Source organism: Microtus oregoni, unplaced genomic scaffold (genome assembly GCF_018167655.1).
Source record: "Microtus oregoni isolate MIOR12 unplaced genomic scaffold, Mior012 000020F_ref0000438, whole genome shotgun sequence".
In the NCBI taxonomy this organism is placed as follows: domain Eukaryota; kingdom Metazoa; phylum Chordata; class Mammalia; order Rodentia; family Cricetidae; genus Microtus; species Microtus oregoni.
This window is the reverse complement of record NW_024543079.1, coordinates 38,041,900-38,113,375: the sequence shown is the minus strand read 5'-3', so window position 1 is coordinate 38,113,375 and position 71,476 is coordinate 38,041,900. Positions and strand designations below refer to the sequence as shown.

Below are 71,476 nucleotides of genomic sequence, written 5' to 3'. Positions count from 1 at the left end.
TCTTGGTTTAATTTTTAATCAGCTCTATTTTTTTTCAGTTGAAGTACTTACAATGTTCATGTGGGGTTTGGATGTGGTAGAGTATACAGTTCAGAAAATCATTCCGTAGTCCAAGAACTTGGGCTTCTTGGTGCAAGCTCTGTATTCCTACTTGAACAGGACATTAACTGGGAGGGTCACCACAGCTGCTTTCTACTATGCAAATGTCATACCGGCCAGTTCACAACAGTGGCTCCTCTAACTGTTGACAGGTAAATAACCAAGCATAGTATGGTATAGACTCAGATTTTAGCTAATGAGGTTAGGACTGGGAAGAAAATAAGGTGAGTGAGGATAAAGATAAATAAGTAAAAATATTGAGGCTAGTAAAGTAGCTGGGAAGGGAAAGTTGACTAAGATACTACTGTTCAGGTCCACAGATTTTAGTGATTGTTAAAGCTATGGAAAGTTATTAAGAAAAGAGGAGGACAGGAGAGATGGCTCAGTGGTCATGAGCACAGGTTGCTCTTCCAGAGGACTGGGTTCAATTCCCAGCACCCACATGGCAGCTCACACGGTCTACAACTCCAGTTCCAGGGGATCCAGCACACTCACATAGACATACATTCAGGCAAAACACTAATGCACAGGAAATAAAAACAAGTCATTTAACAAATTTTTAAAAAGTAAAAGAAGGCTGAACATGGTATTATGCACCTTTAATCCCAGTACGCAGGAGGCAGAGGCAGGTGGATCTCTGTTGAGTTCTAGGCCAGCCTGGTCTACGCATTGAGTTCCAGGCCATTCAAGGATACAACGTGAGATCCTTTCTAAAACAAACAAACCAAAATGTAAAGAGGAGTGGAAAGGATGAGAGAAAGAAGACAAGATAATGAAACCAGGTGGGCCGTCTGCGCCGTGATTGAAGAGTACGCTAAAGAACGCCTGAATCAACTGGCTGGGGAAAAGAGGAAGGGGTTCTGCCTTTGCTTTCTCTCCTCTAGCACACCAGGGTTGTTGATGAGTGATGGTGGAAGCTGGAAGGGACCAGAAAGTTCCAGCTCCTGCTGAGCATCTCCCTCCAGACACCTCTACAACAGTTCCATCATCACGGGGGCGGGGGGGGGGGGGGTGCTTTTCTGCCGTGTATTCTTCTTGAATTGTGACCCCAATTAAGCACGCTCAGATGTATGTATCTTAAATTAAACATGCATTGGTTTGGACCCTTTCCAAAGTGCCCCCCATATGAGTATGTATAGGCCTCTCTAAAGTTCCTCACCCTTTGTTTGTTTGAGAGGAGCACTATGCTCTCCTACCTGTAGGTGATAAAAAGCCTTCACGGTTGTGTCTCGGCTGTGACTTCAAGTCTTGCCCTTGGAGTTGCTCACACAGCCACAGCTGGAATGCTGCTACTCAGCCTGCCTTCTTCATTGTTCTCCATTTTATTCAGCCTGGGACCCCAGACCATGGGATGGTGCAAGTCTTCCCCACCCAGTTCAACTTTTCTGGAGACATCCTCAGAGACACACCCAGGGGTGTGTGATTCCATGGTAAGTCTACATTTACGCAATCTGACAAAGAAGATTAACGACCGCGCTCGCTACTGATTAGGAAAGTTCATGCCTTGGGATTTCTATTGCTGTGATGAACACCATGACCAAAATCAACTCGGGGAGAAACAGTTAATTTTCTCTTACAGCTCTCAGGTCACACTCTATCACTGAGGGACATCAGGGCGGGTGCCTGGAGACAGGAACTGAAGCAGAGGCCACGGAGGATGGCTGCTTGTTGGCTTGCTTCTCATGCCTGTTCATCCTACCTTCTGATACAGCTCAAGACCTTCCACCCAGGGGTAGCACCGTCCCCCAGGGGCCAGGCCCATTAACATCAACCTGGATGGAGGCATTTTTCTCAACTGGGTTTCCCTATTGCCAAACAACTAAAGCAATGGTCAAGTTGACAAGCTAACCAGCGTAGGAAGTGAGAAGAAAAACAGGCCTAATTAAAAAAAAAACAAACAAACAAAAAAAAAACCATCAACTGTTGACTAACGATATGACACCTGAGGCGGACTTGGGGGAGACTCTGACTCAGCATCCTGTCATGCAGCCTGTGGCCCTGGATCTGAGGCCCCACCATGGATACCAACCACAAGGAGAGGTCCAACTCTTCCTTGGGAGGTGGCAGGAAAGCAGACGGGCTCCATCTGCGCCTCATTTTACAACTCCCCAGCAGAGGGCAGTCTGAGCTCAGGCACCATCTTCCCTGGCCACTGGTTTAGGCAACAGGGCAGATGGGCACCTAGCCCCCTCACTGCCCACTGAAGCTTGGGCATGGTGCCCACTTGCTGGCAGCAGCTCCAGAGAAACAGGATGCACAAAGAGGTTGTTTTGAGTTCTCCCGAAGCCTGGCAGATGCCCGGCCCTGGCACCCTGCCACAGTCCCCCATCTAGGATCCTGGACTGAAGGCTCATGGGTCTCTCATCCCAATGCAGGGTACTCACTGTTTCCATTCACAGTTCAGAATCCGCTTCTCTAAGGCATAGACTCCCAGAGCCTCAGAGGTGGGAGGGGCTTTGTTGCTCTAAGTCTACAAACTGGCATTTCAAGTAACTTCAAAGGGCAGGTGGGGGCCTACATTGTGAAGCTGTCTTAGAGTAAAATAGAGATAGAGGCAGCTATGTTGCATGAGGGGGGTGAGGCTTGTGAAGAAACATCTCAATCCTACTGTTGCCTGAATGACAAGAAAAACGGCTGGTGGTGGTGGTGGTGGTGGTGGTGGTGGTGGTAGTGGTAGTGGTGGTAGCTAGAGAGATGGATCAGTGAGTGATTAAGAGCACTGGCTGCTCTTCCAGGGGACCCAGGTATGACTCCCAGCACCCACATGGCAGCTCACAACCCACAACCATCTGCAACTCCAGTCCCAGGGGATCTGATGGACTCTTTTGGCCTTCTGGGACACTAGGCACACACGAGACATAGATACACACATATACAGGCAAAACAAACAAACCTATAAAATTACTTTTAAAAATTGAGGAAGATTTTGGAGGAGTTGGAGAGGAAAAGTATATAAACAAAATATCTTGTATCAACAATTTTTAATTAAAGAAAGAAAGAAGAAAAAGGAAGGAAGGAAGGAAAGAAAGGAAGGAAGGAAGGAAGGAAGAAAGGAAGGAAGGAAGGAAGGAAGGTGTCCATGACTGAGTTGCATCACTGGTTACCAATTATCTCCTTATTTAATAGAAGAGAAAAGTTAAAGCCCAGAGTAAGGAGCCATTTACCCAAGAAAGGCTCCATTCTCTCTCACTAGAGCCCGGCATGTTCAAGTCCTGGTTCCTTGGGGTAAAGGGTGAATGAATATTCAGCAGAAGTAGCCGGGCATGGCTTGGACTCCTAGATCTGTCTGACTAGTGGCCACTGATTAATCTTAGATTGCCTCATTTCCTTCCTTGGCCAAAGAACTCTTGTTTAGAGAAAGCAGCCTCTCCTAGGACATAGGATACTTCTTTTCCTTGGTGAGTCATAGGCTCCGAACCCACTGTGGACAGCTTGACTTCAAGGCAAGAATCTTCCCCGCTCCTGCTTTTTCCAACCAACACCTCCATCAGTGGCACTCCACTCCTTTGGCTAACTCCTTGTAACTTAAATTAGCGTCCCTAGACATGTTATACACTCCTTGAAATGGGACTGTAAGGATCCAGAGGATTGCCCATCTTCAATCCTCAAAGCTCATAAGGAAACCAGGTAGAGGTTTTTCCACTCTTAATTAGGGTGTCTACTACTGTGATGAAACACTATGACCAAAAGCAACTTGGGGAGGACAAGGCTTATTTCACTCACAGTTCTATAGAACAGTTCATCATCAAAAGCAGTGAAGGCAGGAACTCATGCAGGGCAGGAACCTGGGGGCAGAGCTGATGCAGAGGTCATGGAGGGGTGCTGCTTACTGGCTTGCTCCTCATGGCTTATTCAGACTGCTTTCTTTTTTTTCAAGACAGGGTTTCTCTGTGTAACAGGCCTAGCTGTCCTGGAACTAGCTCTTGTAGACTAAGTTGGCATCAAACTCACAGAGATCCAGCTACCTCTGCCTCCAGAGTGCTGGGATTAAAAGCATACTCCACCACTGCCTGGCGCAGACTGCTTTCTTATAGAACCCAGGACCACCAGCCCAGGGATGGCACCACTACAACAGGTTGGACCCTCCTGTGCCAATCACCAATAAAGAAAATGCCCTGACAGACTTGCCTATAGCCTGAATTTATGGAAGCATTTTCTTAATTGAGGTTTCCTCTTCTCAGATGACTTCAGCCTGTGTCAAGTTGACATAAAACTAGCCAGCACAGGCACAGAGCATGGTTTTCCTGCCACGTGTGCAGGTCTCATGGATGCTGCATGTGCTGGCAGAGATCTTATAAGTGGCTTTTCAGAAGTCAGCATGTTTTGGCATTGTGTCCACCTCCAGGAGAATGAGCAGGCCAGAGCTTGGCTGTGGATGTTTCCTTAGCCTCAGCCCCCTTCGGAGTAGCTGGGATTGTGCTACAGCTACACGACAGCTCACAAGGCTACACCTTTAGGTCTCAGGCCTGTATCTGGAATAGAGCCCTGGGAAGAATGTCATGTCCTTGTTGCTATGACTAACTCCAGCGAGGATTAACACATAACAAATCCCTTTGTCATGGGCTCTTGCTTGTCCAGCTCCTCCCAGCCAGCAGACACAGAAGGTGGCCGAGGTAGTAGTGGAGGTAGAGGTGGAGGTGGCGAGGCAGTCCTGGAAAAACTAATCTTGAAGAAATTACCTCAAGAATACCTCCTAGGGGAAGAAGTAAGCGGCGTGTACCTATTTGTTCAAGGAAAAAGGAACAGAAATAGAAAGAAGACAAAGTAAGTGGAGACTAATGAGATTAGCTACCTGCAGGGCATGGCAGAGAAAGGATGGAAAGGATAAGTGGATGAAGCGGGAACAGGACTCTCTACACAGAGCCTTTGTTCTGACCTATGTTAGGAGCCACTGCGAAATTAATGAAATAAAATTTGGAAGGAGATGGGGGACCCTAAAATCAAATTTAAAAAAAAAAACAGAAATAAAAATACTTTAAAAAATGTTCTTTGACCGCTATCTTATCACTTTATAATAAAACTTTTATTATGCATGAAACAATTAATTAAAAATTAATTTAATCTCTGTCATTTCCTTGAGTGATTGGTGCTGTGACTACTTTGACAAGGGCAGAGATGCATCATGGTTGTTTCAAGCCTTCTAAAGGTCCCCACAACTGAAGCCAGATTCTCTGTCAGACTGAGGCGAGAGCTCAGTCCTGAGGCCCCATTACATACTCCTCTCTGGGGCAGGCACAGAGGAAGAGTTCAGTGCCCCCCCCCCCCCCCCCCCCCCCAGGTTCCAGGAATCAGTGAGCTCAGGAACAAACATTTAACATCAGGAGGTCACACAGCAGGGGACCAACGATTCCTTTTACTACCCATAAATACTTCAGTGCCAATAGGATTCTATGAATTCCGAGAGCTCTTTTCCTGAAAGATAAGGAATTTGAGATAATCCTTATTGGTATGATTCAGACAGGTACAGAAAAAAAAAAAAAAAGAGGAGGGAAATCCAAACAGCGGAACTCACTGAGAGCAAGGCGGGAGCTTGGGCAGGGAGTGAAGAGTAGGTATTATATGTAATACAATTGTATATGTATCCCTTATGTATACAATCAAATATGACTTTCCGGTGACCTCTCAGAGTTCCCAGGCTCATAGGAGGAAGAAGCCCACATGAGGCTGGAGTATAGTTATATACTTATTAAGTTCCTGTCTCCACATCTTAGTCCTGTGTGATGGGTATTTGCCTTGCCCCTTTCCAATGACTGGCTCATGACGACCTAGGGAAAGATAGATACACAGCACTCTATGTTGAAAATGTGTTTTTGCATAAAGGAGAGAGAAAGTGCTCGCTCCTTTAGTTGGTCTCACTCTTTTCTTCCTCTCTGGTGTCAGTGCTGAGAAGCAGAAGTAGGAAGACAGGCCACTCCCTGTTTGCAAAGCAGGAAATCAAAGTTCTCCATCCTGCTGTGTTTCTCTGCAGTCAACCTGGCTGTAACCCCAGGTGTGTCAGGGGAAGCGCTGACAGGAAACCCTTCCTTCTCCTATCCCCCCCCCCTCCCCTCCCCTAGCTGTGCTGGGGCTCAGAGCAGGGCAAACAAAAAGTGAGAAGAGAAAACAGGAACGCTTCATAGGGCAAAGGATTAAGCTGAGCCTGAAAGCCAGACAGAGGTCAGCCTGGGTCTAGGCAGACAGCAAGACATAAGAAGAAAATCTAAATGTAGGGAATTCCCATCAGACCATGGGCTCACTGTGTCCTGCATCTTAATCACAATCATTATTGAGGTAAGTTTGAAAAAGCCTTGGGGAGGGAACAAAGGCAACATCTGGCCTCCAAGTTGCCGTCCTCTATTGCTCCACACCCTTCTCTTTCAAACAAACACACGGTACCCACGTCTCCAAGAAGATAAAGCCAGTATCTGCTCCCTTTTGTTCTTTTCATTCCTGTCCGCTCCCAGTGCTCTTGTATCCCTCCTCAGTACCAATGCCAAGGTCCTGGTAACAGCTCCAGCCCCGGGGCTTGGGCTGTGGCTTTGTATCCATGCTTCATCAGGAACATACTTTTTCCTTCCTCCCACAGCCAGTGTCAGGACCAGCCACCGGGGCCCAAAGGTGGTGGTTTCTCCTGTGACACCCCTCAGACACTGTGGTTTTGACATCCTGTCCTGGTGGTGTATTTGTTCCCCCCACCCCCACGCCACCTCCAACCAGAGCTTTCCAGGTGCAGGAGCCAAATTTTGTTTTTCTCTTTCTGCTAGCTCAAGACACAGCTCTGATAATATTTGGATAACATTGGATAATATTTGAGACATGGATATTTTCCTTTAAACCAATATTTTAAAAACTTTTTCAGCCTCCACCCACACTAAGAAATACATTTTATTTCATCAACAGTTTGCACCTGCAGACAGACAGACAGACACACATACACCCATAACACAATTTTCAGGAAAGAATACTTACAATATTGAATGCACTCTGGTATTTTCTTTATTTCATTTCTTACCAGGCTGCCTGTGTGGGTTTGGGGATGTAGCTCAGCGGTACAGCACTTGTCCAGCAAACATGAGATCCTAGCATCAAAACCACAAAGTGCTTGTTGGGACTTGGAGGTAGAACTCTCCATCTTAAAGCACAGGGATACTCTGCCATTGCTAAACTGAGAAGAGCTTCGCACCCCAACCTGATCAGATTAGAGTTAAGCTATATACAAGTGGGGGCTCTGGCCAGTTCTGCTTTGCAGACTGTGAACTTGGCCTCATTACAAGGAAGGAGCCCTCTTTGGGGGTTTACTGACAGTGGCGATGGTTTCCATGGTCTGGATAAGAACTAGGCCCTAGTCCTGCTTTTTGTATTTTTTCCTCTTTGGTACTTTATTATTTTTTCCTTTATACCTTTAACGACTCATCCCATTTCAGAGTTTACCTGCTGCTGCAGGCTCACCTTAAGATGGCTCATCTCATGTGGTACTGTCACTCCTTATGTAGGTGACCATTTGCTCCCCTGACAACCTGGATGCCACCTGGGAAATCTGTGAGTGAGCGAGAGGAGGTGAACTGTGGTGCCCATGGGGTTTACAGATTCCTATTTTTCAAGTGTTGCCTTCCTAGAGGGACCCAGTAGGCAAGAGCAGGGCAAGGCAAGGCACTCTGTCTCAGGGTGGCAGGAGCTGCCCTGGGCTGAGGAGCAGAGACCGGAGTTAACAGTGAGTTTACAGAACACAGTTATCCCTGCAATGCTATGTTTATACTTAATAGTTTAGAAATTAAGCTGGGGGTGCTCAGAGGCAGAGGCAGGAGGATCTCTGTGAGTTCAAGGCCAGACTGGTCTCCAAAGTGAGTTCCAGGACAGTCAGAGCTGTTACGCAGAGAAACCCTGTCTCAACAAACTAAACCAGGGCTGGAGAGATGGCTCAGCGGTTAAGAGCATTGCCTGCTCTTCCAAAGGTCTGGAGTTCAATTCCCAGCAACCACATGGTGGCTTACAACCATCTGTAATGAGGTCTGGTGCCCTCTTCTGGCCTGCAGGCATACGTGTAGGCAGAATATTGTATACATAATAAATAAATATTAAAAAAGAAGTATATTTAAAAAAAACAAACCAAACCAAAAAGTTTAGAAATTAAGAAAATAAATCTAGACTTCAAAGACGGGGCACAAACAATGGGGCTCTGGAATGCAGGAGGTGATTGGACATTCAAAGGGAATAATGGCAGGTAATAGGCAGCCCCTTTGGGTTAACACCACCCCTGTCTAGCACAGCCTCACCATGAATAAGATGAGAGAGAAATGCAAGGGTGGGGGAGATGTTCCCACCTCCCATCCCAATAGAGCGACATTTCAGCTATAAAGTCTTTTAGTAACTGTCAAAATAGCATCATAAAACATAATATATAAATCATGAAATTACATTACAAAATGTTGTCATGATTCTGTCTGTTGATAACAGTAATCACACATCCTTCACGAGAAAAAAGTAGCAGATAAAAGCAGGCTACATTGCAGCCTTTCGATAGCAGGCCGGCCACCTCCAGGAGGAAAGCTGATGAGAAGGCTCCAGCTAGGAACTGCAGAGTCTCACAGACCCTGCTCTCCGTCTTCCAACCTTATCAAATACTTTCTAGGACAGCATTGTGCTGTTGTCAAAGGGACAACATTGGGCTGGAAAGATAACTCAGCAGTTAAGAGCACGATGATTGCTCATCCAGAGGCCTTGTATTCCATTCCCAGCACCCACCGGGTGGCTAACAGTTCTCGGAACTCCAGTTCCAGAGCTGACACCCTTTTCTGACCTCCTCAGACATAGCACACTGGGTACACAGACATACATACAGGCTAAAACACTTGTACGTAGTTTTTTAAAAATCTCAGATTAAGGGGGAGGAAAGTAATTTTATTTTTCTGAGACAGGGTCTTATGTAACCCTGGCTGGTCTTGAACTACGCAGTGGAGGATGACCTCCTGCCTCCACCTCCAGAATGCTAGGATTACAGGCCCATCCCACTCAGCCCAGTTTATTTGGTATGGAGACTGAGATTGAATCTGAGGCTTTGCACAAGCTCAGCCAGCACTCTACCAACTGAACTGCATCCTCAACCCTGGTCATCTCATCTCTATGCTGAATCTGAGGGGTAGGTGAGGCTGTTGTTGTTCAGGGTGCTTGCCTATCCCACTGGTGTGAAGACACGGGTTCAATAACAGGCAACACACATACACATGTGCACATACACACACACACACACACACACACACACACACACAAAATCCTGTAAATTAAAACTAAAACAGGGGAGCCGGGCGGTGGTGGCGCATGCCTTTAATCCCAGCACTCGGGAGGCAGAGGCAGGCGGATCTCTGTGAGTTCGAGACCAGCCTGGTCTACAAGAGCTAGTTCCAGGACAGGCTCCAAAACCACAGAGAAACCCTGTCTCAAAAAACCAAAAAAAAAAAAAAAAAACAAAAAACAAAAAACTAAAACGGGCTGGAGAGATGGCTCGGAAGTTAAGATCACTGACTGCTCTTCCAAAGGTCCTGAGTTTAATTCCCAGCAACCACATGGTTGCTCACAACAATCTGTAATGAGATCTGGTGCCCTCTTCTGGGCTGCAGGTGTACATGCAGGCAGAACACTGTACACATAATAAATAATAAAGAAAACATTAAAAAAAAAAAAACAAAACGAGGGGCTAGAGAGATGGCTCAGTGGTTAAGAGCACTGGCTGCTCTTCCAGAGGCCCTGAGTTCAATTCCCAGCAACCACATGGTGGCTCACAACCATCTATAATGAGATCTGGTACCTCTTCTGGTGTATATATGTTAACAGAACATTGTATGCATAATAAATAAATAAATATAAAAAAACAAAAACAGAAACTTAACTACTTACCTAGTGCTACTTTTCTTCTTTCTTTTTTTTTTTTTTTGAGAGAGTAGTCATAACCCATCTGCAATAGACTATGATCCTCAGAAGTCATGTGTTGAGCCTGAGTCCAAACGTGGTGTCATCAAGAAGCAGGACTTTAGGGTGGTGATTAGACCACAGGGTGGAACCTTCGTGCATAGGATCAGTGCTCTTAGAAGAGACTCCCAAAGAGCTCCCTCGGGCTCTGTCATGTGAACAAAGTAGACCAGAGGATGGCCCTTCGCTAGACACCAATCTGTGGGCATCCTGCTCTTGAACTTCCCAGCTTCCTGTGAGCAATACATTTCTGTTGCTTACAGACCACAGGTCTGTGGAATCCTGTTTCAGTGGCTTGCATAGACGAAGACATTAATGTGCTCGCTGTTTGCCAAACACAGAAAGTGAGGATGGCCCATGCTCTCAAGCACATATGGTTTTCACTTTAGTCAGGTAAAGTGGGATGACCTTGACCCGTGGACTGAAAAGGTCCTGAGCTGAGCCTGCAACTCTCTGGCCCAGGATTCTTCCAGCTTGGGAGCAGCCGGTCTCTTCTGAGCCTTGGGTTCGCACCTGCAGAATTCAGGTAGCTTCACCGTTGTTAGAGATTACTAGAGGGAAGGAACCAGGGGGAAGGCTGAGAAGCAGTAAGATTTCTGAGAAAGTTAACCTTTTTCCAGTTTTATGAATGGCAGTACTCAGTGAATGATTAGGGGAGAAACCACCAAGATGAAACAATGCTAAGGTTGCCTTTTGCTAAGTAACCATGCACGGCTGCTTCAGTGCACAGGAGGGAGTGGTGGCAATGACAAGCCAGGCTGGGCACAGTCGACATTTTCCCCTGCGAAGCAATGGAAAATAAAGCCAACGGATAGGAGGCCCAGTCATGGAAAGCCCTGGCTAGACAGAGCCACTGGCTTGTGTCCCCTAGGCAATGATAGAAAACAGTGGCTTGGAAGACTGTGCAGGCTGATTCCAGTGGGGTGCAGAGGCTGGGAAACAGCTAAGGTGTCAACAGATGAGCGGCTGGCCACACAGGACAGTGCAGGAAGGGCAGGAGATACCAGAGTCTAGTCTAGGAGCCTGGTTCCATGTGTTCTTTTCTTCTCGCGCCTCTCTCCATCTGCTTCCTCCTCCTGTTCGTCTTCTCCTCCACCCCCACAGCCCACATCAGCCCGGCATCCTTTACCACTTAAGTCAGCGTGTTGATGGCACTTAGCAAAGGCTTAGGATGATCAAAATGTCGCCAGCAGGAGCTCCCTAGCAAACTCCGGCTGGCTGCCTTTGAGCGGGTCATGAGCAGAGGAGGGGCAGGCCCACCCTTTCTCTAGTGAGAATGTCAGCTCTGCTTCTCCCTCCCAGGAAGTCGGAGCCCTGGGCAGCACCTGACTCGAGGTGCAGCGCAGCCGGCTGGACGAGAAGAGAAGCTGACACTTCCGGGCTGGCTGAGGGCTGCTGCTTCTTCCACTCTGTGAGGAGGAAAGCAGGTGACTGCACCCGGCCAGACACTGAGGGGCTGACCGATGCCTTAGGGGACTCAACCATAGAGAAGGATTTCTGGAATGGCTGCAGGCACGGCACCTCACTGAGGAAGTAAAACTGGTGATTCATAGTCCAGTCTAGGTGAAAAAGGGTTGGGTGTGGTCACCCTGGGGCCTTCAACCTTCTAATACGGACCTTCCTTGGTATCTCACTTGCTGGTCTTTTTGTCTTGCCCTGAGCTTGAATTTGCCAGTCCCTGCTAAGTTCCCTGTGCTCTGACTGCAGGGTGAAGATGTCCACAGCAGTATTCTGCTGGTATAGCTAAATAAATACATGGGAAAACAGAGCAGATCAACCAGACCCAATGGCGGAGTAGACACCTTGAATAGTAAAGTTAAACTTGAATAGGAGGATCCCAGGGGATGAATGTAAGGATAAGGATGGGAGCTCTTCATCACGGGTTACACAACACAGAGTGGACTGATGATGACTGATAATGGCCCACGGCATGTCTACAGAATTGGGCCACCTAGCACCCAGATAATCGAGGAAGAGGCAGGAGTGAGAGTGGAAGGAGCCAGTCATCTGGGTAAAACCACAGGATGTAGATTCCTGGGATGGGGAGTTGGGAGATTCAAAGAACAGTGGGCTTGACCTGAGGGACACCGCTCTGGTTATTCCCGAGAGGGCTGCTGCTTGGAGGCATTGAGACATCTGGGGGTTACCTCGCTACAGCTGTTGGAAGGGCTACACAACCTGTGTTGAGGATGGTGGGAGGAGACACTGGGCTAGTGGAAGTGCGCCTGGAGGTGGTGATTTCAGCGCAGACCAATCAGGTGAGACTCCTGGGGAGAGAGATGATGAGGGCTGGGGAAGGAGACTGCTCGGGACTTGGAGAGGTGGAGACCACACAGAGTCATCAGAGACCACGTTAAAAAGGAGTCTTGAGGGGGGAAGAGACAGCTCAATGGGTAAAATGGTTCACGTCACAAATGTGAAGACCTGAGTTCAATCCCCGGCACTGGTGTAAAAGGGAGGGAGCCTCCCTGGGGCTCAGCTGACAAGCCAGCCTCTCACACACATGCACACGCACACACGCACGCGCGCGCGCACACACACACACACACACTCTCATACTGGGAGCTCCATCAGCATTTCAGTGATAGGGTTCCTAGGAAGCCTTGAGAAAGGCCTGAGTGTCAGGAGGTCAAAAGTCACATGAATCATCTCAGCAGCTGGAGAGGCAGGAAGGCAGTGGGTAGGGACCACTGTCTCAGGGAACCTGCAGCAGAGAGGGGTTGCAGTCAGAGCACAGGCGACTTGGAGGTGGTTAGAGGTGAACTAGATGACAGGGAGAGAAGTCCTGGATCATGAGCCTGCTAGGGACAAAGAAGACAATAAGGGTGAGAGGAGCTAGTGACACCCCCCCACACACACACACCCTGGGGTGGATGGAAATGCTAATCTTGGATTTCACAACAATCTGCAGTTCCTGTGTCCCTCAGTCTTGTGTTGGATCTTCTAGCCCCTGCTGGTGGAAAGTCCCTGAGGCCCTGGTCTTCATTCCTGCAGGCAGGCAGAGGGAGATGTGAGGCCACTGGATGGATGGACCAAGAGCAGAGAGGGTGCTCTGAGCTCAAGGTTGGGATCCTAAGCACCAGACAGTACTCCTTTCTCCTTCTGCACCTATTCCTCCCCTGCCCCGCATCCCAGAGGCCCAATTAGAGCTGCCAGCCACATGTCCAGAGGGTTGGAAACATCAGTGAAGTGTTCTGAGTGGTCCCTGCTAGATGCCCAAGAGTGATAGGAAGTGAAAGTGGTACACATCGGGAGGTGAGAGCAAGAGCTGGCTTAATCCTCAGTTATTTATTGGCAGCAAGATCCTTAAGCCAGCCTTTCTGAGTTGCCAACTACAGACTTACAGTTGTTGGCAGCAAAACTGTGTCTCTTCAGAGTTTGGTTACCCACGATGACCCCATAACAACCGCCATGCCAACGGCAGGCTCTGTGGAGGTGGGGATGTCAACAAGCAAGAAGGTGAAGGCGAGGATGACCTCACTGGGTAAGCAAACATACACCCCACATGGCTGGGGAAAGGCGGTGCTCATCAGCTGGGCTGTGGGAGGCTGCTGGGGAGAAGACAGACTGGGAAGAGGGTGGACGGAGGAAGGAAGAAACCCTGGTCTACAGAAGCAGGGGTGGTGGAAATGGGAGAGAGACAATCTTGTTCAGAAATGACAGGTCCCAGGCTGGAAGGGGAAGGCAGAGGAAGCGCTGCTTGGCTGAGGAGAAGAATCAAAATATTTCAAAGAGCTGAGAGTTAAAAAGAAAGGCTGACTGGAGAGGAGATGTGGGTAGCCACGTGTGATCTGGAAGGGATTTGAAAACACCCCTCAGCCTTGGCCTGGGTGTTTCCTTCTGTGTGCTGGGTGGGTGTCTGTGTTGGTACATTATTATATAGGTAATGAAAACATTGCTGGGTGGTGGTGGCACACACCTTTAATCCCAGGACTCGGGAGGCAGAGGCAGGCAGATCTCTGTGAGTTCGAGGCCAGTCTAGTCTACAAGAGCTAGTTCCAGGACAGATTCCAAAGCTACAAACAAACAAACAAAAAAACAAAACAAAACATCGTGCAGCTTACAAGCCAGCCAATATAGTTGCACAAGGACAGATAGACAGACACACTTTATAGTAGACTGTTATTATGCAGATAATCCAGGAAAACAATCAGGAAGACTGCAAAAGAATCCAAGATAGTGGTAACAGACCAAAGAACAGTTACATAAGTCCATGGTATGGTTTCATTTGGTTAAAAAATAAAAACTATATATATTAGAGAAAATATAAAAGTGTGTGTGTGTGTGTGTGTGTGTGTGTGTGTGTGTGTGTGTAACTGTTAATGGTGATTATTTGGGGCATTAGATAGAAATCTGGGATTTCCAGGAGGTGTCCTTTTAACTGGGAAACCTTCTCTATGAAGCTGTTTTTGAGACTATATTATTTTTAATACAGAATTTGGAGCTTTTCTTGCAGTAAATAATTTTACCAATTAGTCTGACAGATTTTGTCCTCTGCCCGTGGTAATGGGGACGGAATCTTGGGCTCTGTTCATGCTAGGCAAGTGCTCTGCCATTGAGCCATATCCCCAGCCCTCTTCTTTAAAAAAAAAATAGCCATTATTGCTTATGTATAAGTGAAGTATGTGTATGAGGTCAGGTGGGGGGACATCAGATCCTTTGAAGTTAGAGTTACAGATAGTTGAGAGCTGCCTGGTGTGAGTGCTGGGAATTGAACTCAGGTCCTCTTTAAGAACAATATATGCTCCTAACCCTTGAGCTGTCTCTTCAGTTCCCTCAACCTTCTTTTTAATTTAAGACAGGCTCTCATGATGTTGCCCTGACTAGTCTTGAATTAGCAATCTTCTACTCTCAGCCTCTGAGTATCTGAAACTGTAGACTTTGTTTAGCCCAATGGTTACAATGATCATGATTTGAGAGCTAAATCGTCAAAGCACAAGTGGGTTCCTATGGACAATGGAATGGAGTATTCACAGTTGGGGCCATCTTGGAAGATGACATATTCTCATATTCTTCCCCCAGCCCTGTGTGTGTATACTTTGATTTGAATCAACACATGCAATACATGGTAATATCTATCTATCTATCTATCTATCTATCTATCTATCTATCTATCCAGCCATCCATCCAGTGCCCACTAGGGCCTATAGGACCAGAATCCTGGGTCTCACTATCTTATTTGCTAGCCATGTGACTGTGGGCACTGGGACTCTGATTATCTATAAGATAACACTTTCTTTGTGTACATTGCACAGTTGTGAAGAGGAAATGAAACAATGCTTCCAAAGGCATCTGGGACCCAGAGGGCAAATTCTGAAAGAATACTTAGGCTCTTGCAAATTATTGTTATTAAAAAGGCAAAGGAATTGTACAAGGTGACAACAGTTAAGAAGTTCAGTTCTCAGGGCTGGAGAGGTGGCTCAGAGGTTAACACTGACTATTCTTCCAGAGGTCCTGAGTTCAATTCCCAGCAACCACATGGTGGCTCACAACCATCTATAATGAGATCTGGTGCCCTCTTCTGGTCTGTAGGCACACACACAGACAGAACACTGTATACATAATAAACAAATCTTTTTTTTTTTTTTTAAAAGTTCAATTATTTCAGTGATGGGATAGTAGAATAGATAATCCTGAAACTGAGTATATATCTCCACATATACACTTATGCATACATACATATTCACACTATACATAAATGTATGTATTTGAGACAGGGCCGTATTACATAAGCTGTCTTAAAATTTGTAGTCTTCCTACTTCAGGTTCTTGAATGCTGGGGCTACAGAGATGCGCTACCAAACATGACTGAAATGGGTATTTTCTGAGGTAATAGTTAAATTGTCTGCAAGAAAAATAGTCACTTTGGAAAAATAAAACTGAAGTGAATCTGAGAATAATGAATGAGCTCACCAACTACAGAATCATTTCATTTCAAAAGATAGTAAACGTGATCTCCACAAAATCTGAATGACTGAGAAGGATAATGCGTGAACAAAATCCTGGTATTTGGGAGGCAGAAGAAGGAGGGTCACAAGTTCAAGGACACCCTAGACTACTAACAAGACTATGTTTTAAGAACAAACAAATGGAGCTAGGGGCTGTAAGTCAACTAGAAGAGGGCTTGCCTAGCATGCACGAAGCTCTGAGTTTGGTTCCCAAGCCCTCATAACTAGGGAGGATGGCTTACACAGGTAAACTTACTCCTGAAAGGGGGAGGCAAGAGGATGTAGAGTTCAAGACCATCCTTGGCTATGGAGTGAGTTCAAGCCAGCCTCAGACTCACAGACTTCATCTCAAGAACCAGCAAAAGCTACAGTCTGGACCACTCCAATCCAATCGGTATGCAAATGAGTGCTTTACAGATGCCAGATGCGGTGACAAGGAGAGGTGAGACAACTTGCCCAAAGGCGTAGTGGGCAAAGAAGTGGTAGAGCCTCTCGCTGTGGATGGTCTGACCTCCAAGCCTGTGGGGGAGTACAGTTGTAGAAACTCAGGAAAACAGGACTTAATATAGAGAAAAAGTGGCGGCTTTCAGCTTCTGACTGAAAAAGAACATGTAAACACATTGTTTCTAAGCTTGCCTGTTGGCAAGAATCATTATTTTTGTCATTGTTTCCCAAAGGGCCACATGCATCGTAATCACACTGGGAGCTTGTCGGGTGTTCTGGGACTAGGGCTGCTGCACAGCAGAGGAGTGCACTGTCCACACGCACAAGGTCCTAGGGTGAACCACCATTGCTCCCTCTGCACAGACGATGTCCGGTTCTGGACACTGAGGGTGGGGACCTGGCGAGTTCCCTTGCTGCAGATCCATGACGGCACTCTGAGGAGCCTGGCAGAGGACCTTTAGCCTCCATCACCGGAAATAGATTTCTCCAATGAAAAGGAAGAAGTAAAGCTTTGCTCATAACCTGAGTTTCCCCTGACAGCTGAAATCTATTCTCATTCTTGTTCTCTCCCCTCTTAACTCTTTTTTCCTTTACCCTTTCCCTCTGTCAAGGACCTAACCAACCAAGGACTTTCTACCACACTGGGTAAGTGCACTATGTTTGTTAGTTTTTGGGGTTTTTTTTTGTTTTTTTTTTTTTTTGCTACACGGTCTTGCTCTGTGGCTCAGCATGGTATTAACTAGCTAAGGAGCCCAGACTGGACTCCAGTTCGTGACTCTCTGCTTTACTTCCTGAGCGCTGGAATTATGTGTGCACCATTTTCTTCAGCCTGAAGTACCTCTTGGGCCCCCAAACACCTAGCATTAGAGACTAATAACGCTATGATAAAATCCCCCTCACCCAGCCCTAAGACAGGCATTATTTTTCTGTCCATTGAGCCCTGTGGAGCTGTTCTTAAAGAATCCTCTTTTGGTGAAGGGATTAAAGGAATGAATGATCCCGATTCGACTGGAAGGGATGCTAGTAAAAGGGGTTCCTTGCGGTGGTGGGGTGACCTAGGGGACAGGTAGCCTGGCATAATCTCTCACGTTCTGGAAATGTTTGCTGAGTGAAGCATAAATCAGGGTCTACTAGCAGCCCGAGAGTGTGGTGTGGGCCAGGCCCACGAGTGGCAGGCCTAGCAGGGGCAGGGTGTGAAGAACTGTAGAATGTTGACTTCTGCGCTGCTGTTGGTCTCACAGTCCGTGTTTCAAGTGCAAGAAAGGAGTCTGTGTTTTGTGAGGACACAGGCTGGTCAACCTTGGGGATCGAGATCACAGCAGGCTATCTGGTGACTGATTGAAGAGCTAGGGAAGCCATGCTGAGCTCAAAGCTGCCTCTCTGCTCCTGGATGACTGTGTGGATGACTCATGTCTTGCCACCCCCTCGCTTTCTCAGGCTGAAACCACATGTCCTGGGTTGTGGAGACAAGGAGAAGGATGGCCATGACATGGGTTCCAGCAATCCTTTTACCTCGGTGGAAGAGCTGAGAAGACAGAGCATTGGTGAAAATGGCAAGTCCCAGTATAGGTCTCCTCGGAGACTTCTGATGTCTGAAGTCCTTCCGAAGAAGTATCTGAGAATGCTGTGTGGTCCTGAGTCTGGCTCAAAAGGAGAGCCAAGACATCTGGACCACTGCAGGATGTTAGAGAGTTGTGTTCCTTTTCCTCTGCCACATCACACCCACACGTGTGAGTACGAGCCAGAAGGAAGCCACCACATGATGAGCTGTCAGGAAAGAGGTGCACAAGGTCTGGAGTGGGTAGGCCAACTCCTGTGTTGACAGGAAAATGGACCACTAGTTTCCTTGACACAACCAGGTCCAGCTGTTCATGCTTTGTGCTGGCCTGAGATCTACCTCAGCTGTGCTCTTACATCAGCGTTTGGGTGGCTCGGTATGTGAAAGTTCTCTACTTCAGGTTCTAGGTTCCCCGGGATCTAGTGTGGACAATCATGGACACCCTGTCGTGAGCTAGGGAGTAGGAAGATGTGAGGTCTGGAGATGGAGAGGTCAGCAGTATCCAGAGTAGATGGGGAAGTGATGGGGATTGGACTCCTTCCTCGAATTATTACTTTTCTTGATTCTATTTGGTTTTAGAAACAGGATCTTGCTGTGTAGCCCAGGCTGGTCTAGAACTCAGGATTTTCCTGTCTCTGCATCCCAAGAGATTATTGGTGGTTCTCCACCACCCTCCTCTCTCTCTCTCTCTCTCTCTCTCTCTCTCTCTCTCTCTCTCTCTCTCTCTCTCTGTGTGTGTGTGTGTGTGTGTGTGTGTGTGAATGAAGGCCAGGGGAGGATATTTGCTGTCTTCCTCTATTGCCCTCCACCTTACTACCTTGAGAAGGGTCTCCCATTTAGTCAGAAGCTTACTGTTTATATGACTGGCCAGAGAGCTCTAGGAATCCCTCTCTCTTGTCTCCTGCTCTCCCAGTACTAGGGTTATGGACACATGCAGCCATGCCTGGCTTTTCACACGGATGCTGGGGATTCAAACTCAGGTCCTTATGCTTGCGCTTCAAGCGCTCTTATCCACTGAGCCATCGTACTAGCCCCAAACAGGGAGTTTGCCTTGCAAGACAGGTTTTCTTTTCCAGGAAAACTGTAAAGGGTTTACTGCAACATCAAGGTCATGACACAACTTCATTTTAGAGAGAGCTAGTTTCCTGTCTTCTTACTCTAGGGAAATTGGGGCCAATCTTGGAGACAGGTATAGAAGTACCCCTTCCTTTTCCAACAGGGCTTGAAAAGGCTTTAAATATAGGCTATAAATAAATTCAAGAGTCAAATAGAAGAGAGGAATGAACCTGTCAAGTGAAAATCAGAGTTAGCACCCAAATCTACTTGCCTTGCCTCTGGGCTTCCTGGCACTGGGGGAGGGGTACCTGAAGTTTGTTAGGGCTTTAACTGGATTTAACCAGCTTCATGCTCTGTGCCTCAGCTCCTCTGTAAAATAAGATGAAAGTACTCACACAGCATTTTCCATGAGATATGTGGTGGCACAGAGGAAGCATGTAATCACACTGCAGATTTTACAATTCTCTCGTCCTCCTGGGCACAGGGATGTGGCTGTAGAGGAGAAGGTTATCCCTTAAGGGGTACTATAGGGGAATATTATTTTAAAGTGTGTTACTTTGTTTATGCTGTATTTGTTTAACTCTGTGAAGCTGTGATTCTTTGCTTGTCTAAAACACCTGATGACCTAGAAAAGAGCTGAATGGCCAATAGTGAGGAAGGAGAAAGGATAGGCGGGGCTGGGAGGCAGAGAGAAGAAACAGAACTTAGCAAAAGCAGCAATGAGAGAACAAGGAGAGGAAGACCTCAGAGACCAGTCACTCGGCCAGCCACGGAGTAAGAAGGAAAGGAAGACACACAGAAATAAGAAAGATAAAAGCCCAGAGGGAAAGGGTAGACAAGATGAGTAACGCTGGCAAGGAACAAGTCAAGCTAATGCCAGGCAGACGTAACTAAGAGTAAGCCTCTGTCTGTGATTTATTTGGAAGCTGGGTAGTGGGCCCCACAAAAAGTCAAAAGAGTAAAACACAACTGGGTGCCTTCTCTTCCAGGGATGGTCTCTTCCTCTGTTCCCTTCAAGTCCTATGGGAGGCTTCTGAAACCATCATTGTTCCCAGTCTGGCTGCACAGGGAATGTGGAGTTTCCTCTTCACAATAGACTTTTTCCAGGATGTACATTCGTGTATAATGAATGGTGACTGCAGATATATTTCCTGGACTGTAAATCTCTCTGAGCTCACAATGCCCATGTGTGGTATTGTCTCCTCCTTTTGTCTGGAATTCTGTGTGTGCGTGGATGGGGGTCTTGCCCCACAGAGCCTTGCTTTGTGTTCTGCAGTGCCAGGCAGGCTGTTTTGTTCTGACCTCTGAGGGTGAAGGTAGGTGAGGGGTCTCAGACTTACAACTCTGCGGCAGGATCCTGTGGCCAGGATGCTAAGGCTGGTGTTAGCAGTAGAATGATTGTCTAGCATGCAAGTCCTGCGTTCCATTCCCAGCACTGCAAATCATAGATGGCTTTTTCTTTGGGCCACCAGCTCATAAAAAACAACATGGAGACTTATTAATTAAAGCTTTGATGGAGGAAGGTCATTGGCTAATAAAGGCACTGCCCTGGCCCATTTTATTGGTTAGAGGATAGGTGGGAGGAGAAAACAGGACAGAACACTGGGAGGAAGAGGAAGTGAGGTCAGAGTCTCGACAGCTTTCCTCTCAGGAGCAGACGCCTGAGAGAGACGCCATGCCCCGCTCCCGGCATGAAGCTCCGACCCAGGATGGACTAGGCTAGAATCTTCCCGGTAAGACCGGTTCTCACAGATTATTAGAGATGGGTTGATCGGGATGTGAGAATTAGCCAGTAAGGGCTAGGGCTAAAGGGCCAAGCAGTGATTAAAAGAATACAGTGTCTGTGGAATTATTTTGGGCATAAGCTAGCCGGGCAGGCGGCCGGGGTGCTGAGAATGCAGCCCCGCCACTCTTACTACTTCATATGGCGCCCCACGTGATGGACTAAATCCACTTAAAAAACCTGAGAAGGCTTAAAAATAAGGGAGAGAGAGTTTAACACAGATTTTTGCTGTTTGTTGGTGGCGTGCTGTAGAGAGATTTCCTGATTCGGCAACAATAGCAGAAAAAATGCTGTGTCATTTTAAAGCGCGACTTCCTGGGGCTGTGCTGCCATTGCGATCTCTGTCTGGCTCCTACAGGAGACAGAGCTTTTGAATAGAGCATTTGGAGTAAAGTGCTACGATTTGTTTGATGACAACTAGACTCGCTGTGTTCTCGGGTCTGCTCTGCTTGTTAGAGGCAAGCATGCGCTTTCTTCTAAGAGAAGCTTCCTGACTCAGCTTTAGCTGCAAAGCCTGCAGCTCATTAAGAGGTCCTGCCACGAAACACTTAAATGGTGTTGACGAAAAGCTGAACACATGCTTTTCGGTTTTCAGCAGCAGCAGGAAAAAACCTGTTGTTTAAAAATGCCGGCTTTCTGGGCCATCCTGCCAGGGCAAACTCTGACTGTTTGAGGCAGGAGGGCCGGCTACCTAGAGAGGACTTGAGTGTTGTCTGTTGTAGCTCACTTGCTGGCAGGGACCTTGAAATGCCATACAGTTGTGGCAGTAAACATGGCTACAGCCTGTATATCCGCCATGAGGCTGGAAAGCTAAGGAATGGACTGGATCTAGCTGGCAAAGCCACGCCTTTAGTCCTACTGAGATTGCTTGGTAAATTAAAGATTCATGTGGTCAGAAAAAGAGAGATATACAGTAAAGAGAGATTCAAAGACAAAGAAAATTTTTAAATGGTTTACAGTGTGTTAAAAATATATGCAGACTAAAAGTTGAAGTTCTTAAAGTAAAAAACAAAAAAAAAAAAAGGAAGAGAGTTGTTATGTGTGGTAGCACACGCCTTTAATCCCAGTGCCTAGAAGGCAGAGACAAAGAGATCTCTGTGAGTTCAAGGTGTAGTAGTGTACACCTTAAATCCCGAATGCCTGGGAGGCAGAGACAGGCAGATCTCTGAGAGTTCAAAGACAGCCTGGTCTACAGAGTTACTTCAGGTCAAAGATACAGAGAACCTGTCTCAAAAAGCAAAGAGTTAAAAGTAAAAATAAACAAAATAGAGGTTAAAACAAAGCTGCACAAAGATGGAAAATACACAGAGAATTTTGATACTGTATGCTATTATGCTCTCTTTGAATTGTTTAAATGCTGAGGAAGGAGAAACAGATGCTAAAAGATATTTATTTATAAATACTGCTGAACTAATCCAACATAGATATTATGAATTTGGATCTAAGGATATGATACTTTGGAAAGGAGTTTCTTATTTTGTTTTCACAGAGGATGAGACGCTGTTCATTTCTTCTATTCCGATTTGGTATGATGGACCACGTCCTCCTGAATGGTTCCTGTGCACGCCTTCAGAAAATTGCTTCGCTCAACTGCCAACTGAGATGAAACTAGCACACAGGTTATACCATGAAAGACCTAATTAACGACGCCCCCATTCAGCAGGAAGCAGTTTGGAGAGAAATAACTGCGCCCATATTCCCAAAAAATGTTTATAAATGTTCTTTTACATTTAAAGGGGGATATGATATAGGTATGAATAATTTGCATTAGTATAGATTTTGCTTTATTGATAGAGATTTAAGGTCAATTTTGTTATATGTATAAGTTTCTGATTTTGATTAAGGTATTGTGATTGTGTAGTTCATTTAAATATGTACTGTATAATTAAGAAATATAGGTTGTTAATAGATGATCATCGATAATAGTAAAGCTTGTAGTCATATTAGTTAGATTTTCTAGATATATAGAGATATATTTTAGATAGACATTCTTCATGTCTTTCAAAGATTACAGAATAGGACATTTAATGTTTTAATAACTGAGGACTTTTCATGACAATGAGACACGTCTGCTCCTGGCAGCACCAATCTACTTCAAGAGGAAGATGGGCATCGAAGAGGCACCTTATGGAGTTTGATAGCCATTTGGGCAAGAAACTGCTCTTGCCTGGACTATTGCATAAACTGGACACAGAGAACCCGCAGAGAGAGGACTACTGAACTTGCCTAAGGTGAGATGATCTTTCGGGGTTCCTGATTCATTTTGAAAGAGTCTGCGAGACATTCTGCAGGACACAACAGATAGTGACTGAACTGACTTTGAATTTTCCTGCTTTATGGAAATGTCTGCTGGATAGCATGGGCCTGAAGGCTGAAGATGGATGCCCCAATGGTACAAAAGAACTTTGGGTGACTGTCCAGGCAGCGAGATGTCTTTGTCATTTCTAGAACTAAGTTTCTTAGTTCTTGTTTACTTAGGTAATATATCTTTCTGGAGTCTTTGATGGAGTTAAGAATAGTTAGTTATAGTTATAGTTTTCCTTAGTTATGATAAAGATTATTGTAACTTTTACTTGATAACTGTTTTGTTATATGTAATTTTGCTATGTTAAAGCCTTTTTTTTTTTTTTTTGTTTAAACCGAAAAAGGGGAAATGATGGAGGAAGGTCATTGGCTAATAAAGGCACTGCCCTGGCCCATTTTATTGGTTAGAGGATAGGTGGGAGGAGAAAACAGGACAGAACACTGGGAGGAAGAGGAAGTGAGGTCAGAGTCTCGACAGCTTTCCTCTCAGGAGCAGACGCCTGAGAGAGACGCCATGCCCCGCTCCCGGCATGAAGCTCCGACCCAGGATGGACTAGGCTAGAATCTTCCCGGTAAGACCGGTTCTCACAGATTATTAGAGATGGGTTGATCGGGATGTGAGAATTAGCCAGTAAGGGCTAGGGCTAAAGGGCCAAGCAGTGATTAAAAGAATACAGTGTCTGTGGAATTATTTTGGGCATAAGCTAGCCGGGCAGGCGGCCGGGGGTGCTGAGAATGCAGCCCCGCCACTCTTACTACTTCAAAGCTTGGCCTATAGCTTTAAGTTGTAAGTTCTACTAGCACTTGTAACTTAAATTAATCCATTTATGTAGTGATATTTCATTTGTATCTTAATAACTAAAGCTTGCCTGAAGTTCAGAGAGTAAAACAGCTGCACTGGTCAGCTGTTTACTGTTACAGACCAGGCAGTGGTGACACACCTTTAATCCCAGTAGCCACACTAGTTTGCCATAGAAACCGGGCGATAGTGGTGTATACCTTTAATCCCAGCCCTAGTGAGGAATAATAATAATATGAGAGGAGACAGCTCTCACACACAGTCTCATTCCTCAGAATGAGGATCCTGGATCACCATTTCCGATTGAGGTAGAGGTAAGAGCCAGTGGCTGTTTTGCTTTTCTGACCTTCAGGTTGAATCCCAATTTCTGTCTCTAGGTTTTTATTAATAGTGCTACACATTTATATTAATCTGTTTTGCCTCATGACTCTCTCTCTCTGTGCCTTTAAGTCCTGCCTAACCTCTTCTTGCCTAGCCATTGGCCATTCAGTTCTTTATTAAACCAATCAGAAGGCACCTTGGCAAAGACACATCTTCAGTGTACAAAAAGATTATTCCACAAAGCGAATAAACAAATGCATAAACAGACAAAACAAAAGTATTATTAGGGGCTGGAGAGATGGTTCAGTGGTCAAGTGTTCATACCAGTTCTTGCAAAGGACCTGAATTTGATTCCTAGGATCTATATCAGGCAGCTCACAATTGCCTGTAACTTCAGTTCTAGGGTTACTTGGTACCTGTAGCCTCCACAGGTTTCTGCATTCAAGTGCACATACCCATCCACACATATTTCAAAGTAAAAATAAATATTAAACAAAACGACAACCCTGTGAGGAGTCAGAGTTCAAGCCTGGGTACTCACACGCCGTGTATGACACTGCTGCCCCCACCTCTCTGGCAGCAGCTGATTTCCTTGGCTTCTCCTGCAGCAGGAATTTGGAAAGAACTCTTGGCCCTGATGGCTGGAGAAAGGAAGGTGCTGGGGGACTCTGCTCATGGCTAGCTGTTGAATAAAGAGAAAGGGGATTTCGATGCCTTACAGTCTGATCATGTACTCCTCTCAACAGTCCTGCGAAGGAGGGACCCTTCATCTCTTCTCTTTAAAGCTGAACTAGCCAGGTAAAGGATGTGTTTGCCCTGAGACTAGCTAACAGCAGGGCAAGCAGTCTGGCTCCAGACCGTGTTTAACTGCTTAGCAATAGGCTTCCGAAGCCCCAAGAGCATGTTTGCACCAAGGCCTCCATTCTAACATGGGCCAGATCCCCTCGGCTGACTACTTTCCCCAGCACTGTGTGCTGGCTAAGGTTCCTCATGTGCTGTTCAACTTTCATTCTCGCGCTGTAATAAAACACTCTCGACAGGAAGCAATTTAGGGAAGCAAGGGTTTCCTTTAGCTTGTAATTCCAGGGTAGAACCATCACTGTGGGGAATGTCAAGGTGACAGGCGCTTAGAACGGCCAGTCACATTACAGCCACGTGAGTGCCCGCACGCTCAGTGCTAGGCTAGTTCTCTCCATTTCTTAACATCTACTTTTATTCGATGTGCTTGCCTGAATGTTATGTCTGTGGACCACATGCATGACTAGTGCGTACAGAGGTCAAAGGAGGGTGTCGGGTCCCCTGGGGCTGGAGTTATGGACGATTGCGGGCCACTGTGCGGATATTGGGAATCAAACTGGGGTCCTCTGTAAGAACAAGTGCTCTTATGTCTGAGCCATCTCTCCAGGGACCCAAACTAGACATGCTGAGAATTTTATGTCAACTTGACGTAGGGTGGAGTTATCTGAGAGGGAACCCCAATTGAGATCAGGCTGTGTAGGCAAGCCTGTAGAACATCATCTTAATTGGTGATTGACAGGGGAGGTCCCAGCCCATTGTGGGTGGTGCCATCCCCGGGCTGGCTGACCAAGACGCCAGGAGCAAAGCCAGAAAGCAACACCCTCCATGCCCTCTGCATCAGCTCCTGCCTCCAGGGTTCTGTCCAGTGTGAGTTCCCGCCCCGGCTTCCTTCAGGGCTGAAGGCGTGCTGTGAGTGTACGTCTTTTTGGTTTTTGGTTGCTTTTTGGTTTTGCGTTTCATCATGGCAATAGACACCAGGGGAAGGTGGCACATATTTTCAGGCTTTGGTTTTCCACGCCAATTAAGACAGTCCTCTACAAACACGCCCACAGTCAACCGGATCCAGACAAACCCTCACTGACTCTCTCCCCAGGTGCGTCTAGGCTGTGTCAAACGGAATATTGAAACTAATAGCCCGCTGTGGTGGCAAACGGCTTTAATCCCAGCACTCGGGAGGGGATTCTGTGTGAGTTCCAGGACAGCCAGAGCAACACAGTGGGACCCTGCCTCAAAAAAAAATTAAAAAACCGAAAAAAGCAAAAATAAGCAAACAAACAAAAAACCAAAACAAACCAAACCAAAACTCTCCAAAAACCATCTCATGATCCTCCCCCTCCACCACCCATTTAAAAACACTCTCCTGAGACAGAGAAAATTTCCTCTGTCTGAAAGTACAGTGTTACCAGTCAACATAAGGCCAGGTCTCAGAATACTGCAGCCTCTCGGAGCACAGCCACTTCTCCACATCTTAAACTCTGCCTCAGGAGTCTGCTCGTGTCCCGCAGTGGACCTTACCGTGGTTGCCTCCCTCACCTCGGTTGTCTCAATTTCAAGAGGCAAAAGCACGACCATGAACAGACTGAGGCAAAACACGTCAGAAACAGTGGGAAGTCATGAGCAATTTCCTCACAAATAATTACTTTAAAAATTGTTTTAACTGGCAGAACACTAACAGCCTTTAACAAACCAGTCCTTGTATTCGATGTTTTATAACCTTGGAATGAAGTAAGGACGGAGAGTGTTGTATTTGAAGGCGCCGGAATTACACTCCAGGGTCAGTGTCCTGGAACATGAACTTTGGTTTCCAGCTATGACCTTGGGGTCAACAGACCTGTCCATACCACACGATTCTAATTCTACCAGAAGATAGGTCAGAGGACACTCCGGGGATGTTCTGATTTACCACATCTTTTTTCCCCCTGCTATTAGGTGCCCTACCTTTGGAGGTGATAAAACTGCAGGAAGGGTTTTTAAAGGGCATTCTAAACCAGCTAGTTCTGGCTGGAATACTTAACTATAACCCTCACGACTTAAATCTCTCAGGCAATAAAACGAAAAGCCAAACGCGCATAACTAATCTAATGCCGCATACCACGCAGGGGGGGGGCCAGGAAGCAACCTTTATTTCAAAAGGATGGGAAAACTGTCAGGACGCGAAAAGACATCCTTCCTCACCTTTCCCTACGTTCTAAAACAGGCACATTCAGGAAAAAGTAACGAGGAAATGAACATTTCCTGAAGACCTATAAATTCCAGTCACATGATTGCATCTTAGCTCATATGGCTCTTCCCGGGTTAAGAACTTGTAACCAGAATACCTGAATTAGTACTGCCTGTCGCCACAAGCCCCGATGAGCAGACAGGAAACGCATCTTTGCTGTGTTTTACACAATCCTAACCCGTCCACCGGTCTCCTCTCACACTGCTAGTATTTCACGTTCTTGAGCACTCGGTCTGAAAGACCTAGGGTTTGTTCAAGGTGACACACACTGCAGCAATTAAGAGTCAGAATTCGAGTCCGACGCAACATCCCTCCCCGCTGCGCCACAGCCGGGGCTCTGAAACCGCAGGTCCGCCGCGGAGTCACTACCGACCCACGGCTCTCCCTCAGCGCAGTGCCACAACTGGGAACGCAAGCCTGTCCTCGTGACTCCGGAATCTTTCCGTTTTCACCCAAGTGCATGACTGCGGGAGCGAGGCGGCCACGTGAGGGCGAGGAGCCGCTCGGGTCCGGCCAAGGGCAGGTCCCAGCACACGAGCTCTTCCGCGTCGCCACACAGCTGACCCGGGCCCGCGTGGGAGAAACTCGGAACGACCTTGCGTGCGGCCTCTGAGTCCCAGCGTGGCGACCTGCGAGCCCGGGCCAGACTCCCCCACTGTCCCCGCCCGCTACCACCCGGCGTGGCCAGCACAGACAGGAGAACCCGGGCGAGGCTGCGGGGAGGAGGCCGGCCAGTCCCACGTGGACCAGCTCCCCTCTAGGGGCGGAGCCTAGGCGGCATCCGGACCAGTCAGAGCAGTAGTCTACCTCACCCGGCCAGGCGCGCCCGACCAGCCTGTGGCTGCGTCACGTCGGAGGTGGGGCTTCGGGCGGGCGCGAGGCTCGGCAGGTCACGTGGGGTGCGGAGCGGGCTATAAATAGGGGCCGGCGGGGTGCTCGCTAGAGTGATGGCCGCCGGCGCGCGCTGCGCTTTTTCTTTCTGAGGTGCCCGCGGCTGCTTCCGAGTGGGTAGCGAGCCCTTTCGTGTCGTTCCGGGTGCTGCCGTCCCGGGCTGTGCGTCCGTGGCTCCAGCCAGCCTCAGCCCCGTTCTCCTGGTCTCCGATCGGCCTTCTGTTTCCTTTGGTGAGTGGCGGCGCGGCAGCCCTTGCAAAGGTTCTTTCTTCTCTGGAGCGGGCCCGGGGAGAGGGAAGCTGGCGGGCGGCTGGGGAGTTGCGTGCTGCGGGATTCCCGCGGCGCTGCCGCCCGCCGCACCCTTCCGCGGGCCTTTTCGGCGGTCCTCGGGCAGGCGCGCGCGCGGGAATAGCCTTTTTCCGGTCTTCCACGGAGGGCGCGCGCGGGCCGGCGGGCCGGAGACTGAACTGGAAGCGTGGGGCGGGGCACGCGGGGCGGGGGAGGGAGCGAGCTCATCGAGATCGCCATGTGTTCCACCGCGCACATCCTTTTGGGGTCAGAGGACAGAAGTAGCGGGCGGAGGGCACTGCGGAGTTCTGGGCTGCCTCCTTGCCAGGGATGCGCCGCTATTGTTATTTTCTCCCACTTGGTTCCCCCAGGATGAACTTGCGTCCTTTCTTTAATCCGCCATGGGATTCTGCTCCGTGCTTGTAGCCCTCCAGAGCCAAAGAAACCCCAGACAACAGACGTCCATACGCAACGTATAGCAGTAACTCCCCAGCTCGGTTTCTGTGCCGTAGTTTACAGTATTTAATTTTATATAATATATACTATTTATTATAGCATCTTGATACCTCATTCCGTTTACACATCTTGAAAGCCGCGCAGTAATTAAAGAATCACTACACTAGAAAATGGCATCTACCGTGGCACCGATAACTAGTACTCTAGCCGCCGTTACCGCTTCTGCCCCGGTGGTGGATGACAAACTATGGATGCTCATCCTGGGCTTCATCATTGCGTTTGTCTTGGCATTCTCCGTGGGAGCCAATGATGTAGCAAATTCGTTTGGTACGGCTGTGGGCTCAGGTGTAGTGACTCTCAAGCAAGCCTGTATCCTAGCTAGCATCTTCGAAACTCTGGGTTCCGCCTTGCTGGGGGCCAAAGTGAGTGAAACCATCCGGAAGGGCTTGATTGATGTGGAGATGTACAACGAAACTCAAGGCTTGCTCATGGCTGGCTCCGTCAGTGCTATGTTTGGTAAGTTCTTGTTATGCCTTCTGTTCTTGCCAGTGCCAGAACTAATTTGTGTCTTGGGGTGGTTCCTTTTTTTGTCCTCAACCTTTTCCGCTTACTTTCATGAGAATGCGCTGCTTACATAACGGGGGTTTTGCCATTTACCCCAACTAAATTTTATTGATTTTCTTTCAGGTTCTGCTGTGTGGCAACTAGTGGCTTCGTTTTTGAAGCTCCCCATTTCTGGGACCCATTGTATTGTCGGCGCAACCATAGGTTTCTCCCTCGTGGCCCAGGGGCAAAAGGGCGTCAAGTGGTCTGAACTGATAAAAATTGGTATGTTTAAATTCTGAATGGTTTAGGTCTTATTCTTGTCATATGTTTCTATAATACTGTGTATGGGGAGTGAGTGCGTGGTGTAAAGTAGGGGTCGCAGTTAAGAGTATCAGAAACGGAATACCTAACATTTCAGAAGCATGTTTCCTTAGTTTCATTGCTTGACACTTGACTTTGTGTTCTATTCCAGTGATGTCTTGGTTCGTCTCTCCACTGCTTTCTGGTATTATGTCTGGAATTTTATTCTTCCTTGTTCGTGCATTCATCCTCCGTAAGGTAACCTTTCTACTTATGACCTCTCGTGAGTCATTCAGTCTTGTTCAGACTCCCTGGTATTCTTTCAGATGTGAGTGCTATGTAAGTATGTGGCTTTGGAAAGCTAAAAAGTTCTTTGTTCTGTACCTCCTGTATGTTGTGGCTTTCTGTGAAAGAAGCAAGTTTTTAATACCCCAGAGGGCATTCAGGAAGGAAAAACTGGGTGGTTCTATGGGCTGCCAAGAAATAGGAGAGACTGGGAGTCAGAAATAAGGGCATTTGTTGAAGGAAGCTTTGTCTAGCCTTGAACAGGTTCCTGCCTTATCTAAACCACTGTTACGTTCAGGACGATTGGAATTGTAACCATTGAGTTCAGCGTGTCACAGTATCCTGTGCTTTTATAAGCTGCCACTTCATTAGGTCTCTCCCCTACTGATTACTAACTGCTCAGAAGCTTCTAGATGAGGCCCCTACTTGTAGGGCCTCTGCTTTCTCAGGTAGAAAGAGCAGGTAAGGCAGGTTGTTAGGTGGGTTTTTTGTTTTGTTTTGCTTTGCTTTAAAATTTGAGGTAGCCATTGAATTTTCTCACTATTTGAAAAACCCTTTTGAGAGACCTAGTGGCTTTTTTTTTTTAAATCATGGAGTCTGATCCTTGCTTCTCAGTAAATGTAGACAACAAGGGATTATGTTGGCACTGGACTGAATTACAGAAAGAATAAATGAATTTCTCTCAGGAGACAGAGTTGTCCTATTTTCTAGGTTGAAAGGCTCTTAAGAGTCTTTTGTTACGTTCTTTTAGAAGTCCCTAACCTGTAGAAATCTGAGGGGAGGTAGGAACCTTATCACAGTCACAGTGGAAAGAGTATGTTTAGACCCTACTTCTTGATCTAGTTCTGAGAGTCTCCGGGGAATGATGTATGTCTATGTTACTTCAATAAAAGTCCTTCCCTGACTCCTTCCTGATTCAATATACTCACCATTGCGTGTCTGGCAGAACATGTTTAACATGTTGAGCATTAGAAATATCTCTAGCTGACAACTGACCTGGGCTCATGGGGGCTCACGGAGACTGAACCACCAACCTGAGAACTTGCATGGGACTGTCTTGGTCTTCTTTTGGGTCTCCTAATAGTGGGAACAGGGGCGGTCTCTGACTCTATTGCCTGCCCTTGGGATCCTTTCTTCCTGGGTTGCCTTATTCAGCCTACATAGGAGAGAGGTGCCTAGTCTTGCTACAGCTCGATTTGCCACTGACTGATGTACATGGAAGGCCTGCACATTTCTGAAAGGGGAGGAGAGGAGGGAGGGGAAGCTAATTGGGCTGTGAGGAAATTAACTGATTAATTAATAATACAAGTATTAGCAAATAAAAAAGGAAACATCTCTGGCTTGTCACAGTGTGACTGAGTAAACAGTTCACTGATGCTCAATGGTATTCTTGCATCCAGCAAGCAGGTAGAATTAGTGCTCTGCCCATTCCTCTAACTGTAGTATATGGTAATTTGATTCCCATGAGTACTTAGTAATCCAAGTTTAGTGTTCCTGTTAGAGCCATGTATCTCTCTCAGTGTGCCAGAAAACCAGAATAATTAATTGGATGTTGTTTGGATTCCTTTTCTATGAAGGTTTATGCTGGCCCCTGTGATTATTGGGAAATAGATCATTCTGATTCTGATGAGCCTCTTCTTCGCTGGTCTCAGTCATTCCCTGAGTGGGGACCAGAGGTGCAAAGAGGGATTTCTCAGTGTCCAGACCCTCTCGTTGAGGATGTATGGCATGGTACTGGGAGTTCAAGTTGGCTATGTTAACTATTCTATTTTCTGAGCTCATGTAGCCCAGACTGGCCTTGAACTTCTGGTCCTCCACATTCACTCCCCAAGTTCTGGGGTGACTGGTGTGCCACCACTCTCAGCCTAGAGAGTATTTCTTAGAAGAGTATGCACTGGGCATGATCAAGAATGATGGCTGTCTAATACATTGCTGACTTTGAGTTTCCTCCCCTCTCCTCTGTCATTTGGTCACAGTCTCTCAGTAACAGAAGAGGGACCCCTCCCTGCCTCCCTTTATATAACTGAGTGAGGTATATTCACGTAATTTCCAAGTAAAGCTTGAAATTCTTGGTCTCATTCCTTCATAGATTGGGCTCAAAATAGTTCCCAGAAGTCTGTTGACTTGACTGAAAGACCTAGTGCATAGCTGGCTTTATCTTTATCGTATGTAAAAGACAAATAGGTCACATGATAGAAAACCGTTTTATGAAAATCACTAGCCTAGTTACCTCTTGGGAAGAACTGGGAGGAGGCTAGAAGGGAGAGACCGTCCCTATTTTTATCATTTTTCTTGACTCTAACAACAAGTTTTTCTTTAACCAGTTAGTGTATTTCACAGTGTATTAAGACTAGCCATTCCCTACTCTGTCCCAAGCTATATACTCTTTAAGTTTATTGATATTTTCCATTAAGTCTGTAGCGCAGGTTGACTTTGAACTCGGGGGTGGGAGTGTCTTCACCAAGTTCAGTGCTGGTGTTACAGGTATATAGCACCTTGTCCACCTTTTGACCCCAAGGAAGAAAATATACAATGTAGATAGCTTGTTATCTAATGAGTCAATTACTAAATAGCTTTTGAAAATTTGGTAGGAGAGTCCCTCCCTAATGTCTACAGAATTTTCTTGAAACCCTGGGTTTGCTTGTCTACCTCAGACTTTTGTCTGCCTTTAGGTGTGGCCTGCAGCTATTTAGTTACTCAGGGGTGAGTCATGGGTTCTGTAGTTTGTTTCTGGTCTGGTGTCTCACTGTTAGTGTCCTGCTTTTCAGTGAGGGTCTATACTGATTTGAAAAGCCGTTCTTTATGTGGGGCTTCATGCTTTTTCTTTACCGGCACTGATTTTTAAGCCACCCCTCCCTCTCCCCAAAGTCTTAACTTTGGAATCCCATTTGGGTCTTCACCTCTGTCTTGTCCTTAGGATTTTTGTGGAACTGTGACAGGATAGCTTTAAACTTTTGTACTGAAGGTTTGGCTTTTATGGAGGGTCCGTGTTTCGTTCTTTTTTAAGTGTTTGACTTGAAGGTTTTTCTGTGGGATTATCGGTAGCGCATGCTTGTTGTAAAGGGACCGGTTTTCATTTTCAGTGACACCGACCTTTGGTGAGTCTTAAAGTCTCACAGCTTTGCCTTGGATCTTTGCTTATATCCCTGCCCATCCCACCCACTAGTGGACAAGTGGCTTTCACTTATACTCTGAGACATTCTTATGTCAGCCTCACTCCCAAACTTCATGTACATGCCCCCCTCCTCCATCAGCATCCTCTTGCCTGTTCTTTTTTTCCTTTGACGTGTTTGTCAGCCTGTTACTGTATAGTAAAATATGACACTCAGTTATGTGAAAATGGGGGCTTGGTCTGGTTCCTCCTCTACTTCAGGGCCCTAAACAGTCTTGACAGTCACTTGACTGAATGGATGACTGTGTTCATACTGAGTTAACTTTGCACTTTAATAAAGCCTTATGTCACACTGAGATATATATGTCTATATATGTATATATACATGTGTGTGTATATACATATATATATATATACATACATGTGTGTGTGTCTGTGTATGTATGAGATGGTTGTATATAGCCTGCACATTTATTTTTAATTTTGGAGGCAGAACATCAGGAAATGAGTATTTTAACTTGTTCTGTTTATCTCTTCAGTACAGTACAGCCTGGGTCCCGTGTTCAGGTTTACAGATGGACTTTGGATAATTCAAAGGAAGTGATTATTTGGCATATCAATCTCGTCCTTGTTATTAAGAATAGGAAGAAAAAGTTACCTATGGATAGAAGGTGACATTAACTTTCTTTTAGGGAGCGAATGCAGGAGAAAGCTTAGTTGCCTTTGTAGAAATTCGGTAGGAGGCTGTTAGCACCATGATTCCACAGCATGCCTTGCCACAGTGTGCTATGGAAATGGATCTACATTTACAACTTTTAAGATACTGATCTTAATGTTTTACAGGCAGATCCAGTTCCTAATGGCTTACGTGCTTTACCGGTTTTTTATGCCTGCACAATTGGAATAAACCTCTTTTCCATTATGTATACTGGAGCACCGTGTAAGTACAAATCAAAATATTTACATGTGAATTTAAGGTTATTTACAAAACTTGCATTAAATGCCCGATTTACCCCTTTTTGCTTTACAGGGCTGAAATCTCCTAGAAGGTGGCTGGCCTGCGCCCATTTCAGAAGGCTGCAGGCTAGTGTATGCTGAGTTAACCTAGATAGTTTTCAACCAAAGAGACCTGCTCAGATTCTAAATCACTACAGACCTTTCCTCTTTAGTCTTCACAGGATCCACTGATAATATGACCTTCTCCCCTCCCTTTGTCGTATCTATGCCAAAAATGCTGGAATTGATACTGGCCTCAACTACTGAAGAGTCATTAGTTAACCTGTTCTCCAATAACCTGTCATTTAGGACTGGTCATTGGGTGTCATTTTTCTCTCCCAACTGGAGCAATTTCAGTTCCTAATTTATCAGTTTGAATTTACTTGAATGAGAAGAGTTGAATACCTGGTGGTCTAATTACACTTGGAAGAAGAATTTCTGCAGCTAAGGGGAAGCATTTGAGAGGATATAAAGTTCAGGTGTTGTTTGCTTTCCTAGTGGGACTAAGGGAAGGAAAGAATTCACTTATGGCAGCTGAGAAGTTGATAGCTTGGACCTTATGAGTCAGAGCAGTACAGTTCTGTATCCAGGCTCGTCTGGCGTGCTGGTTCTTCATTGCATAAGAACCTAGACAGTTACTACACTTACTCTTCTAACTAATCTGTGGGAAGAAGAAATATTGCTGCCCAAGGCACCCCCGTGTCCGTGTGTGTAAATAGAAAGGTAGCATAGGGATTTTACTTATGTAATACATGCTCACATCTTCACTTCTTAAAGGATTTGAATACTTGTGACCTGTTTATTATTGCTTCTGAAATTATGTAGTAAGTCACTCAGCAAAACAAACAGCTAGTAGAATAGTTCTAACACTTTTGTTCTTGAAATGTCAATATTTTATGACAGGACTGGCTTTGATGCAAGAGCTTTGCTACTTTTGTTTTGTCCTTTATGGATCATGTATAAGGAAAACCAGTCCTTTTATTCCCTTTGGCTTGGAAAGGGGGCACATTTAAATTGTGATGGAGATTTGTATTTTACTTTGTGTGACTAACTGCATGATCACAATTGAAAGCAGAACTTAAAGACTGGTAGTCACCACAGAACTTCAGTTCTGAAGGATCTCAGTTTATGTCCAATTCTTAAAGGCTAGTTTAGTATTTTGTCTCGTACAGTGCTGGGGATTGGCTCTAGGGCCTTATGCAAGCTAGGCTGAGCTACAACCCTGGCTTAAAAGGTTTTTATGGAACAATAATGTTTCCATTTTATAAGTAACTCAATATGCAGTAAGCAGAATCAATTGAACCAAGTGCAGGTACTCAGCTGCTGCGGGAAGGATAAGCAGGCAGTGGTGCCCCGGGTTTCAGTAATGTGAAGTGGTCCTGACTTTAGTGCAGACCAGCAGCCCCAGGTGCCTGTATGCCAGTGGTAAGCTGATTCTAACTAGCCCTGCTGATCCTCAGATCCAAGGGGAAAATATTGGAGAACAAGTCTCTCAGTGACTTGTTAGTAAACTACCTCCTATTTAAAGGCCATCTTCCTACAGTCAACAGCCCTGTCTTCTGTTAGCTTGATGATACTTTTGCAGTTTCTCTAAAGGCTGCCTGCTCCAGTGAACGTGATAACTTCCCATAGTTGTGTCAGCACGACACTTTAAGTGTTAAAATAAGTCATGTGTAAGTGTAGTATGTGGCAGTTAGAGTGAGAAGCTGGGTGGAGAAAGGGATACTTGATTGGTTTTATAGCTTCAGGTTGTAGAGACTCTTACATCTGTGGGGCCAAGAGCATGAAGAAGCACAGTACATGCTTCAAGTGTTCAGTGGGCCTGGTTGCTGTGGGTATAAGCTGGTCATTTGGGTTTTCTCCATGGTCTGTATAGCCACTAACCTCATGAGACTCTGGAATGGCAGCAGCTGTCAAGGGTGATGGGCTAACTTGAGGAAGCCCTCCTTCCCCTCAGGAGGGTTTACACGTTGTTGCAGGGGGCTGTTGCCCTGGGGTTTTCAAGATGCACCATTTTATCTCGTAGTGCTGGGCTTTGACAAACTTCCTCTGTGGGGTACCATCCTCATCTCGGTGGGATGTGCAGTTTTCAGTGCCCTTTTCGTCTGGTTCTTTGTATGTCCCAGGATGAAGAGAAAAATCGAACGTAAGTAATACAGTTTAGTAGTGTTCTCCTCCACCCTACCCTTCCCTTCCCCTCCTCTCCCTCCCTCTCTCACCTATAAGAGTACACTATTTGAGCAGACTGACAACATAGGGGTTTTAAATGGACTAAAAGTGGCCTGAGACCTAGCCATTAAGAATATGTGACTAAGGGTAGGTACACAGTAGTTTTGATAGAGAAAGCATTTGCCTCAGCTGTCTCTGTATACTCAGCTTAGATGTATGTTGTGTGTGTAGCAATATCCACTGCATAATGCAGATGCACAGCCATAAACATAGTCCTCGTGCTAGAGCTATAACATATAGAAGTAAACAGTTTTAGGGATAAGTAATCTCTTAGGTTATTACAGAACTGTTTTTGTGGTTTCATTTAAATACTGAGGAAGTTTTTATTGGTACTAGCCCTAACTAGTCTTTGTTTTCTTAGTTGCTAAGATAACTTAGAAGAACCCGATTCTGTCCTTTCAGTGTACGGAAAGTTAGTTTGCCGATTCCCAGCAGTGCGGGATGCGTAGACTGCAGTGTTGTTAGAATGCTGTGTCATTGCAGCTCAACTGAGGAGCTGCCCAGAGCTGTGCTTGTCTGCTGTGCCGCATGCACAGTGGGGATGAGGCTTTCAGGACTCTGACCTCATTTTTTTTCTCAGTCTGGGAGGAGAGACAAATCTAATGTTGTATTTGTGTGAGATGCCTGAGCCAGTTGGTGAAGGTACCTGATAGAAGCACTGCCTGGCTGCAGGGTGTGGAACTGTTTAGGCATGACTGTTACAGCTTCGCTGTCTGCACTCGTGACCTGACAGTTAGGAGATTCCTTAGGGGCAGTCTAGCCCAGCTAGTCAACTGCCTTCAACTCCCTTTTATAACTGAGCGCTAAGAAGGGTTTTACGCTTGTAAATTATAAAAGTAAAAACCCAGAAATGAACCAGAACCCTAAAATATTTACTCTCTGGCCATTTACAGTAGCTTGTCATCCTTTCCCCCCAGTAGAGGGTGTGGTATGTGGCTGGCTTGCTCCCAAGGGAAAGGTGAATTCCTGACATAATAAAGAGGGTAGGAATGTTAGCTTAAATTTTTTAACTAGAATTTACTTACCTAATATTTTGAGATGAGTTTCAGGGGCGGATAGAAAAGGATGTGGAACAAAGTAGTATAGTCAAACCAAAAATTCCCTTTATTTCCTAGGAGAAATAAAGTCTAGTCCCTCTGAAAGTCCCTTAATGGAAAAGAAGAACAACTTGAAAGAAGACCATGAAGAAACAAAGATGTCACTTGGCGATGTTGAGAACGGGAATCCTGTGTCTGAGGTGCCATGTGCCACTGGGCCTCTTCGGGCTGTAGTGGAGGAGAGAACAGTGTCATTCAAACTTGGGGACCTGGAGGAAGCTCCAGAGCGAGAACGGCTTCCCATGGACTTGAAGGAGGAGACCAGCATAGATGGTACAATCAATGGTGAGTTAAGTCCCCGGGGTTTCCTGATGTCATGGTTGTGGAGAGGCTGCTATTCTGGACTGATGCACTTTGCGTTGAATGTTCCATTTTTGCTCTTGGCTAGGTGCAGTGCAGTTGCCTAATGGGAACCTTGTTCAATTCAGCCAAACTGTCAGCAACCAGATCAACTCCAGTGGCCACTATCAGTATCACACCGTGCACAAAGATTCTGGCTTGTACAAAGAGCTGCTCCATAAGTTACATCTGGCCAAGGTGGGAGATTGCATGGGGGACTCTGGAGACAAGCCCTTGAGGCGCAATAACAGCTACACTTCCTACACCATGGCAATATGTGGCATGCCCCTGGATTCCTTCCGTGCCAAAGAAGGTGAACAGAAGGGGGAAGAAACGGAGACGTTGACATGGCCTAATGCAGATACCAAGAAGCGAATTCGAATGGACAGTTACACCAGTTACTGCAATGCTGTGTCTGACCTTCACTCTGAATCTGAGATGGACATGAATGTTAAGGCTGAGATGGGTCTGGGTGACAGAAAAGGGAGTAGTGGCTCTCTTGAAGAGTGGTATGACCAGGATAAGCCTGAAGTCTCCCTCCTCTTCCAGTTTCTGCAGATTCTTACAGCCTGCTTTGGGTCATTTGCCCATGGTGGTAATGACGTCAGGTCAGTCCGCGTGACTCAGCGTTGCTTACTCTTTTTACAGTCTGCTCACCTCCTGTGCTCTGCCTCCTGGGGGACACTGAACAGTCTAGACAGGATGAGGTGGTGGTTAATAAAGCAAAAGGGAAGTTCATTCAGATTATAAGAATGTTTTTAGCTTTATTTCTGTTCAAGATAAATGTCTCTCTGGGTGGGAACTGAGTCTTTGGTAAATTAAGACATCAATGATGAAAAACTTAAAATCACTGACTGCCCCGAAGAGTGGACTTAAGGTCGTCAAGCCTTGTTTCTGTGGCCTGTGACCCTCACTGGGTTCTGGAGGCTTGCTTTAAGTGCGTAGAGGAGAGACCAGTTGCCTACACCCTTCTGTCACCGCAGTCTTGATTGTCTTGTCGTGTGTTGGGCTTCTATAGGGTCACTTGCTAAATGAGCTGAAAAGCTGGGTCTAGACAGTTCAGTCTATCAGTTATTAAGAGATTGGGTCTTGACAAGAAGTAGTTCTTTCTAGAAAGTCACCACTGTTCTCCTTTTTCTTATAGCAATGCCATCGGTCCTCTGGTTGCCTTGTACCTTGTTTATAAAACGAATGATGTATCTACACCGATATGGCTTCTGCTTTATGGTGGTTTTGGCATCTGCGTAGGGCTGTGGGTTTGGGGAAGAAGAGTTATCCAGACGATGGGGAAGGACCTGACACCAATCACACCCTCCAGGTGAGTAGGTGAAGCCTACCTCAGCACAGAGCTTGAGCGTCTCGAGAGATGCGTGCAGTGCAGTGTATTGCAGTCGGTGCAGTGCAGTGCAGTGTACCACAGTCGCTGCTGTCCCCAGAGATGCAGTGCTTGGCATGTCCCAGCTTTTTAAATAATGAAATTCCAGAAGTACTTAATCCTCAGGTGTTAGAGCGTTGGTCCTCTTTAAGTAGGTTTCAAGGGTTAGAGGAGAAATGTCAGGTTTTGTTGCTGTGTAGATTAGATTACTTGGTAGTGTTGGCTTTTCAGAAAACCTAAAATGTTGACAAGCATCTTTTTGTGTCAACAGTGGCTTCAGTATTGAACTGGCATCTGCCCTCACTGTGGTCATCGCATCAAACATCGGCCTTCCCATCAGCACAACACACTGTAAAGTAAGTGGAATGGAATGAACCCTTCATTGTCCTAGCTCCGTTCATATGCATGGCTTTGCTTCTTTTCTTTGATTTAGAAAGTTTTGTACAGTTGAAGTCTTAATTGACAAGCTTAGACAGGGCCTTGTGGATAAAAGCTGACATTCTGCAGTTTGTCTGCTTGCTATTTCTGTTCTCTCGGTGGAGCTAACTGTGATTCCTGACCAATTAGTTTGTGTGTTGAGCTTCCTTTTTACTTCACTCCTCTGTGTTTTTCTTCCATCGGGAAGCCAGTCTGTAGTGTGAGAGTGTCATCTAGTCTGGATAGGTTCCTGTCTCTTGGGGTAGTAAATATGCTGGTTAACAAGTTTGTGAGACTTGTCTTAAGGGCAGTCTTCTGGTAAAAGCATATATCTAGAGCCTCAGGCCTGTGGTGCTAAGAAACTAATTGAACTTTCAAGAAGTTTTTTGGTGACCACAACATAATTATATGGTGAAGAGAAACTGACTTTGTTAAAAGGACTGAAGCTGGTCCAGCCTGGGGCTGCACGGCGCTCTTTCTGCTCGGGTGTTTGTTGTGTCACACACCAGCCACTCACCAGAACAATCGTTAGGAAGTCAGAACTTTAATTTACAAAGGGCAGAGAAAAGGAGTCTTGTGTTTTAGGACATTTAGCACAGATTTGATAGTTGAATATCTAATTGCCTTTGTCTTCCCGTGGCTACTTAGATAACTTGTCTGGTCTATGTGTCTCCCAGGTGGGCTCTGTTGTGTCTGTCGGCTGGCTCCGATCCAAGAAGGCTGTCGACTGGAGACTGTTTCGCAACATTTTTATGGCCTGGTTTGTCACTGTCCCCATTTCTGGGCTTATCAGTGCTGCTATCATGGCAATATTCAAATACATGATCCTGTAAGTGTGAAGCTGGGATCAAAATTTGTGTCAGCATCTGGGACCACCACACACATTCCTGTTCCTAGAAGAATGCTCACAGTGTTGCCGAAGACAGACAAGGGTTATAAAGTTTAGGAGCCATGGGAGGAAAGTGTAATTTACACTATAATTGCTTTTGTGCTAAATATGACTTGTCTCAAAGTTAGCTATGTAAAATAGCCGGGTTTCCATCAGTTCATTCTAAGGTCCCTTTTCTTCTGGGCTATGAATTCCTGTACATATTTCTCTACTTTTTGTATCAGGCATCAATTCCATTATATTTTAATGTTGTCTGTAAGATAACTTATGTGGGTTCTTTTTAAACAGCCAGGCAGAGCCATTTAATGGCACGTATTCTGCTTTGTTGGCCTCACCAGCTTCTTCCCCAACATGCACAGGGATTTAACAAACATGTAACTGAAGCTTCCCTCGTAGTCTCTCATAGAAATAGTCACAGCACTCTGCCCCCCTGTCGGTCAGTTCTGTTGACATATGAGGGAACTTTTTGGGCGCCAAGAAACTTTGGCACAGTGAAAATAAAAGTTTATAGGAACTTCTTTGCAAGCAACTCATGGACATGTTGCTAAGAAGTATGAAGACAAAGCCTCCTGGCGGTTGTGATTCTTCCTTTTGAGATTTTTGGCAGTGTGGGATGGGTGAATGAAGTGGGATATGAACTCTGGGCAAATTCAATGGGACAGCCTTCCATGTTCATCTGTCTACCTCTAACTGAATAAAAAGCCTACAGTTTTTAGAAAATTTGTTCTTGTGGTTTTTGTTTCAATTGAGTCTTCAGAGTCCTGATCATTCAACATTATGACCTTCTTAGGAGGGTGAGTGCACTTCCCCGGATGAGGGTGCTATCCAAGTTCAAGCTCCTTGCTCTTCATTTTCTGTGACCCCGAGTGATGATGCTCCATGTAGCAGTTTGCTGTGTGGCAGTTGTGCGGCCCAGACCTCAGGCAGGTCTGCACGTAGATTGTCTCTAGCTTTGCGGTGACAGAGAAGCTGAAGTGAAGTTGTATGTGATTCACCTAAGAATTCTTGCTTGTAGGCCTGAAGATAGAACCCAGGTAGAGTACTCACCTGCCACACACAGGCCCCAGGTTTAATCTTTGGCACTGCAGAGAAAAAAGTTTGGGGTTCTTTAGCCTTGCTATGGTGGGTTTTGCTCTTCATCAGAACAATTAATGAAAAATGTATTTCTTTGTAAACTAAGTTGATGGGGTCTATTCTGAAAATTACTGGACATTTAGTTTTATAGAATATTTTAATAAAATCCATGACCACACCAGGAGAAGGCTATGCCTAAGAACTATCTGCCTTTCTATCTTGTCAGTTTCCCTGGAGAATTCTCAGTAAATATGTTCCTCCTTGCCATCAGGCACTGAGTTATTGATACTTAGTCCCCGTGAATGTTGTGGCAGGTTTTCCCCTTAGTTTGGAACACTTCAGTGCTTGGTGAGTTTCGGCAGAGAGTGGACCTTAGCTCGAGGCTCAGGATGGCAGTATGATGGAGTACAATGGGAAGACTGCCCCATTCCCTCCTAAGATTCCCAGGAGTGCTATCTCCTGCTTTTTGTTTCATTCCAAGTTAAATATATATATATATATATATATATATTTTTTTTTTTTTTTCTTCTCTCCCTCCCTTTCATCTGCCCTCTCTAGAGAATCCGAAGCCTCTGGCCTCCCTACACAATTAAAAATAATTAAGATTAACTAACCTGGCATTCATAAAGAAAAAAAGGAAAACAATTTTTTCCCCCTTCAAACTATTTTTAGGTGGACCTGAGAGTCAGAAGGGCATGCTGAGAGCTGGGCCTGCCTTGTATACTTGGTCATTCAATGGCACGAAAGCCCAAGGCCTTCCACTTTATGAGCACAAAGCACAGTGCCATCCCCAACCTTCCTTCTAGCATAGAAGATGGACTCAAACCAAGTAGGAGGAGGAGTCCCTAAAGATGGGAGGTGGCAGGAGTTTGCATTTTCTTCTCTATTAATGGCTGCCGTAGGTAGGGACACATGCTAGTAAGAACCCTGGCCTATTTTTGGAGATAGATGTTGCCTTTTCTTAAAAATTAAAGTCATGTGTATATTAAGAGTCAGTGGTAAGATTTTTAGTAAAAGACAGGTCCATTGCTTCCATTTGCCTTTCTTGAGAAAACTACTTCTAAGTTGTCTTGTTTGTTTTGGTATTTACTGCAGCATAAACATATTAAAAGTCACCCCTTTTCTTTTTCGGCCAGTTGTATTGGGAGAAATCTGGTTGTCAGCCCTAGTGGTTCTCAACCGGGGTGATTGTCTTCCCGTCTCCACATGTGAAAGTATTATAGACATGACTGACTGTTAAAGTTAGTAGATGCTACTGACCAGAGATGTTGCCATGAACATTCTTCAGCTCTGCTGAGGTCGAAGAAAGCAGATGTAGGGGGATTATAGTTGAGCTGTTGGGGACCCCAAAGGAAAACTCAGAAGGGTGAAAGTCTAACTGCTCCGAGTTCTGGGCTCAGTGAGAAGAGTGGTCACACATAGTATAACCTCTGTCTTCAGCATAAGCAGCCTTTGCTTTGTTTGGCTGATGGTGGACTCCAGTTGCTGTGGTTTAGGTAAACACTGGTCAACAGCCTGGTTCACACGTCAGTCACTCATGTGTGAGTCATTGCGTAAAGTGCAAACTCGGCGCTGGCTCTCGAGTCTGCAAATCACATTTAGAAAATAGCAGTTATTCATGATCAGTGGTCCAGCTCCACTTCCAAAGTCTGCTGATGACTGGGTTTGTGTACCTGTTCCTGCACTCGCAGATGACAGAGTTGAATTGCCTCCTTCCTGGAGTAGAAACACTAGGTCAGCTTCCACTGCCATTGGACTGTGCTCCAGGCTTGTTTGGGCCTTGAATGGACATTGTTTTTACTATTAGACACAACTTATCAGTCCAGCCTTACTTACAGACACAACATTACTTCATTTTTTTTTCCAAGGCAGGGTTTCTCTGTTTATCAGACTAGCCTTGGACTCACAGACATCTACCTGCCTCTGCTTCCTGAGTGCTGAAATTAAAGGCGTGCACTATCAACACCTGGCATTATTTCAATTCTTAAAGCTTCTCTTAGATAACCCTTTGCTGTTGCATCTAGAGATCTTGCAAATTGTTTAGCTGAAGTTGGAAGTAAGTTAAAAGTACCACGGCAGAAATGAACGAGAACATTTGTTGTAGCACTTGCATAACCTCAGGAGTCAAATCTCTCATGATTAGATGGGAAGGTGAGGAGGCGGAGACTGTGGAGGAGTTATTCTTGTTTGATCATGTGCAGGCAAGAAGGCTTAGCGTGGTAAGGTATTTACCAGGTAAGCCTGTAGACCCTAGTTCGGTACTCAGGGCCCACATAAAAGTGAATGGAGAAAGCCAATTCCACCAAGTTGTCTTCTGACCGCCACATACACCCATATACACATATCACACACACACACACACACACACACACACACACACGTAGTGAATAAAGAATATTAAAAACCTTTTTAAGGGGGCTGGAGAGATGGCTCAGCGGTTAAGAGCATTGCCTGTTCTTCCAAAGGTCCTGAGTTCAATTCCCAGCAACCACATGGTGGCTCACAACCATCTGTAATGAGGTCTGGTGCCCTCTTCTGGCCTTCAGGCATACACACAGACAGAATATTGTATACAAAATAAATAAATAAAATAAATCTTTTTAAGGAGTTAAAAAAGCTGGCAAGATGGCTTGTCAGATAAGAGCATCCGTGGCTTGTCAGATAAGAGCATCTGTGGCTTGTCAGATAAGAACATCTGTGGCCAATACTGATGATCCAAGTTTGACACCCTGAAGCTTGGCACCCATGTGATGGAAGAAGAGAACCAATTCCCATAAGTCAGGCTGAGTCCACTCGTGCACCATGGCATCTGTGTTATCCCCATGAAGTTAGTCAATATTAAACTAAAAACATTGGATATGCTGGCATGTGCTTGTAATTTTAGTGCTGAGGGGCAGAGACAGGTAGATCTGAGGGTCTTTTTTTGAGGGTTTTGCTGGCAGCCAGTCTAAAAAAAATAGCTCAGGGTTCAGTGAGGACTTGTCTCGAAAATGTAAGTCAGGGAGCAATAGAGGTGAGCATCCCTCCTCCCACACATACATATACCACACACACATGCACAAGGTGGGAAAATGTCCTGAATGTTTACATAAAAAGCATTTTAGCAATTAGGTGTGGGAAGGAATGAGACAGCCTCATCGCATTCCGCTTCTCAGACTCACTACCCACAGGAAAGTGCCGTCAAAGCTTGTACACCTTTTAAAGAATTTTGTCCATGCTCATATATATTAACATGTTCAGTTGTGGAATCTTTCTGAAAAAGGAAACTCTTTTTAAAATATGTATTCTTTGGCTGGGCGGTGGTGGCGCATGCCTTTAATCCCAGCACTTGGGAGGTAGAGGCAGGCGGATCTCTGTGAATTCAAGGCCAGCCTGGTCTACAAGAGCTAGTTCCAGGACAGGCTCCAAAGCTACAGAGAAACACTGTCTTGAAAAACCAACCAACAAGCAAAAAAAAAAAAAAAAAAAAAAATGTATTCTTTGACAACTTCATTCATGTTTATAATGTGTTTGGACATATTCGTGTACACCCCATTTCCTTCTCTACCCTTCCTACCCTGTCTGTAGTCCCTCTTTACAACATACCCTCCTCCTCTTTTCATGTCTTCCTAAAAGAAAAATAACCCACTGATTTTTTTTTTTTTTTCCAAGACAGGGTTTCTCTGTGTAAGAGCTCTGGAAGTCCTGGAACTCACCTTGTAGACCAGGTTGGCCTCAAACTCATAGTGATCCTCCTGCCTCCCAAGTGCTGGGATTAAAGGATCTCTCGGGCTATGGGCTCTTGGGGAGGTTTACAGAACCATGCCTTAATTCTCCCTCCCGTAAAGTGGACCTCGAGCTGAAAGTGGTTGGTTACAAACTCCATAATCTTCGTCCCACCGTCGCCCCAACAGTCACGTCTTGCCTGGTGGGTTAGTATTGTCGCATCCAGGATCCAACTGTGGAAGACGATTGATGACTTTGTCAGTGGCCTGCATAGCACCTTCTGACCCTAGGAAAGCAGCCAGTAAGAAGGACATTTCCAGGTCAGTTCCAGCTTGATGTCCTGCAACCGAAGTATGTGGTGTCCTCATAGACAAGTAGACCCTCACAGACCCACAAGTAAGTGGGTACTAGGGGGCAGGCAAGAGCAATGGCCATAGTTTGTACTTCTCGGAGACCTCTGTGACCTCTATGACCAACGACTCCTGGGAGGTATCCTGAGCGTGGCTCTGGACTTTTGTTTAATAGCCCATGCCTGGCTTGTGAGAGTAGCATTATTCATCATCCATGCGTGGTGTCTCCATTCAACCTCCTTTCGAAAAAATTATACCTAGCCAGCGTCTTGGCGAGGTCAGGGACCTTAGAAGAAAATCTACTACCCCTGCTTCACCAGACCAGCACAATCCCCTACTCCATTCTAAATCTTGCCCCATACCCACAGAGAAGTGTAGCTATCGTCCCTCATCAAAGAAGCCACTTCTCACAGAAAATGGCAACCATAACAAAAACCACAGCTGGACACATGCAGAGATCAGCAGATTGTGAGGATCGCAGCCCCAATGAATAACACATGTACATTACAGTTCCTGTGTCTGTGGCTCAGGAAATGTTCCGGAAGAGGAGCTGAAAGATGGTAAGAGCCAGAATTCCAGGAAGTCTGCTGTGACATGGTCTTCCCTGGAAATGGCTGCCTAGACAAGACCAGAACAATGGAAATATCAATGACTAGGTTAAGGAGGAAAGGGGGAAACTTCACAGGGTCCCACCCTTAGACAAGGAACTCTAGACAACTATCACTGCCGGGAGAAGGAGAATTAGACTCTCCCAGGTATGAGGTCCCATTATTGGTTGTCTTATCCAGAGTGATTCGCCCTCAAATCATATACACACAAACAACAGAAATGGACTCAGCAGGTTGCATTTATATATTTCAGCATGCACAAACATCCACACATTCAAAAAAAAAAAAAGGCAATCAACTTGAGAGTTGGGGGGTGTAAGAGGAGTTGGACAGAGGGAGAAGTGATGTAACTATTATTTTAAGGCCAGGAGGTGGTTGTGCACAGGAGGCAGAAGCAGGCAGATCTCTGCATTCCAAGCCAACCTGTTCTACAGAGCAAGTTCCAGGATAGCCAGGGCTACACAGAAAAATTTTTTGAACCAAAATAATAATAATGATCTATTTTAAAACTATATTTTAAAAGAGCTTGCGGAGTAGTGGGTGTGCATCAGGCTTCCCATACATCCTTAGTTTTAGTTAACTCGCCCCCAAACGCCTCCTGTCCTCCCACCCCATCCCTGAGCTGTTTATTCTCGGTAAGCCCCCTTGGCGTCTAGAAGTCAAATGGCTTCATTCCTGGACTGAATGTCAATCTCAAATCACTGATAAGCCTCCTATCGTAATAGACGAACACTGCGCAATCCTGCCCGTGCTTATTTGCAAGGGGCCTTAAGTGTTGCAAGCTGGGTCACACTGGGCCAAGACGGCCTTTCAGTCTTTATTACCTGCTTGGCAGCAAATAAAAGCATTTGCCCTCCTCTGCCTCCTTCACCTTCAGGCAGTATAAAGCTGCTTGCAGAGCAAAGGTAGCGCGTCAAAACTTGCTCAGTGAGTGCTCTGATGTGCCCTGTAAAACCTCCTGGTACCGAGGGCCTGCTCTGTTGATCCCTTCCTCTTCGGTAATATATGATGTTTGCACACATCCTGATTACCTACGCTCTCCCTTGGCTTTCACTAAAATCGGGTTTAGTGCTCTAACTTTCTTGATAAGGTCAGCGAATTCACTCCCCACGGCATGAAACTGTTTCTATTGCTCATCTGCCCCAGTCTTCGCCTGGGCTAAGAAAGCTAAATTCTCTTGTTTCTTGTTTACTTTTTGATTGATCTGTGCATGTGTACGCTTGTGCACACATGCGTATATAGAAGTCAGAGGCCCATAAGTGTCCACTTCTATTGCCCCCAACTTATATTGTCAGGGTCTCTCAGAACCTGAAGTTTGTTGTTTCTGTGAGGCTGGCTGGCCAGCAAGCTCCAGGGAATTTGCCTGTGTCTGCCTCCCAGTGGCTGGTGCCACAGACACGCACTGCCATGCTTGGCTTGTACGTGGATGCCGGGGTTTTGAACTCGGGTCCTCATGCTGGTGCAGCAGGCTCATTGTCCACTGAGCCATCAGGTTGTCATCCCCTCAACTTTTACTGTTTCATCTGAGAGATGCTACTCCCAAGCCTGCTTTTGTGATGGAGTATACTTGAGGACTAAGATGAAACCCGGGCTGCTCACCAGCGGTACTGGCCCTGAAGGCTGGGCTGTTGTGATAGCCAGGAAGGATGCTGGGGAGGGGGGGCGCTTGGTCTCTGCTGAGCACACTCTGCTGGGCAACGGTAGCAGGTCTCCCTGCCTGGGATTTTATTGCCGAAGACCTAGATAGCAGGTCTCCACTTCCAGTCTTTCTATTTCTGGAAGCAAATGTTCTCTAATTGCAGGCTGGAGCTGAATGCTTCACAGTGTTTCCCACTGTGCTAATTGGAAAAATATAATTTTCAACTCACTGTGCCCTGCTTTGCACAATAACGGCTGGCAGCTGGATTCCCAGTTCAGTTCCTCAAGTGAACTAGTACTTTGTAGTTTAGTGTGAAGGACAATAGACCCTTGGGGGGGGTTCCCGGAGGGAGTCCAGACCATGTGAAGAACCATTGGAGAATGTTCTCCAGCCTGAAAACATGTACCCATCGACTTCTGGCTTGTTCTAAGAGCCTCTGTTAAATTTAATTTCAATTAAAATGTTTGGGGAGCCAGCTCCTGGGAATATTAATCGATAGGGCCTATTAGGTGAACAGTCCTTTGCCGGGTCGCACATGTGTTTTATTGATCCGGGACGAAGGTAATTTTCTTTTACCTCACATCTTGGCTCCTGGCAAGCTCTCCATTGACCCCTGTGTGTTCAGCCTTAGCAGCCTTCTGAGAATCACACCAGCACGGGAGCAGAGACTGGGTAAGCAGCACTTGTGCTTAGAATCTAGCTTCTCCGTTAGATGGGTCTAGCTCTTCCCACAGAGAATCACCATTGATCACAGAGGAAGGCTTTGCACTAGCTTCCCGTGGGAGCAGAGATCTCACTGCCAGTGGGATGCCTCGCCTATGCAGCAGGAGGCTGAAAAGCACAGGCTTTGGGACTGACCTGTCTGGGCTCAGGTTCCCAGCTCTACTCCTTCCAATTGGGTGGCCTGGGAGGCTGATTTGTCTATCTAAGCGCCGGTTGCTCATCGAGAGGTTGGCAATGACGATAACACTGACGCCCCAGGATTTTCATGAGGATTAAATACAATAGTGCACATGACCTGTGTGATACTTGACCTCGGCCCTCTGCCATGCTTAGTAACCGATGCCGTTTTCGAAACAGTCTTTTTTTGCAGTTGCTGCTCATGATTTGCGGTTCCCTTCCTGTTTTCCTCTCCCTCCTCCCTAGATTTTACTATGTTGCTCAGGCTGAACTGTGGCATCCCTGGATCTCACTCAGCTTTCCAACTCCTGAGATTACAAGCTTGTGCCACTCTGCCTAGACTTCGCCACTTTCCTGGCAAGGTCTCCTGGGCCCCGCTTCTCCACACATCTTCTCTCAAGTGTGTGATGTGACGAGTAGTTTTCCTGAACCTGGGTAACTTCATCTGAAGTCTGAGCTAAGAGCGTGTGACCTTGTATTGCTTCGGTTTAGGCTGAGCTGTGAATGACACGAAACCTCTCTCCCCACTGCAAAAAAATCCCAGTCTGTCCTAACAGCTCTAGGGGAATCGGGGCGCAAAGACAGGCTCTTTCTGTCTGGTTCTGTCTTCAGCATGTGGTTGCCATCTCCAGAGCCGAAAGTCAGCAGTTGGCAAGTTTGACTGTACTACTGAGTCCTGATGAGCAGGAACTACTCAGGTGTGTGTGGATTGCAGAGAGTGGGTGCGCACCCCACTCCTGGTACCAGGATGCCTCAGGATCCAGTCAGGAGACAGAAATCATGGGTTTGGTTTTGTTTTGTTTTTTGGTTTTGTTTTTTAATTGTATGTGTGTTTTCCTCAAATCACTTCCACCTTATTCATTGAAGCGGCTTCTCTCAGTTCAACACAAAGCTTGTCATTTTTGTCTAGTTTTATTATCCAGCTTGCTCCAGGGATCCCCTATCTTCACCTTGGGCTGCTGGAATCATAGGTGGGCTTCTATACCTACCTGACGTTCTCTTGGGTGTGGGGGATCTGAACTCTGGTCCCCTCCGTTGCACGGGGACACTTTACCCGCTGTGTTGCTCCGCCCCTGCCCCCATAATAGTTTTTTCCACAGAGAACCTAGTCTTTGAATTTCAGTTGTTAAGTAGCTGTCAAATGCTGACCGGGCACCTGAGACACCAAGGTATCAGTGAGGCAGAAAAAGAAGGCAGGAGGGGGAAAGGATGGGATGGAGTTACCAACAAGGGAACCTTTCGCAGAAGAGCTGTATGGGTGAGTTTTGTGGACAGGGCCCCAAAACAGTGCTAGCACTGGTGAGGGCAAGCGTTGTGAGGACCAGCCGGTAGATCGCGCATGTGGGTGGATCACTAATCCCTAAGGAGACTTCATGATTGGATTCCTGTTTTTCTCATTCACGGTAAAGAATAACTGCCTCGTCTCCCTCACGCTCTGCCCTGAGATGTGCTTTTATTGTCCGGAGGATTTGGAGTTCTACTGAGGATCATGGGGAGAGCAGATACACAGGTGTCAACCCCTGGGCTTCTCTGTGACACTCCTAAGCCTGCATAGTCTCTTCACGGAGTCTGAATCCTTGATTAGCCTGAGCTGTATAAACTTCAAGCAATAAGAAAGAATGACAGCTTGAGCTCACAGTTAGCATCCTTTATTTAGGGCCTTCATTCTCCCGGAAGGACACGATGGTTCAGTGATTCTCAGCCCAGTCTTTGCATTTGGACCCACCTTGACCTTGGGCATAGATCTATTCCAGGAATCCTGTGATTCCACATAGGTAAAGCCTGGGTGTCAAGATGTTTAAATCTCTAGTGGAAACTCAACATTCTTGCAGGGCTGAGAATCCTGAAGACAAGCAGCTTGGAGCATACCAGGACTTCTGGTTAGAGTCCATTGGGTATGACTGGGTAAATGGAACCAGGAATGTACTTTAGTATGACTTGCTTTCAAGCCATCACTTTCAAAACCCCATCTACTGCTAGCGTGTGACCACTGGCATAGTTACAGATCTGATTTACCACCTTCAGAAAGGGGCACTGTTCTTAACATTTATTGCAGCTCCCTTGGTTCAAATCCAGGTAATTGGCCCTTAGTACTTTTCATGACCCTAATTTTAAGCCCGTTTGAGCTATGTGGAAGTGGGAGCACGGTTCCCTATCTTAAGGATGGAGTGGGGAATTCAGGAAATACAAGGAATAAGTAGGTGCTGTTATCCCCTGGGCCTTGTGCTACATACCGAGGATGGGTGCGGTGGCTCACACCTGTGATCCCGGAACCCAGGAGATGAGCCAGGAGGACTGTTGTGAGTTCCTGGACCAGCATGGCTGCAGAATGAGACCCTGCCTCAAGAAAACAAAACCCAACAGAGCAAAACAAAAACCCCAAAGGCAAACTACCAACTTGTTGTTGTTAAGTGTTTCATCCATAGAAAGGTATAAAGAATCGATAAGTCAGGCTTGGGTCTAACTAAGTCATGAAGCGCGAACTTAGAAAGTAGGAAGCTTAGGTCAGCCTCCAGCATCCAAGTGCAAAACCTGGCCAAGTAATAACAGAGAAATTAAATAAAACAGTGAGCACTCTTGGTTCCCACACTAGAAACATTTATCTTACCATTTTCGTAAGACTGTGTTTACAATTTGCTACTCAACATTTCATCCAGATTGTATGGAGTTGCAAAGTGCAATGAAATCTTTGCGTGAGAGGAACAAACAAAAACAGCCGGCAGCATTTCAACTGAGGGATTTGTGTTCGTTTTCAAAGTTGCATAGTTAAAACCATTAAAAGTTATGGGGCCACTAAGACACCCCAGTGACTGAAGGGGCTTGGCTGGCATTTGAACCCTGGAGCTCAAGTAAACCAGGAAGGGGAGAGCTGAGTCCATGTAGTTGTCCTCTGTTTTCACATGTGTGCTGTGACATGTGCACACACATGCACACACAATAAACAATTTTCAGAAGTTACACAGTTGTAAGATGATAAAATGACAAACATTTCCCGGCTTGAGAGTTCTTTTTTTTTTGAGAGTTCTGGACTTGGATGTTTCTTCTGTTTTTAACTACACGCAAGTACATATCCCTAAGAATGAATAACCTCCTTTTGCATGTTTGTAGGCCATAACTAGATGATCTTATACTTTATATAGTCGTATACACATTATTTCCTTTTTACTCGACATGACAGTGAAAACCTTGCTGTTAATATGGGTAGCTCTGGCCAATTTGTTATCTGCTCTCCTTAACATTTGGTGATTCCAAATTTTGGGCAATTCAAAAGAGTTCTTCTGGTTTGAGGATATAGATAGTTGGCAGAACACTTGCCTAGCATGTGGAAGGCCCTAGGTTCAATCGAAGAAGAAGAAGAAGAAGAAGAAGAGGAGGAGGAGGAGGAGGAGGAAAAGGAGGAGGAGAAAGAGGAGGAGGAGAAAGAGAAGGAGGAGAAAGAGGAGGAAGAGAAAGAGAAGGAGGAGAAAGAGGAGGAGGAGAAAGAGGAGGAGGAGAAAGAGGAGGAAGAGAAAGAGAAGGAGGAGAAAGAGGAGGAGGAGAAAGAGGAGGAGGAGAAAGAGGAGGAGGAATCCTATTAGCGCTCCATTAGGGGTGTGGTGTAGGGGATAGAACCATTCATTAGCTTTTTATAAGAGTCTCCTTGGGTGTTCCTGCCCAAGGGTAGAGTTATGCATTTTATAGTCTTTGGTTTTAGTTTAGACATTGACTAAACCAGGAGCTTCTCTCGTGAGCATCACGTTTTCGATCTGCACCTTGGCTAATATTTGATATTGTCAAACTTAAAGTTTTTGCGAAATGTGTTATTTCTCTAAACTTATCAGGTATCTTTTTCATTTCAGTTGAAGACCCAAATATCCAATATTAAATGACATAAAAACAAGGCCTATTAACTAATAAGCAAGTTGGATCTGACCCAGGTCTGCTAGATTCCAAGGCTCTTGATTAACATGAAGTCATAAAAACATGGAGCAACTCCTGAGACTGTCGCTAGCGCTGAGTACCAGCAGGTGTGAGGGGTGGGCCAAGATCTGGGATGTAGGGATAAGAAGCGCAGGAGGGGAGAGAGGACGAGAATGGAGGGTGAGCAGACAGCAGGACACACTTGTCTATAGTGCCCAATGTGCAAGACCGGTGTTAAGAAGGGTTGACTGATGGCTGGAAAACGGCCATGGATTCTTTGACCCTCTTTCCACAGCTGTGGAACCTGGGCAGTTCTTCCCTCAAGCGCCCTTACTGGCTTTGCTGCATGGACATCGTCGGAAATAGCCAATCTCCAGGTCCAGGCCTTAAGACACTGACAGCTTCTGCTTATCACTCAGATCCATCCTTCATGGGAAAGGTAATTAATGTAAAAGAATTCGGACAGCTGCAGGGTGTAGTCGTGCACACCTTTAATCCCAGCACTCGGGAGGCAGAGGTGGGCAGATCTCTGTGAGTTTGAGGCCAACCTAGGTTACATAGTGAGGTCCAGGACAGCTAGAGATATGTAGAGAGACCCCGTCCCCCCCAAAAATTTAGATTGTTTCCTAAAATGGTACATTGTGGTATATCTCAGCTACCCACTTGTTGCCGTGGGAGTCAGCCATCTTGGAAGTTAATCTTCCAGCCCCAGGTGAGAGCCTACTTGTTGGCGGTGGAGCAGAGAAGGCCAGCCAAGCTGAACTGTGTCTGGATTCCCCATCTTCCACAATGCTTGGTTTAGCTGTTATGTTTTTTTTCTAAAGATTTATTTATTTATTTATTATATATACAACATTCCTTCCTTGTATGTTTACATGCCAGAAGAGGGCACCAGATCTCATTATAGATGGCTGTGAGCCACCATGTGGTTGCTGGGAATTGAACTCAGGACCTCTAGAAGAGCAGTCAGTGCTCTTAACTTCTGAGCCACCTCTCCAGCCCAGCTGTTATGTTTTGTTATTTAGCAGTGATAGGGCTCTAGCTAAGGTAGAGGTTGAAATGAAGATACTTTTATTCTTTGCAGAGACCATAAAATATGTGTATTTCAAGGCTGAAATTTACCTAGCCCAGCTCTCATGAGTTTGCTTTGCTTGTGTTATATAAAGAGCACATTGTGAATTGGTAACCTGTGACTTCTAACCCTCTGCCTTCATTTCCCGTGTTCTGGTCTGGTCTTTGCTTGAAGTGCATACTTAATTTATAATTAAAGATGTAATTATGGAATGGATAAATACAATTTAGATTTCCTGTGTTATATAATTTTGAGATGAGTTTGGCCAAAGGGAAATCAGATGCTAATTAGGGTGGCACAAATTAGTCAGAACTGGCACTAATTGACCCCCACTTGCTTTAGCTCATCTACTGCTCACAATAACTCAGTTGGGAACTTACACCTTCCTGAGAGATGATTAAGGCACTGGAGAAGTTGAGAAAGCCATTTGAGGTCACAGCCTGCACAAGAGGAACATATCATCCAGGGGTGGAGGAAGTACTCAGAGACATTCAACTGGCACACCAGTCTGAGAGATATCTATTGGATTGCTTCTTCCAAAGTGAGTGAGTGTTTAAACGTTGTTTAGAAATGGGGCTTATAGCCAAACCTGGCAACCTAGACTTGATCCCAAGAACCATATGGTAGAAAGACAGAACCGACTCTTGTAAGTTGTCCTTTGACCTCCGTGTGCACTCCATGTCACCCAAGTAGACCTCATCATAAAAAGAAAAATTTTTAAATGTAGAGAAATTATTTAGAGACCTCAATACATCTTTGTGTGTGCTTTCAAAGTTCTTCCCACAGGAAAGCCTGCAGCCTCAGGATATCTGGATGTCACAGTGGATAGCCCAGGCTCCAGGGGGTGTAGAGAATGGGCTCTCCACATGAAATCTAGGACCTGTGCCTTGGGGTCTTTAAAGCCAATAAAAAAGAAGTGTATGACATAAAAGAAGGATAATAAAGCCCAAGAGGTTATTTTTGGCTCTTAATCCCAAATATGCCAAATTTAAACTTGAGGTCTTAAATTATTATTAATGCTTCCTATATAAACACACAGTATAGGGTTGTCTGGAAGACTCAGTGGGTTAGAGGTGCCTGTCGCTAAGGCCAAGGACATAAACACCATCCCCGGGACCTTCATAGGAGAAGGAAAGAATTGACTCCTGCAAATTGTCCTCTGACACAGGGTACTTTGGTACATGCCTTTCTCCTCCCCCATCACAACTTAATTAAAGTGTCCAAAAATGAGCCGAGATACAGTGTTAGACTAAACACAGCCCTGTTCACAAACACGGCTAAAGACAGTGTGATAATGTTACTGAATGGATTGCCATGCCATGCTGGCTTTCCCAGCGTAGTCTGCAGGAGATCCTTGAGACACAGGGACCTTCACAGGCCAAGCTTGGGTTTGCCCCAGTCTCTCCCCCTTGACTTTTCAGAAGTTTCTACTAAACAGGGCAGAATTTATGGGTAGAAGGCACTGGGTTGATGAGGTGGGATGATAAGAAAATGCCTGGCACGCAGACGTAGAAGACACATGGTTTGCAGAGATAGGGAGGCTGTTCCTGGTATTGCTTTGCAGAGCCCTAGATTGGCAGACACCAAGTGATGGTTGCCTCCTTGCTCTTTTCTGTGTAAGCCTTCCTTGACTCTCGGGTTGGGGGCGGGGCAGGGGCAGGGCCGGTGAGTTTGGGGTCATGAGGGCCTTTTTGACTGGAATAACACCAGATTGTTTCCCAGACAAAATACTACTTTATGACCTTTGTCACACAGATTTTGCTTTATGTTGAGGGACAAGCCAGAGCATGCAGTAAGAATTTGCCTCTGCCTGGTGTTGAAGCCACACAAATGTCCCATGCTGTTAGCCTTACCCTGGGCTGGTAGGGTTTTTGAATCCTGGGGTTGCTAAGAAATGCTAGGGATGTAGTGAAGATGAGGTCACGAGTCTCAAGAAGTTGGAGGGAGTTTCTTCAATGAGACAAGTGTTTTTAAAGCCTTCTTCCTTTTGGGCTTTTTTTCAGAGCCAAATATATTATAATATATATAATATTAATATTATAACTCACATTCATGCAAGAGCACTGATCAAACCATATACAAAACAGGAGCTGTAACCCAGGAGTCAAAGGGTTAATATTCTCAGCATGCAAAGAGCCTTTAGAAACAAGTAAGAAAGTAAAAAAGATTATGAAAAAAAACAGATCACACATGGGAATATCCTAGTATCCCACCCCACCCCAGCCCCCGTTCCCAGAATCTGCAAATTTCTGTCCAGCACATAACTGAGCCCAGTTTGCAGCTTGTGAAGACAGGTCAAGTCTATCTTATTCCAGAACAGACATGTGAAAAACTAGTTTACTTAGGGTGAATTTGGAGACTTTGGCTGGGATGGTTTGTGTGTGTGTGTGTGTGTGTGTGTATGTGGGGGAGGGGAGCATTCAGCCTCAGGTTTCCATCCATGGAGCACAGGTCCAAGCCTTTCTCAAGGCAAGAAGCTGGTCCTATCAGTAAGCTACTGTGTGAAACCTCCCTGTGCACTTCCTGTGCCCTTCTCAAGATCGCTTGTGGGTCCAGGCCAGTTCGGGCTGCTTTCTCACGGTTGAGACAGTCCTGAAACACACCCCGTCCAGTGCCAGGTATGCTCTATAGAGGTTTGAAAGAGATAGAAATCTCTGATGTTTTGGAGACAGCACTACAGTCAGGGCCAGGCCCTGTGAGCTGGCACAACTCTTGGGGCTTCTGGACAGGCAGCCCTGGCCGGCCGGCTTATCTTGGCATCCCCTGGTAGAGGCGGGACCTTTCTTAGAGGTGAGAGAGGCTTCAGTTCCCTGCCGTGTGTGTGTGTGTGTGTGTGTGTGTGTGTGTGTGTGTGTGTGTGTGTGCTGGTGTGTGTGATCCAGCAGTCAGCCAGGCAGATAGGACTCCCACACCTACTCCAGGCTCCCCATGGTTAACCCCCTGTACTCAGCACACCTGTGGGTGGGGGCAGCAGAAGTATAACCTGTGAACAGGTACCGAGTCCTGCCTCCATCCTTCCCCATCCCAACTCAGTACCCGCAGGTCCAAACTCTGTTGCCTCCCCCTGGGTTTGGTTTCTGTAGCTCCTTCCCTCGGGGTCCCACCGATGAGCTGGAGAGAGATACACTCCTGAGCCCTATCTCGCGCCTTTTCACCTATCAGCCCCAGGCAGCTGTGGGCCTGCGGGCCTCACCCCAGTCACACTGCCTTGATGTTAAGGTGTCCTGGCGATCCTGTCCCGCAGATTGGGCCAGGGTCTCTCTTGTTTCAGTAATGTCTGATTTTCAATAAGATTATCTATTTGGGGAGGATTAAAAGAAAAAAAAAAGAGTCTTGGAGAACGAGAAATGATTTTTAAAATGAATATTAAACTGCAATACTGAAAATAGTTGATGACTGCCAGCCCAAGAACAGGCATCATCTTATTGGACTGGAGTAGAAAACTAAGAAATGGATCTAAAGCTATTGCATATGAGAGTTTGCTGTGTAGAGAGTGGCAAAGCACAGGCCAGTGTTTCTTAGCTGGGGCTGGCTTCCCTTCCTAAGGACAATCTGAAGTAAAATTTTGAAAAGAATTTGTCAGTGGGCTCTTTCGCCATCTCTAATAAGGTCTCGAAGAAACACATTTTATCCTTGTGATAAGGACTTTCACAAGCATACGGAGTGGAAATAATGAAAACAATATTAGTACATGATAATATTAGTAATAGTATTATTATAACCCACTTTTATGTAAGAGCACTGATCAAACCATATACAAAACAGGAGCTGTAACCCAGGAGGCAAAGGGTTAATATTCTCAATATGCAAAGAGCCTTTAGAAACAACTAAGAAAATTTAGAAAAAAAGATCATGATAAAAACAGGCAAAGGAAATGCACGACAAGGAATGTTATTTAATAAAAAAAAAAAGAAAGAAAGAAAGAAAAGAAAAGAAACATAGAGCCCAGGCCTGATGGCACACTGACAAGACCAGGGCTTGGGAGGCAAAGGTGGACAAGAGGGCTGAAAGTTCAAGGTTAGCTTGAGTTTTATAGTGAGGTCAGATCAGGCAAGGTTGCATGCAAAACCCCGTGGTGGGGTTGGGGAGGGGAGATGAAAAAGGAAAGAAATAAAAAGAGGGGAAAAAAGAAGAAATGAAAGTATGGGTAGCCAGTCAGCTGGTGGCGCATGCCTGTAATCCTAGCCTGTAATCTGGGGAGGACCCAGAGTTTGGGCCATCTGGGCTGCAAAATGAGACCTTACCATTAAAAGTGGGGAGGAGACTACACACGGTTAGCAAGGAATGTCTAATTTTCTGCAATGAGCAGAGAATCAGAAATTATGCTTCTATTCACCTGGAAAAGCTGAAAAGTGGCTAAAAAGGACCCCAGCTGCTGTCTGTCTGAGGGCAGGAGGAAGATGTAGGTACTCTCTGGATGATGAAATCTTAAGGTTACAGCACTCTGGGAGCCATACACTTCACATGCAATAAAATGCACCCAGTTTCAGTATACGACAAGATTTAATAAACGTGAAGACCAAGGTAAACATCATCACAATAAAGTTAAGTACGTTTTACTGGTAACGTTCAAGATCTGTCACCTTCCACGTTCCCTCTTACTCCTTTGTAGCCAACTTCCCCTGCTCTTGCTTTCTGTTGTCATGGTTTGGCCCTTTCTAGAATTTCATGGAAATTAGATTAGACGGTTGTGCCTAGGCCTTTAACAAAATGTCTGTGAGATTTTATATACTGCCATGGATATCTGTAATAATTCTCTTTTTATTGCTGAGTAATATTCCGTTGTATAAGCATGCCATAATTTTTAATTATTCACACACATGAATAAATTCACACACATGAATAAAAATATAAGAAAATCTTAATTTTAAAAAGTGGTTGGAGAGATGGCTCAGTGATTAAGAGCACTGGCTTCTCTTCTTGAAGACCTTGGCTTAATCCTCAACATCCACCTGGAAGCTCCCACTTCTGTTGTGACTCCAGTTCCAGGGGATCCAACACCCTCTTCTGGACTCTGAGAGAAGTGCTCCTATACACAGGCAAGCAAAGCACTAATACACATAATATAATAGCAATAACAAATACAAAAATACTAACACTAAGGAAAATCCAGGTGTCCCTGTTCTTGACTTAGTACAGTGGCACGGCACTCTCCCTTATTCCTGATACCTGGATCTGTTTATTTATAAGTGTGGAGTGTGTGCCTGGGTCCCATGTGCACACCCTAGAGGATGATCTCTGCTTCCCTGCTCGTTTGTTTGTTCGTTTTTGTTTCATTCCTTCGAGATCCAATGGGACTCTCACTGTGTCGGCAGCCAGTGTCTTTACCCACAGAGCCATCTCACTGGCTCTGATGAGTGGTTTTTACAGAGGCTTCGTGACACCTACTTCTAATTCAAACACTGTGACTTTACCTGAGTCCACATCTTCCTATAAAGAAATTGGGAGCTTGGGCCTCTGGGATTTCAGTTTGTATTGTGAAGGAAAGTCCGCCTTCTAAAAAAGAGGGCTCCCTAACTATAGGGGTGCAGAATTTGGGGCCCAAGAAGATGGAAATTGCCCACTATGGTAGCACCCTGCAAAGCTCCAAACTTTGTGTTTCATTGGTGCCCAGTCTCCTCCTCTGTCTTTATTCTAGGTCCTCATCCTCCTCTGGGGCTGGGAGAGGCTCCCTCTTTTCTTAGAGGTGCTATGGAGGAAGAAGCTTAGGGCCTAGGGATCTTCCCCTGCTACATCACATGGGAGAAAGGACGGTAACTCACATGCCCTTCTTTCTCACCGAGGGATGCCACGCTTTTCATGACGCCTGTTCTGGACTGCAGAGAGGAGGGTACTCTCATACAAGAGAGTTATACCTTATCTCGCTGGTGCTAAATAGCGAATGACTTGTTATTTCTTTTTAAAAAATATTTACTCTTTCATAATTTCATATCTATCCATAGAGATATATGTAGTATACTTTTATTATATTTCCCTGTTATCCTCACTAATAAGCCTTTGCCTTCTTACCAAACCATTTCTTCTTCCCAATGACCTCTTCCCTACTTTCATGATGTGTGTGTGTGTGTGTATGTGTGTGTGTGTGTTTGTGTATGACTACACCACTGAGAAATATGGCCCCTCCCACAACCATTGCCATAGGGATAAAGGACCTCAGGAGAGGTGGACCCTCATGCTCCCCTTCTCCACACATGTTGGAAATTGATAAAGGTGATTTCTTTAAAGAATATTTTATTTTATTTCTAACTGTGCATAGGTGTGGCATCTGTGCACATGAATGCAGCTGTCGATGGAATCCAGAAGAACATTGGATCCCTTGGAGCTGGAGTTACAGGTGGTCGTGAACTTGGAATTCAGCTGGGGTCCTACGGAACCTTATTTCTAGCCCTGGGATCAGGACTTCCTGGAAAGCAGCTTCTGTTGGGCATTAGGTAGGCCTCTGTCAGTCCTCAAGAATCCCATGTGCTTGCGTATCACTGCCTGTGTCATTAGGGAGACTGCTTAGCCCAGCTGCGGAAGAATCCTAGTCCTTAGCACCTTCGGTGTGAAGCCCTACTGGGCCAAGTGGGCTCCCGAGGAGCTGTTTCTAGCCAGAATCTCCATGCGCCTCGTGGGCGGGTGTAGAAACCAGGGTAAGGCTTGGCAGGAGATCTGCAGTAGGCACTGTCACAGCCCAAACAGTTGCCGTGGACACAGCGCTTCACGCGTCTCTTCCATATGCAGGAAACTGCAAGAGTCTATGCAAGCCCTAGAAGTGGTGATGTTACAGGAAGTGCCCGGGGCTCACCGGACAGCTTGCTATGGTGTCTTCCAGGCATCTGAAAACCATCGAATATTTAAACTGCCATTTAAATATTCCCAGGTCGGTCCTCCCAGTATCGGACTGAAATAAAGATTTTTGGTCACCTGAACTAGTTCCTTGCTCTGGATGTGACAATTCTGTTTCTTTTTAATGCGTTTCCAGTTCAAGGTCAGATGCAGGTTGGGAGGGAGAAGCGTTCTTCTCAAGCCAGGTGTAAGGACATGTGCGTAAGCTCTGTGGGAGCCCCAGCCTTTGGACTCCGTTCTGAACTTTGACCGCTGCATGGAGTGCTAGAGAAATAAGGCCAGGCTGACTCACTACGCAGGCTCCCAGACAGTGAGTGGGTGCAGAGCTCACGTTGCCAGACCCTGGCAAGCTTGGACTTGACCACTGCTCCTGCAGTAGCAGAGAAGGCAGCGACAGTGGACACAGGAGCCCCCCACCCCAGCTCTTCAGGGTCTGCATCTCCCTACCTCCCCCACTGCTGGCCACCTCTGTTGCGCCAAGCTCTGTCTCCACCCCAGCTTTTCCTGTTCCCTCCTCCAGAGCCCTAGACTGTTGGGCCTCGCCACAGTAGATGCTGGAATTACTGACATCCAGGGTGGCTGTGTCAGTTTTCTCCTGCTTCTGTGACTTCTATCCCTGGTCACTCTGGGCAGCCAGGTGGGCAGCGAATGGTCAAGTGTGGGAGAGAGGACACAGGAGGCAAAGAAGTGCAAGAACCTGGGTCTGAGGGATTAGCTGATGAACACTGAAGTTCTGGGATTTAAGCATTCCAAAATGTTTTTCTCCATTGGCCAGACTGTGTTACTATAGGATCTTTAGATCCTTTGAGAAGGTGAAAGCATTCCTACTGTGAACCTATTAAAACTGTCATTTGTGTTTCTTCCTAAGGCCCAGTAAAGAGGGCTGGAGAGAAGGCTCAGTGTTAAGAGCACTGGCTGCTCTTGGAGAGGACCCAGTTCAGTTGCTAGCACCCACGTGCTGGCTCGCAACCACTGAGAAAGTTGTAGGGAATCTAACATCTTCTCTGGCTTCTGTGGACATCACGCGCATGTGGTGAATAGACATACATAAAAGCAAAACACTCAGGTGCATAAAATAAAATGAAAAAATAATTTAAAAAAAAAGACCCGCTAAAGACAACTGGGGAGATGGCTCAGCAGGTAAAGTTTGCTGAGCAGCACTAGGTTCTGAGCTCTGATCCCTAGCACCCACATAAAATCTGAGCATGGCAGGGTGTGTCTGTAACCCCAGCCAATGGGGTCGGCAGAGATGGGCAGAACATGGAGGCTCGCTGGCCATACTGTCTAGCTGGAGTGACAATCTCCAAGTTAACTGAGAGATCCAGTATTAAAAACGAGGAGGAGAGTGACAGAGGGAGACACTTGATGACCTCTGACCTCCACATGAGCATATAGACAGGTGAGCCCCCACCCAAACATGTGTGGGCATTTATACACACACACACACACACACACACACACACACACACGCATTCACATGCACATACAGCAAAGAGGAAGCGCAGACAGAACACCAGGCTTGGTGCAGTAAAATGAAGAAAAGCAAGTCAGAAACAGGACCTGAGAACTGGGGTAGTGTGCAAGGCATCTGCCCTTCCTCAACACTAACTTTCTCGTCTATACAGGTCATGCCAATCCCTCACGCCCTTACCTCGTAGGGTATTTGGGTGAGAAACTTTGAATGAGTGCTGGTGCTGATGAGTGAGGTCAATTTGTGTTTCAGCTGTTCTCCGATAGACGGTGTTGTCTGCCCTTCTCTGCCCTGTCCTAAGACTTGAGTCTTATGGTGAAAACAGCAGATAAAGAGGTTTTGTCTGGGCAGGCTTCTTCAGACAGAGCTGAGACAGAAACAGGGTTTGAAGCCCGTGAGAAGGATCCAGGACACAGAAGCGGTCTCCGCGGGCCTATCTAAAGTACTCTGTCTGTTTGGGTCTGTGTGTTGCCATTGTTGTCGGTGGTGGTGGTTTTGTGTTGTTTTGTTTGTTTGTTTTCTTGAAATGGGGTCTCCCTGGCTGCCATGGAGCTCACTATGTGAGCTAGACCAGACTAGCCCTAAACTCACAGAGATCTGCTTACCTTTGCTTTCCGAGTCACGGGTTCAGCCCTTGGCTGGTTTGTCTCGTTGGCAAAGAACCATAAACTAGGAAGCCTGTAAACAGTAAAAGCCTCCTCCTCACCTTCTGGAGACTGAGCAATACCAGATCGAACCATTTTCTTGCTTATGGGTGGTATCACTCGTGGTAGCTCCCCAGGAACTATCAGGAGGGCAAGTTCCAATTCCAGAGGCTCCTACCTCATGGCCTCATCACCTAAAGGCCTCACCTCTAACACAGCCAAACGGAGAGTAAGCATTTTAGTATATGAATCTGAGGTGACATAAGTATCCACCCTGCTATACCCTCAAAATACACACACACACACACACACACACACACACACACACACACACACTGTGATTGTTTTCAACTTCTCAGCATAAGTCTCTTTTGTGCCCGAAGCCATAAGGGGCACCCACAGAGAGCACAGAGAGGAGAGCAGACAAACTTGGTGGGATCTGGAGGGGCTTCTTGCCTGCCTATTCTGCATCAGCTTGGGTCTGACAAGCCAATGCAGTCTGCCTGGCCAGAGAGAAGCACCTGTCCTTTCTGGAATAAGGTACAGGTAGCTCCCTAGTGGAAAGCTGAGAGAGCACTGCCAAAGCTAGGCCTGAAACAGAAAAAGAGATGGGGTTTGGGGAAACAAAAGGAGAAAGGAAGCCAGTGTGGCCAGTGTGACTGGAGGTCAGGGAGACCAACAGGGACAAGGCAGAAGTATGTGTGAACCTGAGCTACTGAGGCTTCAACACATCAGAGCACACACCAACTTTCATTGTGTTTGTGAAAGTCTCGTCTGCTTTGCCTGGAGAATATCAGATGGAATGCGGAGGATACACATGCTATCATAGGAATTGGACAAAGGAGAGCCTGTGGCTCAAGAGAAACTGGGGTAAGCAGGATAGGAGTGGAGTGCCCACAATCTCTGCTGACTCCCCAGGCAGTCTCTATGCTCACACCCAGGTCCTCAAATCCCGTCCTTGTTGCCATGGAAATGAGGTATCCAACCCTGGCCAAGTGCTTCAGGCGTTCTCATTAGTTTGTGGTTATTGCTTAGAGGGTCAAGACTAATCATCAGCATCTTCTAAACACAGCAACCTGGTGGGAAAATAGGTAATGGGCAACCAGGTGAAGTGGGTTAGCCTCAGAAGAGATCTGCTCATCCTCCACAGGAGTTATGTATCTGAAAAGGACACAAAGGATATCTAACTTAAGAAAGCCTGTTCTGCTGGGTGTGGTGGTGCACACTTTTAGTACTAGCACTTGGGAAGTAGAGGCAGGCAGCTCTCTGTGAGTTCAAGGCCAGCCTAGTCCATAGAGTGAGTTCTAGAACAGTCAGCGTTCCATAGGGAGACCCTGTCTTAACTAACCAACCAACCAACTAGCCAACCAACTAGCCAACCAACCAACCAACCAACCAACCAACCAACCAACCAACCATCCAACCATTCAACCAAACAACCAAATAACAATCCAACCTTCCAACCACCCAACCAAACAACCATCCAACCAACCAACAAACCAACCAGCCAACCAACCAACCAGCTAACCAATCATCCAACCAACCAACTATCCAACCATCCAACCAACCAACCAGCCAACCAGCCAATCAACCAAAAAACTAAAACAAACCAAAAGAAATACTGTCCAGCTGGCTTTGGATACCTACTCAGTTCCTGCTCAGTTTTTGTTGGAATCAGAGTCTGAGATGCTTCTAGATTGGTCCTGCAGCTGCTCAGAAAGCTGTCTGGGTTTTGTACAGAGTAGCTTTTTAAATAATATAATATCCTGGCCTCCGGATGCTTGTGGGGTTTCTAATAGTCTTCCTTCCCTCCCTTCCTTCCTTCCTTCCTTCCTTCCTTCCTTCCTTCCTTCTTTATTTCAAGTAGACATGGAAACCCTGTACATTTTCTATAATAACAGAACACAAAAATAAAATAAAATGTCCACTAAAGTGGTGGTTCTTGCCTGTGATCCCAGGACTCGGGAGACCTTAGTAGGATAATTGTCACACATTAAAGGCTACCCTGGGCTACATTGTGAAACCCTATCTCAAAACAAACAAAACTCAAAAAAAGATGCACATAATTTCTCTAGTTTGACAATTTAGATTTATTTAGTATTCTATGACAAATTATTTTGAAATGTTTTTGAAATCTTATGCATAAATGTATATCTTGCCAAGACAAATTTTTTTCTTTGTTTACTTGAAGAAAAGTTGGAGTTTATTGAGAAAATGTTTTAATATAGATTTAAGTATGTGCAGAGAGAGAGGGAGAGAGACTTAGAAAAAGAATAGTACACACCCAAGTGTCAACATAAAATTTAAAACACATGGGCTGGAGAGATGGCTCAGTGGTTAAGAGCATTGCCTGCTCTTCCAAAGGTCCTGAGTTCAATTCCCAGCAACCACATGGTGGCTCACAACCATCTATAAAGAGGTCTGGCGCCCTCTTCTGGCCTTCAGGCATACCGACAGAATATTGTATACATAATAAATAAATAAATGAATATTTAAAAAAAAAAAAAAAAAAAAAAAAATTTAAAACACATCTTTTATCCTAGGGTGTGATTGTGGTACTCAAGGTATAATTTTGGTTTTGGTTATAATGACCTCTTCTTATATGATAATTACCCACAGTTTTTCATTTACTTTTATGAACAGGTAATATGACTCACAACTTCAAAACACGAACCAGTGTATTGTGAAAAACATTGATCCCCTTATTTATTTGCTTTTGTTCCCATGACCTTCTCTGACTTCTGAAGCCCAGTTTTTAGTTTCTACCATGTTTTCTCCAGCATTTCTTTATACAAACAGAACCAATCCAAATATAGACTTTCCTCCCATTCTTTTCACAGAGACTGAGGCATCCTATTTGTTCTTCAGGCTTCCCCCATCTCCAGTTATTGACATATCTTAGAAACGTTCTTTGTTTGTCTTTGTTTTTTTCCGAGACAGGGTGGTTTCTCTATAGCTTTGGAGCCTGGCCTGGAACTTTCTATGTAGACCAGGCTGGCCTCAAACTCACAGAGATCTGCCTGTCTCTGCTTCCTGAGTGCCGGGATTAAAGGCATGTGCCACCACTGCCCGGCCAGAAACATATTCTTATTGATAGATGAAGCACTACTTCTCTCTCTTATTACAAGTGAAGTATGATTGACTTTCACAAGAGTTGTATGCATTTCCTGTGTAGATCTTAATGAACTGTATGGAATGCCATAAACTTAGCTGTCACCCTAAGACCCTTCCTCCTTTCCTGATGACAGGAGCATTTGAGCCCAGGCTAGCTCAGGTGGCACTTATGATATATACCAGGCTGATCTTTTTAATTCCTGGCGACCTTCTTGCCTCCTGTATGCTGAGATTACAAGTGAGTGCTACCACGCCAGGCTTTTCCTTTTGCATTTCAGAGCATCCTAGGATCTGAGCTGTAGGTGACAGGCTGTGTAGAAGATCTCTGGACCTCTCATTGCTTATCTGTCTCAATCATGTCTTTTGATTCCTCTTCCCCCTATCCAGGAGCCTCCTCATTATTGTACATATATCTGTGTACATGCATGTGGATAAGGTACCCCATTATGGAGGGGTCTTACTGTATCCTCCACGGCAGTATATATGACTTATTCCTGTTGTTGCAGACAGTGCCACCGTGAGTATCTGCATCCACCTGGCTGTTCCGGATGTATGTCAGCCAGTCCCATGTGTGAAGAGGATTTCTCTCAGTTTTGATAGATGCTGTCAAGTTGCCTTCCCGAAGGGGCTGTGCCTATTTACACCCTTACACAGAGGGTGCCAAAGGCCCTTCTCCTCATGTAACATCGGAGAGTGCTCTCCACTAGTTAGATTTTTACTGATCTCGTAGGTGAAAATTGGTGTCTGCAGCTTTAATTTGCAATTCTCTGATGAGCTTGATGGTGTTTTTATACAGTCAAGAGACACTTGCTCATTTGTCTTTATCCATCTTCCTTTTAAAAACTCTACATATTGGGGGGCTGGAGAGGTGGCTCAGTGGTTAAGAGCATTGCCTGCTCTTCCAAAGGTTCTGAGTTCAATTCCCAGCAACCACATGGTGACTCACAACCATCTGGAATGAGGTCTGGTGCCCTCTTCTGGCCTGCAGGCATACACACAGACAGAATATTGTATACATAATAAATAAATAAATATTTAGGAAAAAAATGGGCTGGAGAGATAGCTCAGAGGTTAAGAGCACTGACTGCTCTTCCAGAGGTCCTGAGTTCAATTCCCAGCAACCACATGGTGGCTTACAACCATCTATAATGAGACCTGGTGCCCCCTTCTGGCTTGCAGGCACACGTGGAAGGAATGCTATACACATAATATAATAAATAAATTTTTAAAAAAACTCTACATATTTTAGGAAGCTTTATCCTTCACCTGTGACATAAGATGCAGAGTACCCTCCCCTGCAGGCTGTAGCATGCCTTTGTCTTCATTTCCAGTGTGGTCCTTTATTTTTATTTATTTTCTCATCTATCCATACATAAGATCTAATATCATAGTCTAGGTTGGCCTAGGTCTCACTATGGGAAAAAGATGATCCTGCCTCAATGTCTAACTGCTGGGATTATATGTGTAATGATTTGTCCTGTCCCTTTAAGAGACAAGCCCTGCCCACTCCTCCCCACTTCCACTGCAGAGGCAGGCAAATCTTCCTTCTGCTTCCGGCCTGAGCTCTTCTCTTCTCCCCCCCTCTTTCTTTCTCTCCTCTGCCTCTCTCTCTCTGCTCTTCCCCCTTCTCCCCTTCCCTTCCATAACCTACGAAATAAATATCCAACCTCACTCTGCATGGCATGCCTGTCCCTCTCAGTCACTCACCCGCCACACAGCTTCCCAGGCCTGACTGCCTTCATGGCCTGCTGTGGTTTCAGGACTCTGCTGCCTGCTGCCTACTGCTGCTTGGGGACCTGTGGCGAGGTCTCATGGCCCGCTGCCCACTGCCGCCAAGTAAAATGCTGGGACCTGCAGCATTTTACTTAAACCATTACAATGATATGCTTGTCCATCTGAACATGTCTCTTGCAGCAAGAGTTTAAACGGAAAATCTAGCAAAGTGTTCTAGTCAGTGCCTTGGTGACAATGGCTTGTGTAGATGCAGCTTTCCTTAGGGGTTATGGGAAATTTCCAAAGTGGGCAGAAAGGTTCTGAGGATGGAGGATCTTGTAATGATCCCCAGGGGTGCTGTCCACTCCCTCCAGCATCTTTGCAAGGCCATTCTGTTTGAGAGGCTGTGCTCACGTCCTCCTGAGTACTGGACTTGGACTTACTGTGTTAGGCAGCGTTCTGTCACTGTCACAAGATCCCTGAGAGAAAGTTTACAGAGAAGAAAAGCCTATTTTGGCGCATAGTCTGGAGGTTTCAGCCCATGGCTGGCTGGATCCGTTGTTTGGGGCTTTGTTGCAAAGTGAGACTTGACAGGAAGCTCCTGGTGGAGCAAAATTGATGTCTCTTAGTCAGGCCCCCAAAGAGAGGAAGAGACAAAGGCTGTGGGGGTCAATTCCTCTTAAAGGACATGGCCTTATTGACTAGAATATCTCCCGTGAGGCCTGGTCTCTTATCTAGTTCCACCATTTCCTGACTGAAGTACAGGCTGGTAACTAAACATATGGAGGTCCTGTATCCAAACCAAGTTGTGGCTAATTTAGACAAAAATTCTTAATTTCTAGTCTAGCGCCTTCTAGCAATCTTCAGCATTCCCCAGGGATCCCACTCTCGCCCTGGGGACTGTGTCCTTGTGCTATCTCTGACTTCCGTGCCTGTTCCCATTGGTGCTCGGTCCCATTGGTGCTGTCTCTGTTCTTTGCATCCACATGGAAAATATCAGGCCTTTGTTGATTTTTGCAAAGGGAACTGCCCACACAGTCACGAGGGGCAAAGAGGCCCCACTGAAGACCAGAAACAGGAGTGGGATATGTGGGTGACAGGGGAGGGGTCTCCGCAGGGAAGGGTACAGCAGGCCTCTGTTTGTGGACTGCCCTAACTTGGGGGTACCACTGGCCTTGGACCTCAGCCAGCCCCAACTGCCTTTGTCCTGTGGTTGCTCTCCCTCTAGTTTTCCCTGTCTCTGTTCCTCTTCCTTAGGGTGCGCACCAACTTAGTCTAATCTTTTCATCTCACTCATTCAGGGCTTATCTGGAGGTGTGGGGTGGTCATTTGCTCTTCACTCCAGGGGCCTCCTCTATTGCACCGTAAACTCTTTGTTTTTTGCTTTGTAATTGATGTTTGTTCTCTGGTTTTCTCAAGCCCCAGGTTCAGGAGTCAGGGCATGTACCAATGTGTACCGTCACCGAAGGAAGGAAGAGCAAGCAGGAAGGTCACGTGAAAGCTTGGGGTGGAAAAGGACATCTTAAAAATTTTAAATTAAAAGAAAACTGAGAGGAGGGAGAATCTGATATAAACCCACGCTAGAAAATAGAGGGCAGGGTGAAAAGTAAGCCCCTCCCCCACCTTCAGTTATTTAGTTCTGTTCCCCCAAAGTAACCACTGTCAGCAGAGTTTTTGCTTTGATCTCTTGGGAAATATTCTATCCCCATCCCACCCACCACCACCACCACCATAATAAAAGAAAGAAAGAAAGAAAGAAAGAAAGAAAGAAAGAAAGGAAGGAAGAAAGAAAGAAAACAACAAGAAGCGGTTATAAAGCTCTCGGTAGAGCCCAGCCTGTGCAAGGTCCAAATTCCCCAGTACTCAAAAAATAAATAAATAAATAAATAAATAAATAAATAAATGAAAAATGAGAAAAGAAGAAAGCCTGTTACACATATGGCTTTACTCTTTTCAGTAATTCAGCCGTGTTTTACTACTTTTAGCGGAACTACTTAGAAGCGTATGTTCATAAATACACGCACGGACTGTCTTTGCTCTCACGCCTCTTGCCTCTGCCTCTCCAATGCTGGGATTAGCTGTGTCCATCTCATCCTGGCTCATGCATTTTCTTTCACCTGCACAAAAGGATACCTAAGTAACACCCTCACTGGAGAAGGTATCCAGGGAGAGGCATTCTCTAGAATGAAGAGAGACTTGGGGGCCAACATTCCTAAAGTCAGATTTAGTACCAGAGTGTGACGGCAGGCGATCTGGCTGCCCACCGTGGTGGGAGTAGATTGTTTGTCATGCTGGATTGCGTTCTTTCCAGCTGTCATTGACCCCTCTGTGAAGACATTCTGGATCTTCCTATCCCAATGTCAGCTACAGTGCCTTCCCGAGAAAAAAGTCAGTTCTCTTCTCTCACAGGCACTGGGCTTGAATGGCCACGTGACCTCTTTGGGTTAATGGGAAGAGAGTGGAGGGATGCATGCCACACGCCAATCAAACTTTAAGTGGGCCAACTTTTTCTGCTTTATGCCATTAACCTGTGACCTTGAGTCTCGAGCTAGGGGCTGGGCTGTTCCTTCAGCATGAACCTCAGGATTAGAAGAAAACAAAAGTCAGAGTTGATTCATATCTTAAGTAATTGGGCATGAGGTCTTACTTTTGGTAATCCCCTAAAATTCTGCTGTTATCACAACAGCCTAACCTCGTGAGAGTTGACTAATGCTGGAAGGGGTGGGGGCGGGGCTAAGCTCGGTCCACAAATCCTACAAGGATCCAGGATGAAGTCATCTACTCAGTGTCCGCTGTGTTTGATCCAGTTTGATCTGGATCTACCACTAGCTGGCGAAAGCTCTGGCTGTTTTTTTTTTACAAGAATCAGGATGTGTCACAAGCACTGTGACACTCCTGACTTTACCAGTGGTGGCGTCAGGTGCTGTGAGCTCTTAGGAAGTTATTTTGCAACGTGTAACAAGAGTCCTAAATAACTTTTCTAAAATCTCATCTAAGGATGAGGACACTCATTACTGAGTTCTTTGTGGAAAACTAGTTCCCCACTACAGGGAAATATTTTATACGTTGCTCTATCTGATAGGTGTTTGAAGTCATTCTAAGTCAGGTTCCTGGGACTGGGGAGATGGCTTGGTGTGCAAAGCACTTGCCATGCAAGGGTGAGACCCCGGGTTTTCACCTCCAGAACCCCTATAAGGAAGCTGGTGTGGCAGCATATCCGTAATGTCAGTGCTCTTATGGGGAGATGGGAGGCGTGGACACACAAGAATTCTCACACATGAACATGAACATATACACACACATCAAGCACACAAACACTCATACAAATGAAATAGCTGAAGTGTAAAGATATGGGTAACATTTATCTATCTACTTATTTATTTATTGGCTTTTAGAGACAGGGTTTCTCTGTAGCTTTGGAGCCTGTCCTGGAACTAGCTCTTGTAGACCAGGCTGGCCTCGAACTCACAGAGATCCGCCTGCCTCTGCCTCCCGCCTACTGGGATTAAAGGCATGTCCCCGGGCGGGGGGGGGGGGGGGGGAGAAGATGAGATAAACATGATAAGGAACTATAGACATATGCCAGGCTAAGTTTACATAACAGATTAGGGATCATGCAGGCTCATTATTTTCTTGTTTTTTAAACTTACATTATGTGAACAAGTATTTCCCCTCAGATACATAAATATGTATTTTAAAAGCCCAGGGGATTTTGACAGACAGGGCAGTGCACACTCAATAGTCCCAGCATTTGGGAGGCTGAAATAGGCAGATCTACATGGGTTGGTGGCCAGTCTATTTTACGTAGATAGTTTTAGAGCATGGCTCAAAACTAAAAACTAAACTTGAAAACAAACAAGCACACAACAACAGCGAAAACAAGATGAGAAAAACAAAACAACCAAGCCCAGATGGTGGATTTCTTGGGTTAACGTTTTCTTCTTTGCACTTACTGTTTTGCAACA

General features: G+C 45.9%; 1 protein-coding gene across 1 annotated transcript; it reads left to right on the top strand.

The window, feature by feature from the left end:
- The first annotated feature begins 28,153 nt into the window (after positions 1–28,153).
- Positions 28,154–41,208, top strand: Slc20a1 (solute carrier family 20 member 1). The gene is made up of 11 exons (XM_041670265.1): positions 28,154–28,395; positions 28,824–29,424; positions 29,596–29,736; positions 29,927–30,012; positions 33,995–34,091; positions 36,174–36,293; positions 37,492–37,758; positions 37,862–38,420; positions 38,957–39,130; positions 39,459–39,543; positions 40,282–41,208. The coding sequence occupies exons 2-11, from the start codon at positions 29,079–29,081 to the stop codon at positions 40,435–40,437; spliced, it is 2,031 nt and encodes a 676-aa protein (XP_041526199.1). The 5' UTR covers positions 28,154–28,395; positions 28,824–29,078; the 3' UTR covers positions 40,438–41,208.
- Positions 41,209–71,476: the final 30,268 nt, after the last annotated feature.

What these genes read in the sequence shown, in the direction of transcription:
- Slc20a1 (XM_041670265.1), top strand. Translation starts at nt 29,079, where the DNA reads ATGGCATCTACCGTGGCACCGATAACTAGTACTCTAGCCGCCGTTACC. An exon ending in GTGCATTCATCCTCCGTAAG is followed by an intron (nt 30,013 to 33,994) that starts GTAACCTTTCTA and finishes AATGTTTTACAG; the next exon opens with GCAGATCCAGTTCCTAATGG. An exon ending in CATAGATGGTACAATCAATG is followed by an intron (nt 37,759 to 37,861) that starts GTGAGTTAAGTC and finishes GCTCTTGGCTAG; the next exon opens with GTGCAGTGCAGTTGCCTAAT.